This window comes from Chamaea fasciata, unplaced genomic scaffold, assembly GCF_029207755.1.
Source record: "Chamaea fasciata isolate MVZ Bird 193981 ecotype frontalis unplaced genomic scaffold, bChaFas1.0.hap1 SCAF_17, whole genome shotgun sequence".
In the NCBI taxonomy this organism is placed as follows: domain Eukaryota; kingdom Metazoa; phylum Chordata; class Aves; order Passeriformes; family Sylviidae; genus Chamaea; species Chamaea fasciata.
The window spans coordinates 12165214-12228800 of record NW_027094102.1 but is presented as its reverse complement, the minus strand read 5'-3'; the positions used below and the strand labels follow the sequence as shown (position 1 = coordinate 12228800).

Below are 63587 nucleotides of genomic sequence, written 5' to 3'. Positions count from 1 at the left end.
TTGAAAGGGGATGCGACGGCCCAAAGCCACAAAGCCCATCTTTGAAGGCTCTTTAACAGGGAGATGAGAGGTTTACAAATACACAATGCTTTTCTTTATACTTTGCGGGGCTCTATTTTTAGCAAATAAAGATAATGGCCCAGTTGCTGTTGCTCATCTTTTGTTGCATGGAACATGCCAAATACTTACCATGTCTGCCATATTTTTTAATGATTCAATCTCCTCTGAGCTGCATTGCAGCTCTCTGACCCCGTGGCAGAGATTAGGAGCAATCTGCATGTACAAATCCTCCCCGGGCTACTGGATTACCCTGAAAAAAATCTCATTCTCCAGAGTGACTTGGGAAAACAGACAGAAAAGGCAAGTCACAACTCTCTATAAAATACTTCTATTTGGAGGAGGATACAATCATACCAGGAAATCCCAAGGAAAGGGTAGAGCTTTTTTCCCCAGTTTTTTTGCAATGAACTTGGACTTATTTTTGCAATGTTTTGCTTAGAAACCGAAGCTTTTTATGCCCTCTCTCAGAGCAAATATCAGGTAGGGGAGATGCAGGACCCTGAACAGGACGGAGGATTGAGAAGGGAAATGCTTCTTTTTGAGAAAACTCTGTCCTTCTGCACCCTTATGAAAATTTGTTCCTCACTTCTGGTGGGGTCTGAGCTGGGTCCTGGCCCGGGGCAGTTTTCCAGTGAGATAAAACTGGATTACCAGTTGCCAAATTCACAGCCTGGATCTGTATTAATTAAGGTGTGAATCCACAGTTACTGCCGGATGGGGCAGCAGGGAGGAAAGAGTAGGAGTCCTGTGCCCAGAAAACAAACAGGGTCGGTGTTTATAGGATCACAGAATGGTTTGGATTGGGAGGGACTTTAAAGTTCATGTCATTCCATGTCCCTGTCACTTCCATATCCATGTCCATGTCCCTTCCACTGTCCCAGGTTGCTCCAAGCCCTGTCCAGCCTGGCCTTGGACACTTCAAGGGATCCAGGGGCAGCCACAGCTTCTCTGGGCACCCTGTGCCAGGGCTTCAGCACCCTCACAGGGAAGAATTTCTTCCCAATATTCCATCCAACCCTGCCCTCTGGCAGTGGGAAGCCCATTCCTCTGGTTTTGTCACTCCAGAACCTTGTCCAAAGGTTCCAGCTTGTTCCAGCTCTCCTGGAGCCCCTTTAGGCACTGGAAGGGGCTTTGAGGTCTCCCCAGAGCCTTCTCCTGTCCAGTCTGAACACCCCCAGCTCTTCTAGCCTGGCTCCAGAGCAGAGGGGCTCCAGCCCTTGGAGACCTTTATGGGAGCTCCAAGCTCCCAGGAGAGCTGTAACTACAGAGCTTTATTTCTTCATAAGAACCGAGCTAAAAGCCTCAAAATGACCTGGATAACTCCTGGCACAGGTAGCAGGATAAAGAGCCTGTGATGAACTCTCTGTGGAGGTTGACCAAAGGCAAATGTAACAACAGGCTGTGTACAGCTTGCTGGGGGCACATCCCAGGGTCAGGGCTGCCTTTTCATCCTCCTCTTTGTACATCCCACTTCAAGGTGCCCTGCTGGGATTTCCCTTGCTGCCCCAGGGTGTCATCCTTAATCCACCCATAGCCTTGCTGCAGGTCAGGTGGGTCAGGAACTCTCCTGTACAGACAGGTTTGGGGCAAAGGGTGTTCTGTGGGGCTTAGCACTATGGGGCTTGGCACTAGTGCAGTGACAGACTTGGTCCTGCTTCTGCTGCTGCACAACAGCAACTCTTAGGACAGCTGGGACACTGATGCAAAGGTTAAAGTCACTGGCCCAAGGTCACCAGTGATCAGGTGAGGAAAGGACTCATAGGCAGGCAAGTGACACATCCTGTAGCTTTGGGACAGGGTTACCCAGGGAATGGGGAGGTCTCTATCCTGGGAGATTCTCAAGATGTGGCTAAATAAAGCCATGGCTGCTCAGTGCTTGTTCTAGGGATGCTCCTACTGAGAGCAGGAGGTTGGGTTAGAGACCAGACACATCCCTTACAGCAGGAAATGTCTGAGCTAATCCCTGCTGGTAGAGCAGACAGAAATCAATAAGTATCCAATGGCAGCACACTAGAGTCAATTAAATAATCTAAAATTTCTCTGTTTTGTGACTGCAGGATCTGAGCATCATACGTGGATTTACTCATCCCACTCCCAAAGCTGCACTGGTAAAAGCTGAAGTCCAAAGATGCAGATGTCAGGCTGGTGTCCAGCTGTTGTTCTGTTGGCTACACACAAGCATCACACACACGTCTCCTCACCAGCCATCGCTGGTTTCAAACATTCGTGACACAGTTCCAAAGGCTGTCACGGGCTGAGCAGAGTCACTGAGGGTCCTGCTTACACTCTCTCTCACGGTGGGGCACAGGGCATTTGTAAAGTCTTGTTGACGAAACTGCAGACCTGCTGTGGAAGCTGCGTGAGTGGCACGGCGGGCTGGGAGCGGAGCAGCGCCAGCAGGAGGTTTCGGTGCCGGAGCAGCCGGAGGTGCGGGGCTGTCCCGGGTGTGGATCCCGGTGGTGCGGGCGGGGCGGGGCGGAGGCTGCGGAGCGGGCAGAGCGCAGGAGGGCGCTGGGTGCGCATCCCTGAGCTCTGGCGGCCCATGTTGTGGGGGCTGCTCGGGAGGGGAGCGGGGCAGCGCAGCGGGCAGGACTGGCTCTGCCGCAGCCCCCGGAGCCTCCAGCGCCGGCCGAGCCGAGCCCCCGCTGCCCCGGGTGCTGCCGACCCCGCAGCGCGGCTGCTTTGGGCAGGGGCTGCTCCGTGCCTGCCCCAGGGATACTCCGGGAGCGCGGGGCACTGGGGGACGCTTGGCAAGGGGCTGAGTTCGGGCACCTGTTGGGCTTGTTGCGGAGTGGCAGCCCTGGTCCCCGCAGCCGCAGCGCCGGGATCCCGCAGCCCTGCCCCTGCCAGCATCGCATCCCGCCGGGACTCTGTGCAGGCACCCAGCGCTCCCACAGCGACCTTGCAGCCGCCTGCCGGCACCGGCACCCGCGGGGCCCAAAGCCCCGGCCCCTGCCCGGCACAGCCAGCGCTGCCCCCTCCAGGAGTCACCGAGAGGGGCCGGTGGCCGCCGCCAGCAGCAGGAACGGGTGCAGGGCAAGGATCCCCTCGCTTGGCTTTTGTCTCTTGGACAATCCGGGCACAGGGCAATGCAGAGCAGGGCGGGCAGCAAAGGCCGGAGCCTTTGAGGGCTCCAAGCCTTTAACACCGGCCCCTGCAGCTGCAAAACCTGCTTCTCAGATCCTGGCTCCAGCAATTCCCAAGGCCGTCAGAGCATGAAGGTGGATTTTGTGTCCCTGTGGCCTGATGCCGGCTCTCGGCCCAGGAGTGCCGGTGGCTCCAGCAGGAAGGGTGGCAGAAGGTTTCCTGCCTGCTCTGGTGGCATCGCTGCAGGGGCCGCTGCTGTCAGAGCCCCCTCTCTGCTGGGGACACCTTTGCTCTTGGGGACACCACTCTGCAGCAGCCCAGGAACACGAGCAGTGCCCAGTGCCGGGAGCGGCGTCAGTGGGACCCCACGTTCACGGGGACCCCCAGGCCAGGGGTGGCCGTGCCAGCACCCCTAGGGACCTCCAGCCCTGAGAGCCCTGAGCAACTGGACACCACGACTGTGCAAATGCTGCCTGTGCCCAAAGAAAATGCAAAGAAAGCTGGGGTGTGACAAACAAGGACAATTTATTTACCGAAAACAGCAGTAAAAACAATAAACTTATTTACATTATAAGAATCATTGTAACAACAATCTATAGAATGTATTTACAGAAGAGTCTAAGAAATAACAATCTTCAAAATGTATTTACATAAGGCCCAATGAAATAACAACCTTTGAAACATTTACATAATACATAATAACACATGTTACATATTAGCAATATTCATAACATATTTACAGGAAACTACCAAAGAACCACCTATAAAGCATATGTACGAAACAAAGATTTCCGCAGCCAGCATCTCCGTCAGTTCTGGAAGAGAAGGAAGCAGCATGGCCACTCCAGCCCGGCCCTGAGCGCTGTTCCCTGTGCCCCCAGGCTGGCACACACTGGCACAGCAGCACTCTGCCACCAGAACTGAGCCCAGCTGGGGCTGGGAGCCGGGCCCCAGGTGCTGGGACGGGGCTTGTGTGGCCCAAAGCAAGCACAGGGCAGGCCGGGGGTGGTGCTTGTGCCGCCACAATCCAGGGCCCCCCTGGGGCACCGTGTCCCTGAGCGGGGCCAACCAGCCCAGCCCCAGCCTGGCCGCAGGGAACCCACTCTGCCTGTGGGCAGGGCATGGCCAGCACCTGCCTGTCCTTCTGGTGGGATCAGTCTTCATCCCAGGATCATGTCTTCCACCTCATTGTCCTCATTCACCTCCATGTCCTCCATCTCTTCCTTCACATCGCTTTCCATCATCTCCTCCAGCTCTTCCACCTCACTGACCTCCAACTCCTCTAGTCTCTTCTACATCTACTTCCATGCTCTCTTCCCTAACCATATCCACTTCCATCTCCTCCTCAGTGTCTCTGGCTGCCTGAGTGAGGCAGCACAACCTCACAGTGCGGTCCCTGTCCCACACCAACCCCCACAGGGCTCCAGCCTGCCCAGGCAGTCGGGGGGTGCTCCCTCCCTGGAATGGCACTGTACCTTCACTGGGACAGGAGTGCACATCCTGCTGGGATTGGTGCTGAGATCCAGGCAGCAGGAACAGCTCAGAAGTGATGGGCATGTCAGGGAGCAGGTGACAAGCGACCACTGGTAGCAGGTGAAGGGTGTGCTGTGCTCGTTTCCAGCTCCTGCCAGTGCCACCTGGAACACTGTGGGAGCTGTGGTATCACCAGAATTCCAGGGCCGCTCTGCAGTGGTGGAATGGGATCATAGAATGATCAAATCCTTGAATGATTTCACTTGGAAGGACCCAAAGATCATCTCGTTCCAACCTGAGCAACCTTCCACCAGACCAGGTTGCTCAGGGCCCCATCAAAGCTGGCCTTGAATGCTCCCAGGGATGGGGCATCCATAGCCCCTCTGCACAGCCTATCCCAGGGCCCAACACCCTCACAATTTTCTCCCATCAACAAATCTAAACTTACTCTCTTTCAGTTTGAACCCATTCCCCCTTGTCCTGTCACTGCAGTTCCTCTCCAGCTCCACTGTAGCCCCTTCACACTCTGGGAAGGTGCTGGGAGGTCTTCACACAACCTTCTCGTCCTCAGCCTCAACAGCCCAAATTTCTCAGCCTTTCCTCATAGGGAAGTTCCCCTCAGGGACTTTGTGGCCTCCTCTGGAGCTCCAACAGCTCCATGTCCTTCTCCAATTGGGGCCCCAGAGCTGCAGGCAGCCCCGGGTGTGCTGAGAGGGGAGGAGAGGCAGGGTCCCCCCTCAGAGGCTGCCCACGCTGTGGGGTGAGCCTGGCACACGGCGGATTTCTGGGCTGCCAGTGCCAGGGCTGGCTCCTGTTGGGATGCAGATGTCAGGCTGGTGTCCAGCTCTTGCTCTCTTGGCTGCACACAAGCATCACGCCCCATCTCCTCACCAGCCACCCACAGCTTCCAACGTTCCTAGCACAGGTCACAAACCAACTCCAGCCCTGTTGCTTCTGTTGGAGCCTCACAGTTCTGTCCTAAATCAGCTGTCAAAATGCTCAAGTCATTGTGTTATTTCAGTGGACACACAAATGTTTGCCTTGCGATGACAACAAACCTTGCTTCTTTTTACACTGTTGTGTTGGAGGTACCAACACAGGGTTGTTCCACTTCACTGCACTTATTCAGAGGGCAGACAAAGTTAGGACTGACACTTCTTTTACATACTGAAACAAAAAAGTGGAAAGGACCTAAAAGTAGAAAGTAGCCCCGGTCAGCTCCTTCCCAGGCCTGCCGGCAGCGCGGCAAAGGCACGCGGGTGAGGAAGAGGGTTAGAAACGGAAAACATAAAGGTATTTCAAATTCCTTTCACTTCCTGAGGCAGGTCTGCATTTCCTCTGTCTTCCCCTGCCTGCCCAGGGTGAGCTGCAGCTCGCGGCAGGTGAGGCAGCTCCGGCAGGGTGGAGAGGTTCGCTCCCACGGAATGACGGGGTCGCTGAGGGCGGACAGGGCCTCTACGGGCACCGCGCCCGCCATTCCATCGCTCTGGGCTCCCGGCAGCCCCGGCCCCGAGCAGCCCCCGCATGTCGCGGTCGATTTCGGAGCTGCAGCCCCACAAAGCACCCCCGCGGCCCTCGTCGCCTTCTTGACGTCGCGACATGGCGTCACAGCCCCGGGCCACAGCCCGGCGCATGCGCGCTGCGCACCCCCGACGCGGCTCCTCCCCTTCCCGCCCCCTGTGCGCGGCATCGCCCACGAGGGGCTCTTCCCCGCTCTGATTGGTTACTCGAACTGCCAATCTGCATGAGGGGCGGGGCGAGGGGCGCGGCCCGTCCAATCACGGGGCGGTCCTCAGCGCCCGCAGCGAGCGGCCGGAGTGGGTCCGGGCGGCGGAACCGGGGGCGCCGGAACGGACCGGGGGACGGCGGTCAGTGAGGGGCTGGGAGCCGGGAGGGAACCGGGGTGCCTGGAGGGAGCCGGGGCGCTTGGAGGGAACGGGGCGCCTGGAGGGAACCGGGGCGCCTGGAGGGAACGGGGTCAGTGCGGTCTGGTGACCGCGGAGGGACAGGTAGCGTCGGAGAGGGCGAGGGCTCGGGGATCTGGAGTCCGGGGAGGGCCCGGGGGTCGTGGGTCAGTGAGGGCCTGGGGGCCGGAGAGGGACAGAGGGCTCGGGGGTCAGGGGACAGCGCTGTGCCGAGGGCTGGGGCTCAGGGAGCGGGGAGCGGGAACCGGGAAGCGGCCGGGGATCGCGGAGCAGGGTCGGGGGTCCAGGTGCACTGACGGTCTGGGGACCGGGGGCCGCCCAGGGGACAGGGAGCGGGGTCCAGGACACGGGGGCTGGGCACAGCCCGTGCCGGGGGGAGGGTGTGGGCCGGGCGGTGCCCCGCGCTGTGCCCTGACCCGCCGTGCCCTGACCCGCTGTGCCGTGCTGTGCCCGCAGCGCTGCCATGGCCGCGGCCTGGCGGGACGTGGTGCGGGACGCGGCGGCCGTGCGGGAGGCGGCGGCGGCGGCGGTGGACGCGGCGCTGCTGGCGGGGGTGCTGATGCGGACCGGGGAGCAGCCGCACGCCTCGGATGTGAGTGCGCAGCGCGGGGAGGAGCCGCTGCCGTGCCGGGGGTCCCCGAGCCCTCCGCACGGAGCGGCTCCCCAAGGGGCAGCCTTCGCCGTCCCTTCGCTGGGGCTGCAGCTCACAGCCCATCCCGATGATGAGCGCAGCTCCCCGAGGGACAGCCCTGCCGTACTGATCCCCTTTTCCAAGGAGAGAGATAGATCTGGGAAGGCTTAGGAAGTTGCCTGTTGTGGTGCTGGGAGTTGATCCCTTTCCGAGCCTCTCACCACCCATATGAACCTTTGAACCAGAGGAGAGTCTCACGGAGGGGCCTCTGCTTTTGGCATGTTCCCAGCTACAGTCAGCCTTTGTCCCATACCTGGGGTGAGGTGACAGGGGTGGAGGTGGCTCCTGTGTGGGATTTGCCTCTGGGCAGTCCCTGGTGGATGGCTGGGGTGGGAAGCTCAGCCTGTTGGAGCGGAATGCCGTGAGGGGTCTCAGAGGAAGGAGTATCCCTGTGCAGGAGGGCTGGGGCACCATTGGGGAAGGGGCCCTGAGGAGCCTGGGGGCAAGCTGGCAGGGGTACAAGGATGGAGATCTTCACCACAGCACTGCTCCTTGATGTCAGGTCAGGGCTCTGAGTGATCTCAAAGGGCAAGAGGAAGCCTGGGAGGAGAGGCCAAACACTCTGCCAGTGTCCCTGGTTTCATGTGAAAATCCAGGTGAATTGGTGACTTCTCTGTGGTGTAATATATGGACTTTGAGTAATATATGGACCCCCATATCTGAGATGTGGGATGAGCCAGGGCTCTGGAGTCACTGAGCAGGGATCAAAGGAACTAACTGACAGTCAGAACCCAGGACTGGCAAATTAACCTTTTCTCTGCCCCTGAGAAGCTCTGGAGACAGTGCTCTCCAGTTCAGGTAGGAGGCAGTCAGCCCAGCCCAGGCGCTGGAGCGGCAGTGCCCTGTGGGTGGTTCATAAAGAAGAAAGTTAGGAGTCAGCAGGGTCGAGGCCATGTGTCTGCCCAGCAGGGCTAGGGGTGGCTTCAGCCTTCAGACAAGCAGAGGAAGCAGCTCCTTGGCTCCTCTTCAGCTGCCCAGACCTGACTGCTATGCTGCATCCCTGCTTGCAGGTGGTGAATTATGCTCCCTTCACGCTGCTCCCCTCCGCAGTGCCCCGGGCCCTGTTTGAACAGGCCTACGCTGTGCAGCAGGATTTCAACCTGCTGGTGGATGCCATCAGTCAAAACAAGGAATTCCTGGAGAAAACTCTGGCCAGGTAATGTTTTTGCCTGTTGCATTTTAATGAAATATTTTAAATGTAAAGCCTTTATTACCCTTCTGGCATCCCTGCCTTTCTGAGGCCTTCTTGGGCCCCAGAAAGTGGGACATCTGGCCAAGACCTGGTTCCCTGCTATGATCTTCAACTTTGCTGCTTTTTCTGGCTTGTGAATTCGTACTTGTGAGCTTTTTGACCCCTGGGCCTTAAATACAAATCACTGGAGTCTTTGAGTCCTGGATTTAGGAGTCTCTTTTAGTCTTACTCTGCATCTTCCTGTGTGTGTCCAGTAACCACCAGCTCTGCTGCAGCAGTGATGGAAAGGGGGTGTTTGTTCTGTTTCCACACCCTCCCTCAGTCACCCCCGTCCTCTCTTTCCCAGCCACAAGCTCTGGGTGCAGGAGGGCTGTCCAGCTCTGGCTCCTGGGTTCTGCTGAGTTTGTCTTTGACTGGTGCCCTGGGCTGGAGTGACCATCCCTGACTTTGTCGCTTGTAGTTGTGGGGCTGATGCTTCCACAAATCCCTCTTCCCACTGCCTGTGCACGTGTTGTTGCCTCTGGCACTGGAACAGAGCAGAGGAAACTGTTTTCCAGCATCCTTTTGTTTTGTTAAAGCCTGACCCCTTGGAGCTGTTCCAATGCTTGTGCCTGTTCCAGAGCTGGCTGCAGCCAGAGCTTGTGGGGACATGTTTGTACCTGTGCACAAAGAATGCAGCACCTGGGGCTTGTGTGTGCTCAGGTGCCTGCCCTGTGCCAGGACAGCTCCCTGGAGGGGCTGCTCAGGGGTTTGGGGCCACAGTGTGTGGGATTTGGAGCGTGGCAGGACAGGGGGATTGGATGAGGCTTGTGAAGCTTCTCTGAACTGTGTGTGCAGGCACAGAGGGAGCTGTGGTTTCTTCCCTGAACCTGCAGAATTCTGCTGCCTTTCTTTGCCTTTACTTGTCCCATCTCTGCCCTGCCAGTGAGTCACCCCTGCACAGGAGGGCCTTTTGTGGAGTGGCTGTGCTTGGCAGACTGGGTTTGTGTTGTGGTTTTGCACTGAGCATTCATGGGGAGGTGTTTCAGCAGTGCCACAGCACCTGGTTGAGCCCCAGCCCTGCTCTTTGTGCTGCAGAATGCCCCTGCTCAGGGCTTTTTCTGCAGGAGAATTAATTTTCTTGTTCCTCTGTGGCACAGCAGGGGGCTGACGTGGTCTGTGTTTCTCTCTAGCACCATCAAGGTAGACGACTTCACAGCTCGACTCTTCAGAATCTACATGCAGGTTTTGGAGGAAGGCTTGGCTCAGGTACCGGGGCAGGGGATCCCAGTGGTCTGTGCCCCTTGGATTGTGGGGGGAGAACCTGGCAGCAAGCTTTGGCACTGTGGACTCTGAGCTGTCCCAGGCTGGTCACTCCCTGCTCTGCAATGTCTTGTCACAGCCCATGAGCTCAGGACCTTGCCCTGTTGAACAGCTGAGCTCTTTGGTTGGTGCTGCTGGAAACAGCCTGGCCTGGAGAGGGAGGATTTCATGTGGTTTGTCATCTGGGAGCCTCAGAGTGTGCAGGGACATGTGTCCTGTTGGGACCTGCACCAGCCAGGCCATCCCTGCAGAAGCTCCTTCACTCTCAGGAGTGTTGGGAACTCCTCTGGAGCTCGGAGAGGGCCCTGGGCAGGGGCAGAGCAGCCAGGTGTGTGACCTGCAGTGGTTTGTACCAAACTGAGGGTGACAGGACAAGAGGGAATGGCTTCAAACTGACACTGAACAGGTTTAGATGAAATATTAGGAAATTTTCTGTGCAGGTGGTGAGGTGCTGGCACAGGTTGCCCAGAGAAGCTGTGGCTGTCCCATCCCTGAAAATATTCAAGGCCGTATTGGACAGGGCTTGGAGCAACTTGGTCTAGTGGGAGGTGTCCCTGCCCACTGCAGGGGCTGGGATGAGGTGGTCTTTAAGGTTCCTTCCAACCCAAACCATCCTGGGATTCTCTGACTGGATCTGCCCCAGGAGGATTTTAAAGCAAGCTCATCAAAGGATTTGCAGTTAAAGGCAACAGGAGACCCCAGCTCCCCTCCCTGTGTTGCAGACTGTGTTTTTGGGCATCAACCGCTCGGATTACATGTTTGACTGTGGGCTGGATGGCACAGCAGCTCTGAGGCAGATAGAAATAAACACCATTGCTGCCAGCTTTGGTGGGCTCACCTCCCGCACCGCCGACGTCCACAGGTAAAGGAGCAGCCCTGGCACGGCAGCAGCTGCACTGCATGGCCCCTGTGCTCTCCCAGCTGCTCCCTTGGTCCAGCTGGGCATGGACATGGCATTTACAGCATTTCTGTTCCACAGGTTGGTGTTGAAAGTGCTGGGAAAGACTGAGGAGGCATCACACCTGCTGCCCAACAACCCAGCGAAGGGGCTGGCCTTGGGAATTGCCAAAGCCTGGGAGCTCTACGGGTCCCAGAGGTAAGGACAGAGGAGGAGAACATGAACAGGAGCGGTGCAGGGAGCCTGAATCACAGAGATGGTGATCCAGCTAGGAGCATGTGGAGTGTTTATGTGTTTAATGATGTCCTTGGTATCTCCTCCAGGGCTGTGGTGATGTTTCTGGTGGAGGATGTCCAGAGGAATATTTTTGATCAGCGTTGTGTAGAAAATGAGCTGTGGAACAGGTAAAGTTGGAATTTTCCTGGGATGGGAAAGGAAGGAGATGGTTCAGTTTCTGGTACGGAAAGCTGAGCAAACTGCTGACTGATCATAGGAAACATAGGATGGGTTCCTAAACAGGAAGGTTTTTGGGCTGTAGAGTTTCTCTGGCTCCATAGCCCAAAGCCCAAGGCTATTTGCGAAGGAACCTACAGATCCTCCTTGCTGCAGCCACTGCTTCCAGCCATGATTTGCAGCTCAGGTAACTGTGGGCAGCCTGATGACTCTTGCACTCCTGGCAGGAATATCCGTGTGGTGAGGAAGCGGTTCCGGGACGTGTTTGAGCAGGGCTCCCTGGATGCCAGCAGGAGGCTGTATATGTGAGTATGAGCCAAGGTGCGCATCCCTGCTGCCTCTGGGGCACACGGGGCTGCCTCTGGCAGCTTGCAGCCAAAGCTGAGTGTGAGTAGTGACTGTTGGAGAAAGCAGCTCTCTTCCATGCTCCAGGCTGCTGCTTCCTCTTGGTGCTGGGATGGTTTTGTGTTCACAGTGGTGAGATTTTGCAGGCACACATCAGCTGCAATCATAATCTCCCTCCTTCAGCCTTCATTGCTCTGTGGAATCTTTACCTCTTCCACAAAGGTCTGCTCTGAGCAGCCCTGGCTATCTGAGAGTCTTCCACAGAGCCATTTCCTGTTTACTGTTCACGTGCTGCTCTGCCAGTGGGAGCCGGGCGGGGTTGTTAGTGCTGGAGAAGGAAGCATTCCATGTCCTTTGGGAATCTCCTGGGTTTGAACTCACTCAGTGTCTTGCCTGCTCCCTGTGGAGACCAGGACGGGAGGATCACAGCCTCCCAGCTGGTCCCAAGTGTGACGTTTGTCCTATTTCCAGGTAATGTGCTGGGAGCTGTATGAACCATCTAAGGGAAGACGTGGTTTCAGGACAGTGGTTTTTCTGTAGTGAGGCTGATTTTTCCATGGTTTGACCTTTGGGGTCAGTGCTGTGTTTAATTAATGAATGTGTTTGTCATGGCTGGATAGTTGAAGGGAAAGTGTATCCCTTGTGCTTCCTCCTGAGCATCCTCCCCTGCTGGATGCCTCCTGTCTGCCTGCCAGCACTCCCAGACCAAGTGCACAGTTTTGATGCCAAAGCTTGGGTGTGTGGTGCTAGAGCTGTGCTGCCAGCCCAGCCCTGGCAGGGTGGTTTGCTGCCTCTCAGGTTGTTGAGTTGATGTCCTACCTTGAATTGCCACAGGAGAGGAACCCTGTTCCTTCCAGCTTCATGAATCACAGAATCACAGCGTTGTTAAGGTTGGAAAAGACCTCTGAGACTGAGTCCAACCTGTAACCCAGCACCACTGAACACGTCCCCAAGTGCCACAGCCTCACATCTTCAAGTCCCTCCTCTACCACCTATCTTAGTGCTTGACCACCCCTTCAGTGAAGAGATTTTCCCTGATCTCCAATCTAAACCTCCTGTGGTGTAACTTGAGGCTGGTTCCTCTTGTCCTGTCCCTGTTCCCTGGGAGCAGAGCCCGACCCCCCTGGCTGCTCCCTCCTGTCAGGGAGTTGTGCAGAGCCACAAGGTCCCCCCTGAGCTCCTTTTCTCCAGGCTGAGTCCCCCAGGCCAGCGTGGGGTAAAAGCTGTTAAAATGAGGTGCTTGCCTCTCTGCTGAGCTGGGTGTCAGAATTATTGAGCCTTTGGTTAGAGCAGAGGCTGGGTGTCAGCTCCCAGAGTCTTGGGACAGGCCAGGCTGTGGTTCAGGGGAGAAGAGCCAGGGCTTGGAGTGTTCAGCTTGCTGTGGCAGAGCCAGGCAGGAAGGGGAAGGCCAAGGGGAAGGGGCAGGGGGCTGGGATCCCCCCTTGGTGCTGGGATGGACCTGCCCTGGCTCTGAGCACTTCTGGTTTCCATTCCAGGGACGGCCAGGAGGTTGCAGTGGTGTATTACCGAGAGGGTTACGTGCCCCAGGTCTACGACCAGCAGGTCAGTACCCACCTCCCTGCCCCAGAAACCACCAGCTGGGCACTGCCCGGGGAGCTCAAAGTAATCCCGGGGCAGCTGCCCTGGCTGGGGTGGGGTCAGTCCTGCCCGGTGTGGCTGAGAGCATTGGGAAGCTCTGACTCCAGGGAGCAGGTGGGTGGCCCTGCAGTAAGAAAAATGAGTGGCTTTCTTCTCTGAGGGGTGATCCCCTAGTGCAGCACTGAACTGCTTCTGTGCAATAGGGGTTAACACAGGTAAGCGCCTGCTGAAAGGTTTCAGACTTGGTCTACAGGTCACTCTGTGCTCTCAGCACGATCAGGCTGCGGGTGGTAATAGCACAGAGCAGATCTTGCTGGTGTCTCGAGGTGGCAGCACTGGACAAGCTGGGGAAGGAGCACACAGTGGATTAATGTGACTGTGCTGCTCCCAGAGGTGGCGGGAAATTCATGCCTGCTTTTCTCCGGAGTGCTACTCCCACCCCCTGTCCCTGCTAGCAGGCAGGGAAGAGAAACCATATGTCGATAACTGCACAGAAAAGAGCAGAGCAAACCTTTTGTGTGTGTTGGTTTTTTTTTTTTCCCTCACGGGGTGGTTGCTCCTTCGCCGCCTCAGAACTGGGAGGCGCGGCTGCTGCTGGAGAGGTCGCGGGCAGTGAAGTGCCCCGACATTGCCACGCAGCTGGCGGGCACCAAGAAGGTGCAGCAGGAGCTCAGCCGGCCAGGGACACTGGAGAAGCTGCTGCCAGGCCACCCTGAGGCCACTGCTCGGATCAGAGCCACCTTTGCAGGACTCTACTCCCTGGATGAGGTGAGTAGGAGCGGGCCTGGAGCAGGGGTGGACATAAACACCTGTGCTCTTTGGTTGAGAAGAAGAGAGGACTTTGTTGTGGTCCTTGGGGAATTTGTTAATGCCTCTGCTCAGAGGGATCTGCTGAGGAGCCCCTGCTGCTCCCTGGTGCTTTGCTGTTCGCAGAATCATTTTGGTTGGAAAAGCCCTCCAAGTCAAACCTTTCCCCAAACACCACATTATCAATTAGACCATGGCACGTCCCATCATTCCTTGAACACCTCCAGGGATGGTGACTCCATCCAGCTCATTCCAGTGTGAAACCACCCTGTCCATGAAGAAATTATTCCTGATGTCCACCTGTTTCCATTCTTTCCTGCCAGGGTGAAGAGGGTGACAGAATAGCTGCCACAGCCATCGCTGACCCCGACCGCTTTGTGCTGAAGCCTCAGCGTGAGGGTGGAGGTATGAGCTGGGCTGTGGAGGTGTGAGCTGGGCTGGGCCCCTGGGGGTTCCCATTGTACTTTGTGCTGTGTTTGGGACAGGCAGTAGCCCTGTGCCACCTCCTGGTCGTGTGCTGAGGGATAAAGGGTGGCTTGAGACTACTCATAGCCATGAGAACTGCTCCTGCCACTGAGGCAGTGCTGCTCCTAGAGGAGCTCCCAAGGGCTTGGTGCTGGGTGTGGAGAGCCCAGGCAGCGCCTGGGAGAGGACAAAGGCTGGGTTATTTCAGCTGCCAGGGCCACGTAGCTGGGGCCAGGGGCTTCTGCTGTCCTGGAAGGGCTTGATGTGCTGGTTTTGTTTGCCAGGGAACAACCTCTATGGTGAAGAGCTCAGGGAGGTTCTGGAGAAGATCAAAGACAGCCCTGAGAGAACCTCCTACATCTTGATGGATAAGATCAAGCCCCAGCCAGCACTGAATTACTTGCTGAGGGCTCACAGTCCCCTCCAAGTGTCCGAGTGCATCTCTGAGCTCGGGATCTTTGGTGTCTATGTCAGGTGAGGAATGTGCTTTTGTTCCAGGGCAGTTCCCTGCTCCTGAAGTGGAGCAGGAGCATTTTGTCCTCTGTGCTGCCCAAGCACAGCCACAGGACAGATGTCTGGGGACGTGCAGGTGCAGGGGACAGATGTGACCATTCAGTCTGCGCCCCTGGCAGCAGCTCTGAGCACGTGTGCACACGCTGAGCTGTGCTCCGAACCTGCTGCCAAATGAGCTGTTGGAAAACCACAGGGCTCATGCTGGCAGTTACTGGTGTAATGGGATCTTGGGATCAATGTGTCTCATCCCTGGGATTTCTGGGAGCATTTCTTGGGTTCTGGATGCAGCCACATGTGTGGCTTTTCTGAAGCCCTGGTGATCTCTGAAATACGTGAAGGCCTAATCCCTGTTCAACCCTAACAGGAGCTGCTTTTGCTTAAAACCCTCACAGGCCACATTTCCATAGGGTATAAATGAAAGTCCTTGTCACACAGCTTTGGGAACAAAGGTGCTCTGGCAGCGTTCTGTCCCCGGCACTGCCGATTTGCAGAAGGGCCAGTGCAGCCACCAACATTAGCCCTGGGGCTCCGCCCTGCCCTGTGTGCTGCCCCAGGGAAATGCCACGGGCTCAGTGCTCTGCAGGGCTCAGTTTCCCTCTCCCCTGCAGGCAGGGCCAGGAGCTGGTGCTGAACCAGGCCGCCGGTCACCTCCTGCGCACCAAGGCCATCGAGCACGCGGACGGCGGCGTGGCCGCCGGGGTGGCCGTGCTGGACACGCCGTTCCTGGTGTGAGGAGCCACAGCCCCACCCTCCCCTCTGCTGCCCGAAGAGCTGATCTGCCCCAGGATTTCTCCCTAGGGTGCACTTGCCAAGGTCTGTCGTGCTGAAGGCTGTGAGGAGGGACTGTGTGATGCAGCTGCCCGAAGGTCCCGGGTGCCAGCCTCAGCTCCTTCTGGTGATTCCCCCTCCAGGAAGGAGGATTCCCGTGCTCTGCCTGCTCAGGGAGCCCTGCCCTGGGCACAGCCCAGCTGTGACTCCCAGGACTGCAGGGTTCTGGATGTTCCCTTGGGGCGTGGCCTGGGGGCAGGGGGCTGTAGAGCAAAGGGTCAATGTGCCACAACAGACCTTTGTGCTGCTCCCACTTCTGATGCTGCATGATTTCTGGAGGCATACACAGCCCAAGGAATGAGAGGAGAAAGGTGGATGGGCAAGTATCAGCTTTTTTCTTCATCCAGTGCCTCAGTGCTCTCCAGCTTAAAGAGAAGAGCCCAGCTCCACTCACCATGGCCCCTCCAGCCCTCCTTCCTCTGCTGCTGCTGTCCTGATTTCTGTTTCCCCTGAGGATCCTCAGGGTCCCTGCACCAGGCACAGCTGCCCTGGGTAATTTGCCCAGGGGTCTCTTGCTTGCTTTTGCTTTGCCCAATTCCTGTTTTATAGGACCGGGTGCTGATCCCAAACAGTGCCTCAGTGCAACACGGGGCAGGCAGCAGTGCAGGGTGCAGGGCAGGCTCCTGCTGCAGCCCAGTCCAACAGATCTCCACAGGCTGGTGTAAGAGTCCCTTGGAGATGGAGGCAGCTCCCCAGGCAGCTGTGAATTGGAGCCTTGTGCGTGTTGATAAATCCCAAATCCCCCTAGGTTTGTGCCAGTGCATCCCACTACAGATCAAACACTGAGCATCTTCGTGTCAGGGAGCCCTAGCCTTGGGAATGGTCCTGTTGAGACTGGGAGCTCTGTGGTGAGGAAGCAAAGGAATTGCAGGGGAGGTTGGGCAGCACAGCCCCAGCTTCAAGCATCTTCCTCTGGGACCAGCACCAGCAGGTGGGGAGACATGGCTCTCTCCAGGTTTTATGGATCAGTGGGAACAGCACAGCAGTGGAGGAGTGTGGGCTCCCCTGCTCAAGGTCTTCTGCCTCTTCCTCCAGCCCCCTTTCCTCCTCAGCCCTAAAAGCTGCACCTTTCTGGCAGCAAAGAGTCCAGGCAGCCTCAGCCCAGCCCTGTCAGTTACACAGAACCAGCACAGAGGCAAAATTCCTGCAGAATGGATGTGCTGAGTGGCAGAACCAGCACAAAGGCAGAATTCCTGCAGAATGGATGTGCTGAGTGACAGAAGCAGCACAAAGGCAGAATTCCTGCAGAATGGATGTGCTGAGTGACAGCCCTGCTGGCTCTTTGCTGCTGCGGCATCAATCACCAACCGGTCACTTGGGAAACTGCTCCATTCTTCAAGTGTGACTGAAACTGGGATTCCTGGGTGTTTTGTTGGGGGATTGATTACCCCAAGCCAGAGATTAAAAGGAATGTGCAATCTGACTGCTGTTTGTGCCAGGTTTGTCTGAGAGATCCATGGCTGTGCCTGGAAGGGTGGAGGTGAGGGAGCCCTGAGCTGTGCTGACAGCCCTGAGCCTCCTCACCCAGCTCCCTGGCGCTGGTGCTGCATGAGGGCATGGGTGACATGTGGGTGTCACACCTGTGCTTTCCACGAGCCTCAGAGCAGCACTGGCTGGAGACCAGGGAGAATTTGAGGCACAGGCTGAAGCCCTGGAGCCAGCAAAGACAGCCACAGTGAATCCCAGTCCATGGAATAACATCATGCTGGCAGGAACCTGCCCCATCCCAAAAGCTAATCCTGGTTTCTGGCACAGTCACTCCAACTGCACTGTGCACCCTGGACTCAACAGCACACAAGCACCTTCCACCCCCACACACTCCAAGCCTGTTTCCATTTTGTTTTCTTGAATTTTATTCCATTTTGCAATAAATTCTTGCTGTTTTCCAGCCAAAATTACATAGCTGACAGAGAATAACAGGAGGAACAATGATGCAGGAATCCTTGTCACCAAGGTGGCACAATCCAGTGGTACAGAGCTGTGGGGGCACATGGGACACAGGCAGGCACCGAGGTTATAGGTGACACAGGCGCTGTGCCAGTGAGAGCAGCAGGTAACAAGTGAGATTTGGGACTTGGCCAACAGCCTGGCAGAGCACCCCAACACCTGCCCTGAGCACCCCTACCCAGAGGCAGCTGCTCCTCCTTTCCAGCCCCAAGTCAGCTCAGGTTGCAGGTGATCCCTGTCCACTGGCACTCCCCAAAACAGCTGTTGCAGCAAGTTTTAAAGCCCATTTCTCCTTTGGTTTAAGTGCAAAATCAAACAGTTCACATGCAGGTTTCACAGACATTGCAAAGGAGGTATCAGCCCCAGCTCAGCCCTGGCTGGAGGTAAATGTCCTTCACTGGAGGAAGGATGGCTTTGGCAGGACCCTGGTGGTGGTCAGGCTCTTGGGGAAGAAGTTTGGGGACCTTTAGCTCTCATCATCCTTAAGCCATGTCGGATTTAAGCAAACGCTGACTTTAAACATCTCCCACCATTTTTTTCCTGATGAGGAAATGTGTAGGACTCCCACAGCCCTGCCTGCCTTGCTTTCTCTGCTGTAGCAGTGGTCGTGGTGCCTTGGGAGAGGTGCCGCTGCCTGGCTCCATTTCCCCTCCCTCCTTTGGTGTAACAGCTCCCAATCCTCCCCCAGGACACAAAAGGAGCATCCAGCTGCTCCAGCTCTGGTTCAGCTGGGAGCTGGTGGCAGCAGGGCTGCAGGAACCGGGGCTCCATGGAACATGTCTCACCAAGGCTTTTCCCTTCCTGGCTCCCTGCAGTGTCCATGGCCAGTGAAGGACCCTGGCCTGGGGACAACGCAGCAGCTGGCACAATGCAGTGAGGAAGCAGTAGATCTTGGTATCAAATTGCCCCAAAGAACCTGTTTAAAGCCCAGAGCTCCCTGGAGCCTTGCCCCACTCCCCTGGAGGCTCCGGGAAGCTGTGTTAGCAGCAGGACAGTGGATGTGCAGTGATGATGTGGCTGCTGCAGTGCTCCTGCAGCTTGCAGCACTCCAAGGACAAAAGGAAGCTCAGCTGCTCTGTGGGCAGTGGCAGATGCACCTCCCAAGCCTGCCTGCATTGAGTAACTCCAGCATCACTTCCCCTCCAACCCCCAAAGCTCCTTCCCACTGTGCACAAGGTGCCAGGGCCCCTCCAGGACATAAAGTAAATTAACACCCTCTCCCCACCCCCCCCAATTAAATTAAAATCAAGAACGAGGTGCTGAAAAGGGAGGAGGATGAATCTCTCTGTGATCAGGCTGACCCTCAGATGTGTGACATCCATCTGGAACACGACAGACACCTCATCCAGGGCATGGACACGGCCTCTCCAGAGCCAGACTCTCCTCGTTCCTACGATTGGTACATTCAATTCAACAGGTGAAGGTTTCCTTCCTGGGCAGGCAGTGGCTGTTGGAGGGACCTGCTCATCAGGTGCCACTGCCACTGTTCTTCTCAGCAGGGACAGCTCCTGCTGCTACTGCTTAGTTTCACATCTGCTGTTGAAAAGCTGTTGGATGATGCCCGGGTCTGCCAAGGTAGAGATGTCCCCCAGATCTTGGTCATTTTTGGCAATTTTCCTTAATATCCGTCTGGTGATCTTTCCTGTAATGACAGCCAAGAAAGGGAAGTAGGAGAATTCCAGAATGGTCTGGGTTGGAAGGGACCTTAAAGATCATCTCTTTCCACCCCCTGCCATGGGCAGGGACACCTTCCAGTATCCCAGGCTGCTCCAAGCCCCATCCAACCTGGCCTTGGACACTTCCAGGGATCCAGGGGCAGCCACAGCTTCTCTGGGCACCCTGTGCCAGGGCTTCCCCACCCTCACAGGGAACAATTCCTTCCTTATGTCTATTTAATCTACACCTGCCCTCCACCAGTTTAAAACCATCACCCCTTGTCCTTCATTATCTGTCCATATAAAGAAGTCAGGATCTCTTCAGCATCCTTAGCAGAAGTGGGAAGTACCAGAGCTGTGCATCCTGCTCACCCTGAACTTGCACCTCCCCTGACCTGAGCAGCCCTGGACAAGCAGTGCAGGGCTGATCAACTTCCACTGGCAGGAAGTGTCCAGTCCTCCCCGGCACCATCCCTGGAACTCACCTGAGCGGGTTTTGGGCAGGCTGGGGGCGTACTGGATGTAATCAGGTGTCGCTATGGGCCCGATTTTTTCTCTGACTGCAAAAAAAGAGAAATTTTCATTGTAGATACGAGGAGAAGCCTCACATCCCTTCCAGTCAGGACAGAAGGTTAAGACCCAGAGCCCAGCTCCTGGGACACCTTGCAGGGCAGTGCCAGGGGCTGCTGCACCTGAGCCTCCACACAGTGGGAGGGGACAGCAAGACCTGCAACGCCAACAGGGCCATAAGCACATCTCCCCAGCAGTGAGAGCACTCATTTTTTCAATCCCTCCATCTTCCAGAGACCTCCCTAATGGCTACAACCAACACCATGACCATTCTGACAGAGCAAGGACTGATTCACTCTTTAGTTTCTCCAGAGAAGCTGCTGCCATGGGTCTGTTTCATGTATTCAATGCTGCAGTTTGCAGTGAAACAGGCCCTTGGCAGTGGAGCACAAACACGCAGAGCACCACCCTAAAGAAACCCCGTGATCCTCCCAGGATGTCCCAGTCTGCCAGGGAGAGCCCTGCTGCAAACAAAAGCCCAGTCCCTCACGGGGCTGTCAGCTCCCACGAGGCAGACATGGCATCACATGAGCAGCCAAAGGCCAGGAGAACTAATTTTAGTCTTTGTCAGCCGTGCTCTGTAATCAAGAGGCACCTTGTGGCTGTTGACCACGCTGCATTCCCCAGACCACAGGCAAGCACCCAAGCCCTTAACCCCTCCATCACCTCTCCTCCCCTTGCCTGCTCCCCAGCATTTGGCTGTTGCTACCTTGTTTTTTGAGCTCATCTGTGAGGTTCTTGGTGAACTCGTGGCCCTCTCTCAGGGTCACAAAGCAGTAGAGGCACTCGCCCTTCAGGGGGTGGGGGTGGCTGACCACGGCGGCCTCGGCCACCGCCGCGTGCTCCACCAGGGCCGACTCCACCTCCGCCGTGCTCAGCAAGTGGCCTGGAAACAAGGGGGAGGAAAAGCTTTACAGACCTGCAGGAAGAGGCCTGAGGCTGTAAAAGGCCCTAAACTACAGATTTGAGAGCTTCAGTTTGATGTGCTTGGAGAGTGAAACTCATTTCCGCAGTGCTCTGGAAGCTGCCAGGCGTCACTCACCTGCAGCAGCCACCTCCTCTGGCTGTTCCCCCTCCCACCTTTAGGCTTCTTTCTCAAACTGATCATGAACAGTTCACAGTGATGCCCTTCCAAAGCACAGGCTGAGGAGGAGCTGGATTTGGCATTTCCCACATGGTCAGCTGCAAAGTGCAGAGGAAGAGGTTGGATCTGCAGGGTCCAGGCTCCAGCCCAGTGCTGTGGGCAGGGGCAGTGACAGTCCACCTCTTGGGGCAGGGGCACAACACAGTCCTGCACACCTCTGCTCCTCTACCTCTGCTATTCCACCCCAGCACTGCCGTCACAGAAAGCCACAGGAACGTGGTCAGCTCCCAGAATGATCAGTTGGTGGAGGATCAGGCACTGCTGGTCAGGTGAAAGGATCTAGTTTGATTCAGGGGCAAGTAAAGCAGCACCTCAGAGCCAGCAGCACATACCTGGAGGATACAGGCTTCAGGAAAGGAGGGAGGGAACTATTAAATAGAGTATATGGAAAATGATGGGCTGAGAAGCAGCTGAATCTCAAAGACTCAGTCAAGAGAGGTGGGAGAACCTTCAGAGCTCTGAGCAGCTTGATCCAGCTTGGAGGTGAGCCCTCTATGGAGCAGCAGGTTGGATTAGCAACTTCATGATCCTGCCCAAACTCTGTGATACCCTGTGGCCCCAAATCCTTCAGCAGAGATGCCCTGGCTGGTTACAGAAGGCTCCTTCCCTCCAAGGCTTTGTCTCCAGGGAAAATGGTGCAGGAAGTCACCAAGTCACAGGCTTGTGTGTCCCTGAAATAACCCTGACCCAGCAACTGGATCCACTTTGAGGACAGGTTGCTGGGCAAACTTAAAGATGCAGAACTGTCTCCATAAAGCAAGTGGCTTTTGAAATGGATGCAGAAGTGTCACAAAGCAAGGTGTCAGAAAGCACATTGATCCCCACTGAAGACAAAACTCCTTCTTACCAGAAACATTCAGCATGTCATCAATTCGCCCTGTGATCCAGTAATAACCATCTTTATCTCTTCTGCAACCTAAAAATAGCCAGAAATGAGTGTGAGGCAGCAGTGCCAGCCTTCAGAGCAACTGATAAGGGATTCTGAGGGCAGGACAGGGCAAGGTTCCCACTGCTGTCCCCAGCCCCTGTGACCACAGCAGCCTGGACCCCCTTACCATCACCGGTCACGTAGTACCCAGGGAACTTCTTGAAGTAAATGGTTTCAAACTGCTGGTGCTTTCTGTAGAGTGTGCGCATGATCCCTGGCCAGGGCTGCTTAAACACCTGGGGGTGACAAACACACAGCTGGGGCAGTGCCAGCCAAACCAATAACCCAGTCTGCACCACAGGGAGAGAGATGAGTAGCACTCAGACACTTGCTGCTAGCACTGATCCACTGGGAAAGTCTCACCAGCTCTGGCCAGGGGGAAGGAGCTTGGCTGAGCAGTTGTTCCCATCCTCCTGCCTTGCCCACATGTGCATTTAGTGATCAGCTGTAAAAGCTCCCACGAAGTTATGGCCTTGGAGGGAGTTCCCACCACCCAAGGGGGTTCCTTGTGTGGACCAGAGATAGTGGAGGTAGAATCACAAATTTTTTAAGGTTGGAAAAGACCTTTATCAAGTCCAACTGTTAACCACTAAACCATGTCCTCAAGTGTCACTTCCACACATTTTTTGAATACTTCCAGGGATGGTGACTCTACCCTTTCCCTAGGCCAAAAGATGTGAGTATTCTACCAGGGATGTCTCAGGGCTCACAGGGAATGGACAAACGGAGGATGGGGAAGGTCAGCCCTTCCTTACCAGGTAACCTTCTGCTTCTCCTTCCAGCTCTTCTCCCGACTCGCTCAGGATGGCAGGGACCACACCAAAAAAGGGGAATGTCTGCCATGAGGACAGGGAGAAAGGAGAGATGGAGGTGAATCCCTGCATTAGACCCCCATTACGCAGAGGGAGTGGGAGGCAGGGCAAGGGCAGCTTTGGAGAGCTGTGGTACACGGTGCCCATGAGAGCGGCTGCACAGGGCCTGCGATTTTGGGTGGTTGTCACCTCCACATGTGCATCACTGTCCCCCCACCCTCGGGCAGGCTGCAACCACCCAGCCATGGCACAGGCAGGGCCCTGCTGAAGCTCCTGGGGAGGAGAACACAAGTACTCACAGCAGAGCCTGGCTTCATGGGGGTGGCAGCAGGAAGGGGTGTCAGCATGTGGCCTCCCTGCAAAGAGAGGCAAAACCCAGTGAGTTTGGGCCATGCCAGCCCATGCCACAGCTGTGCCATCAGCTCTGGGAACAGCACATCCCAGTCAGCGCTGCCCAGGGCAGGTATGGAGATGGGAGCTGGGAAGGATATGGCAGTGGGTGGGGAATCTGGGCACAAAGCTTTGGAGCTGCTGGGGGAGAGAAAGAGGGGCAGGAGAGCAGTGTCCAGAGCAGAGTTTGGAGGAGACCCTTTGGAGAGGAAGGTTTCCCCTTGGAGCCTGTTTTGAGTTCCAGGATAGGAAGAGAAGGGGCACATCAGAGTTTCCTGGGCAGGCCAAACAAGTAGCCCCCACAGACCCCAAACCCCACTATGGGAAACCTGCAAAGAGGCCCTGCAGGGAGCACAAGGGACAGAGAGGTGCCAGGGCCACCCAGCAAGGACTCACCGTCTCAGTCTGCCAGAAAGTGTCCACAATGGGACACCTCTCCTCCCCCACCACACGGTAGTACCACAGCCAGGCCTCGGGGTTGATGGGCTCACCCACGGTCCCCAGCACCTTCAGTGTCTTCCTGCTGTGCCTGCAGAGAGGAGGGGGCTGGCAGGGGCTCAGCAGGCTATGGAGCTGTGAGCCTGCTGCACCTGGGCAGAAACCTGAGCCTGCAGGAACCCCTGGGCTACCCAAAATGGACTTTCCAGGTACAGTTCACAGCTTTCTCAACACTCTTCCACAGAGGAAGAGGGGAGTCCTGGGCCATTTTGGCACCTCCCACTCAACTCTGATGTGCAAAGCCAACATCTTCAAGGCACTGGGACTGGCACTCACTTTTTGACAGGCTCCTCGCCGTACTTCATCAGCAGCCGGATGGCCGTGGGTGCTGTGTAGAACTTGGTCACCTTGTACTTGTCAATGATGCTCCACATTCTGCCAACATCTGGGTAGGTGGGGACACCTTCAAACTGAGCAGGAGACAGAGCAGTGACACGGCTGCTCCTCACTGCTCCCCACCTGCAGCACCTGCCCAAGCAAGAGGAGCCAAACAGCAGCTGAACCCCAGCATCTCCTTAGAGGGGACAGTGAAACCAGCCCAGGTCAAGGACACCCCTCACTGGGCAGATGTCATCCCCCCTCATCCTAGCAGATGTCCCCTGACACCCCCTTACAGCACAAGCATTTGAGTGCCCACCACAGCGACACAGTCCCACCAGCCCAAATGACCCTGCCCACATGGCAAAGGGCAAGAGGTCCTAACACTGTGACAGAATCACAACCCAAAGCACCAAGAACTCCCTACAGGCCTCTCCCAACATAACAGTGATTTTCCTGCTGGCATTTCCCTGGGGATTCCTGGGCACAGGTCTCTGGCTCCCTGATCTGTTACACTGCTAAGAGAGATACAGGCACAGGAGTAAAACAAGAACTTGTCAAATCAGCATCAGCAGGGAAAACATCACTCCCTGATCGAGTTTTTCCATTAAGACAGAGCAGTCCTGGCTCCATTGGTACACAAGGCTTGTACTTTTATGGGAAAGAAACGGGAGCATTTTTAAAAATTCACCAGCCAAAAGCCACAGTCAGACTTCTGCCTTGAGCAGTCACCGTGCCCACCCTGGAGAGCACCACCCTTCCTCACAGAGCCCTGCACACCATCACGGAGCAATGCAGGGATGCAGCTCAGCACCACCTTCTCCCTTTTGCTGGAGTGAAAGGGCCCCCAGGCACACAGCACTCACCAGCACGCTGGTGGCCCCGTTGGCCAGGGGGCCGTAGGTGAGGTAGGAATGGCCCGTTATCCACCCGATGTCGGCCGTGCACCAGTACACATCCTCAGGTTGGTAATCAAACACGTATTTAAAGGAGGTGGCAGCAAAAATCATGTACCCACCCACGGTGTGCAGCACACCCTGCGAGGAGAAGGCACAGGAATGTCAGGGTGAGCTCCCACTATCACACGCACCCTGCCAGGCCCAGCTGAGCATCACTGAGCTCCAACAGCGGCTGAGCAGGAACAACCAGCACAGCCCCTTTCTAAGACCTCTGTGGCTCCTCTTCCTGCTGGGGCCTCCCAACTGCCCCTTCCCCAGTTGCCCCAGCTGAGGGGTTCCTGTGGCTCAGTCTGTCCTGTGCAGGGAGCTGGGAGCACACCTTGGGTTTTCCAGTGGAGCCGCTCGTGTAGAGGATGAAGAGCTCGTCCTCGGCGTCGCACCACTCGGGCTCACACTCTGTGCTGGCACCATGCACCAGCTCATGCCACCACATGTCCATGGCTGGGTCCCAGGGGGTCTGAGGAAGGCACAAGATTGGAAATAGGCTTGTCCAAAAACAAGAGAGGGGGATGAGGAGCGCAGTCCAAACCTTTCCCCCCTCATGGGCCATCGAGGGGGATGTTCACAGCACAGCCTGCTGCAAACCATGCACCAGAGCTGCAGCTCCCACTCCCAAAGCTCCTTTTAACAGCCCACAGCCACAAGGAAAACCTTTAAACACGGTCTGGCTGCAAGACCTGAAGCAGAGTGTCCAGGCCACAGGTAACGGCGATGAATCCCCATCATCAGGCTGGCAGCAGCTGCTCCCACAGTCAGGCTCCTCCTGCCCTGTGGAGCTGCCCCGAGCTGCAGTCCCACAGCAAAGCAGCAAGCACAGCCACACGTCCCCCAGCCACCTGTCCCACACACCTTGTGGGGACCCTGATGGCAGCACGGCTCGAGACAAACAGCAGCACTGTAGGCTCACACTGCTTGGCCCTGCAGGCCCCAAAAAAATCTGTTCTCTGGGTTTTTAGGTAGTAACCACCCTGGTAAGAAGTGACTGCACCAATGCAGAGTCATCCAGCACTGGCTGACTGAAGATGCCAGAACTGTGACAGAGCCACCAAGCCTGTGGCTGATGGGCAGAGGTCACCCTGAGGGTTGTTCTGGCTGCCCACCTCTCCAGGGTGGTGGCACAGTGCAGAACAAGACTTAACTTCCCCTGACCTTCTCACCTTTCCTCAGAGAAGCTTGGGGGAAGCTGGGAGGGGAACATGCCCCAGCCTCAGACCTCCACTTCCCACATCTCTGTGAGGACAGGCACCTGACCCAGAGCCCTGTACATCTCGTCCTCACAAAGCCAGAGTCTCCACAGCTCCCTCAGCTGGGGTGCAGAGAGCGCAGCCACACCGTGACTGCTGCCCTGAAGATGGTCATGAGACAGCTGGAGGCACCAGGACCCCACAGCCCGGCACACAGCTCCCTCACATGTGGTGCTACAGACACCAGCTGCTTGACAGTTTGGCACAACTGAGTCCACTTGGAAAGCTTTCATGGGCCCCCAGGGCTCCTGGTTTTACCTGGCAAAGCACTTTCCACAATTCTGTCCCACCAGCAAGCTCCCAGCAAGGCTCCAGGTAAACAAGCCCAAGGCTATCCATCCCTCCTTGAAGGATCCCTGATTTAGCACGCAGCCTCCAGTGCGCCAGGGAGGAGGTCAGACCCATGGCACTGTGTTTCTCTGGGGGTCCGAAGGCCACAGCTCCTTGGATGAGGCAGGCAGAGTCCACACGCTGCGTCTGGAGATCCAGGACTGCTGCAGGTGACCCCTGCCAGCCTCCCCACAAAGGGAGGTGCACTGTGAGAGCTGCTTTAGAAAGGCAGAGAGCCAAAGCCTGACCTGGATGCCGACACCGCATCCCAGTGGCTCCGCACTGCCCCACAGCACGCTGGCCTGTGCCGGGCTCAGGATGTGGGTCTGTTTCTGGAAGCACTGGTGGCACTGCATTCACCCCACGCCGTGGGCAGCTCGGCCAAGCTGGGTGGGGTCTGTCACTGACATGCAGCTGCTGGCACCACGGTTAGGAGGGCACGTGTGGCTGGGCAGCCAGAGCAGTTAAGGGAGGTGGGGAGCTGCATGGGAAGCAGAGGGGAGGTGCCAAAAACAGGAAGGCATTGCTGTGTGTAAATACCTTGGGATGGAGTCTCTGTGAGCTTTCAGTCTTTTTTTCCTGTTAAAAATCCACAAAGAGGGTGTGAAATCTGGGAAGCAGAGGATCCACACCGGGCTTTGCAGGCAGGGAGCTGGAAGCCCACAGGCCCACATGTTGGGAAATCACCCTGGCAGGCTGGAAAAAGCTCAGATGCAGGGCCAGACCAGGAGATACCCTCTGAGCAGAAGCCTGCCCATGTCCATCACCTTCCCTGGGTACCAGCTGCCTCCAGGGCAGGTCCCCAAGGCCACCCCCTGCACATGGCTGGCTGGGAACAGAGGCACAGAGCCAGCCCACAGACCATCCAAGAGCTTCACACAAACCAATGGGCAGCAAAAACTCATCCATGAGGGAAAGAATCCTCAATGAAGTGTCCAAACAAGGAGAGCAGAGAGAACCAAAGGGTAAGAGACACCCTCCAGCCTCCCCCCAGGACATTCTGCACAAAAACCTCACCTCACCTACTGGAACTAGCACAGGGGACAGGCTGCCCTGCAATCACTCTGCCAGGGAAACCTCACACAGGAAGGCTGGTCTGCTCCAGTTTTCCCAATCCTTTGCATCTACCTTGCCCTCACAAGAGAAAGGGCAGAGCAAGCCGAGGAACATGGCCAGGCTGTCAAACAAAGAGCAGCACCCCAATAAAATTAACACAGTTGAATGAGGGAATATATCTTGAAGGTAGAGAATCTGCTGGACTTCTTGTTCCAGGGATGTGCACAAACTATTCCTCCTGAAAGCAGAGTCTCCTGAAAGCTCAAATACTCCCAAACACAACCCATTTCTGAGCCAGCAGCAGCCTGAGGGTAACTCAGAGCAAATAATCACCCAACACAGAGGGAGAGAAGACAATGTCGCAAGATTTGGAGCTGTGGGGTAGTTGACAGTGGAGCAGGTAAGGGCTGGGCACAGCAGGGCTGCTCAGCAGCCTCAGGAGCTCAGCAGGCAGCCACAGCTCCACGGCACTTTCTCCTCCTTCCACCCCCATCTCACCACATGTCTCTGGCTCACATCTTTTCATCTGCTTTCAGTTGCAAAGGAAAGCCCCAGCCTGAGAGCTGAGAGAGTCCCTGTGGCAGCTGCACAGACCCTGCACTGCTCTCAGCAGAGGATTGCTGCCCTGTCATGGGGCTGCACTGAGCTCATGCCATGAGCACGCATCTCCTGGGTTTTCTCTCCTGCTGCCACTGTCACAGTTACAGTGCAGTACAGCATTGGTCTTAGCACAAAAGGGGAGACAGACAAAGGTTTAGGAAGGAAAAGCCTTGTACTGGGTAGAGAAAAATAGGCATCTTGTCCCTAGTGGCTTTGGAAGATGTACCCAGGGGTCCTGTGGGCTGGAAGGAAGCAGCAGGGAGAGGAGCTTGGTAAGGAAAAGGAACCATTTCTCAGACCATTCACATGGCAATGTCAGCAAGGTGGGGTGAAAACAGGAACAGGAGTCAGAACAGGAGCGTTCAGGGAGTCACTGCAGTGGTTTTGCACTGATCAATTTGCTGGTCTCAGGCCCATGGCAATAAAACCCCCCTCTCATCCCACCAGGAACACACCTGCACTTCCTGGCACAGCCTTTTCAGAGGAGGAGACTTGCTGCAGGTCCCATCCACTGCTATCTCTTCCCTGCCCAGGTGCTTCACCACGATGCACTTTTTCAAAGAGGATCCCCTGTAAAAGGCAGGAGCTGTCACACTGGGCTGCTTAGCGGCTGAGCCAGCCCTTCCTGGGATTCACAGGCAGCACTGGAGGCAGGGCAGGGGCCTGGAGCTCCTTTTGTTGAGCTGAAGCATTTGCTGCCATGCAAACTGCAGGTACCCAAGGACACCAACCACAGGAACAGCTCGGAGAGCAGCAGCAGTCTGTGCACAGCTTACTGGGGATTTATCAGGTATGATTCCTGGGGAGAAAGGGGGGGTCCCACAAGTCTCTCTCCCAGGATACTGCTGTAGAGATTCCTTACAAATCCCAAATTTGCCTGCCTGTGACCAGGAACAAGCCCTCCTACCAGGAGATGTTAGTGGCTGCTCCAACCCCTAGGCATGACTAACTGTCTCAGAGGCTTCCAAAGGCTGATTATACATCAAGGAAAGGCGTAGGTGTTTGCCCCCTCATGAGGGCAAAGACAGCCTACAAAACACTGACAGAATGATCTTATTTCCCTTCAACACTGTTCAGGGTATCAACACAGCCTCCACCAGTTAATTCCCAGCTTCAGGATCACTTCTGTCCTCCCAGGTGCCTATTTTTACAGACATAAAGACTTATGTTTTCTTAAAGAGTGTGAATTTCTAATGTGCAGACTATCTGCCCTGAATTTCCATGTTTGATCTAACACACAAACCCACATTCAGTCTCACACAAGCTACACAGATGCTGTGTCTGTAAGCTTGGCAAAGTCGTTCCACCAGGATTATTTCCCTTTCTGTAACATCTGATGACTGTTTGTGTCAGACCTGCTGCAGAGTCTGCCCACCTATGACAAGTCCCATTTGTGCAGGAGCAGATTCTGGCAGCGATGCCCTTTTCTACAAGGGAATCCAAACTTACTTGTCTTTGCATTTCCGGACGGCTTCGTCTGCAATCTGCTTCAAGTTGACCAGTTTGTCCCCTCGATAGAAGGCATCTGCAGAACAGTGAGGGAAACATCAGAGGGGCTTCCCAGCCAAGGCAGCCTGGGACAGCTGGAGCAACCAGCGGTTTCAGGAGGGCAGAGCAGAGCTCATGCACTGGAGTGGGGGGAAGCAGACAAGCAGCTGATGGGAAAGCTTTCCTAATGTACCCTTTTACCCTAGAGAAACAGATGCCAAAAGACATGGTAGAATTCCTTCTCTGAGAGAGGTCCCAGTTTGACCCCACAAATCTCTTGGGAATAATCTGTGGGAAATAATCCAATGCATCCAGGACATAGATTGCAGTTAAGTCAGTCCTTTTCATGCCATGGGAATTAATAAAAACCCTATTTCTTGCACTTTTGGAAAAAACAGCTGGGCAAATGCAGTGGGCTTACATGCAACTGCTGCCACATTCCCGATCCTTTGCTTTACAAGGCTGGAAACTGCAACAGAAATGTCCTTAAAACCAGGAAGGGTGGGAATTCTTACATTAGGCCTGCCTCATGATACATCTTGCAAGCATCTGGCTGATTTTGAGGAGGAACATGGATGAGAAGTGTTTGGAAACATGCTATTAGCAGCTGGTGACATCGAGCTTTACAGGACAAACTGGAGGGTTGCACGGAGGTTTCACCACATGTTTGGAGTGGGAAGAACATCTGGGCACAGCTACAGCGCTGTACCCGCTTTGGGAGGCTCAGCTGAGGCACTGCCCCTCCCTGTGCCCCTTCCAGGCTTTTAAAATGAAGACCTCTCAGGCAGGGAGTAGGAAGAGAGCTGCTCAGACGTGTGCTTTACCTGCCGTGATGAGGAGAGAGCAACCGCAGTCCAGGATCCGCTCGCAAAGGGAGTCTGCAGAGAAACCTGCAAACTGCCAGAGAGCACACAGCACAGTCAGCAGGACACACAGAAACCCAGCCCCAAACCCCCACCCCTGCTCTGCTGTTCCCCCGAGGCAAATGATTCCCCACCAGGCACTGATGGAGAGAGCTAAAGGAGCTCACTGCACAGTTAATGCAGGCAAACAGCAGCATCTTAATTGAGCTTCCATCCCTCTTATGGTCAGCACTCATCGTTCCAGATCCTCTCCAAGAAACAAGAGCTGCTCCTCTCAGAGCTCAGCACCAAGAGCAGCACAAAGAGCTTGTTCCTACCACAACAGAGTGCAGAGCTCCAATCCTGGCACAGGCCAGCATGGCTATGACCAGCTCCAGGATCATGGGCAAGTAGATGGAAACCCGGTCTCCTTTTTTCACCCCTGTGGAGGGAAGTGAACATGGCATTTGTCAAAATGACCACGTTACATGGCAAAAGAACAAGATATAGAAATAAACCAATTATTTTAATTCCACATTTATATGCACACAATAAAGCCTCAGCTGGAGTTAGAGCTGAAGCAGCCTTGGGTTTTGCCTTTCAAGCACTGTGGCTCTTGAGAGATGATGACAATGAACAATCCACGTTCTCATCTGCCTCCCTGAATGAAGCAGGAAAATAACCAGAGCCCACTGCTTGTTGGAAAACCCCAGAGCATGAAGTTTTGAGCACTGATTTCTTCCTTGTACAGCAGATATGACCAGCACTTATCAGTCTTCACAGACAGAGCAAGGAATGAATCTGTGCATCGCAGAGCAAATTGATGAGAATTACTCAACAGACTGGCAACCACACAAGCAGTGACCCCAATCTCCAAACCCTTGGCCAAATGGCTCCCAGTACCCAGGGCTCCCGTTGCCCCAGCTGTGTACCTTGGCTGCGGAGGACATTGGCAAACTGGCAGACTTTGTGCAGTAGCTCACGGTAGGTGATTTTCATGGAATCCCCAGGTTCATTCCCTTCCCTGGAAAAGCAAGATAATCTTTGTTACTGTGCAGCAGATCAAGGTAAGAGTGACACTGAAAACTGCTCTGGCCAACAAATATGTCCTCATGTGCCCTTCTGAGCACACAGTAACCAAACTCCAGAAATCCAGTTCTGGACTAAAGCTCTCCGATAGTAGGAAAATTTAGTCCAAAGTGCCCACCCCTTGTGTAGATCACTACTGAAAGCAATTGAACGTGTGAAATGGAAATGCTGGCACTTTCAGAGAGGCAAGAAGGGTCCAACAGAACCAAAGCTAAGAGTGCACAGGCTCAGGAGCACTTTGGGATTTATGGCATGGCTCCCTCACTCCTGGGTGCCTGCAGATACCTTCACATGAAACACGGGCCAACGTGCAGCAACACGCAGCCCCCAAATACCTGACATCTGATGGGCTGCAATGGGATGCCAAGGCCTGTCTTGTTTTCCAAGGTCATATATAAATAGACCCATGTATGTTTGTTCAGTGTCATGCCTGCTCTGCCTTATTCTCCCTGTGCTCCTCTGTGAACCAGCCCCAGGCTCCTGCAGCCCAGGCTCTGATGGGAAGAAGAGCCAAGGGCTGCACCCTGGAGAAGGGGCAGGAATGTCACATCCCCAGGGAAATGGCTTGCTACTGAAGTAATAAACAGCTAATTTTAATGTGACTCAACACTTCAGCCATGCAAATCAGGTGGCACTTCAAAGTATCAGGAGAGGGGACTTCACAGTGGAGAAACAGCAGCCTCCTACACTCTGGAAGGACAGAGACTTTTTTCCAGGTCTCTCCAAGGCAGCCTGCATAGAAACTCCAGTGATCCATAGATGAAGAGGGATATCACATCACTCTCAGCTGGAAAAGTGTCCCCTTAGTGTGTGCAGCCACATGAAAAGCACCACTGGTGCTGGGGAGAAGCCAGGATGCACCTCCATGCCATGTGCTCCCTCAGGATTGCAGCCAGGCTCTGCCTAGCTCTGAAACAGAAACTTCATCGCTTCAACATGTCAAACAGAGCACTCCAAAAACAAGTACAGAATTCCAGCAAAAATCAACCACTTCCCCCAGCAACACACATAGCAGGAAGGCTTCTGGGATGCAGTAATGCAACAAGCAACACCCTAACTTCCCAAGGAATTCTGTGAATCATGCCATTCTGTGCCAGCACAACAGTGATCACATGCTCCAATTGCAGGAATGGTCCTGGTGGAGAAACCACAAGAGCTGGGAGAGCACCACTGATACAAGCTCTGCTCCTGCCCCATGTAGAACCAGGGTTCCAAAACTGGTGGATACACCTGGATTGTCACTCGTGGATTTGCTGCTTACACACTTGCCTTTACCCGTCTTGATACCCAGTTACACTCCTGGCTTCCACAGTGCTCTGCAGCAACTGGGACCATGGATACCTGCACTGACACAGGACAGGGAATCTTCCCACCAATGGCTGCTGGAAGGGTGATTCCCTGCTTGATATTTTATGCAAGTCTGGCCCCTTCTAAGTGCAAAGGGGACACACACAAGAATACAAAGCTAAAGGAAAGCGTGGGAATGTGAGCCAGTGCCCAAGGCAGGTGGCTCAGCCTTGACATCCCAGCATTTTCCTCTCATTTTCCCATCACAGCCAGAAGCATCACTTTGAGCTAAATGACATGTGAAACTATTAGTCAAGGTCCCTTACAGCAGGACTCTCAGCTAGGAAAGGGAAACCAGGAAATCAGTTTCCTTTTTCATTCTGTTACTTGAGGTTAAAGATGCAAGAGCTGATTCCAGTGCTGGGCTGAGGAGCTGTAACTGATCTGGCTCACAGGAACAGCATCTGCTGCTGCTGTGTCTGGCTGCACACTGAGAGCCTTCCCTCACCATCTAGGTTTTCCTTTGTGCACCTACATCAAGGCTGGTGCTGTGCAAACCTGCCTGAATCCAGACGTCCAGGATCACTGTGTGTGCAGTTTTCTCCTTGGCCATGAGTCTTGCCATGGAATAGCTCTTAAAAGACAATTAAAATGCTTCCAAATGCAACCAGAAGTATCCCAGCCTACTAATCCCTCCCCTGAAGGTTACTGGGGTCTGCTGGGCACCACAGGCAGGCCCTGTGTGAGCCTCAACACACAGGCCAGGGAGGAAGGATGTCCCTTTGTCCGTGCTCTGGCACAGCAAAGGATCTAATTTCAGCCTTTACTAAGAGAGGAACACATTAGGAGGAAAGACTAGCACAGGCTGCCCAGGGCCCTGTGTGCTATTTGGGGGCTGAGCAGCCAAGGGGAGAGGCAGCCAGGTCAGCCAAGCTGTGGGTTCTCAGGGGAGCAGCCATGCACACGGTGCCCATGAGGGACACAGAGCTGCCCTGAGCCACCCGCACGAGGCACCGCTCGGACATTCCTGCTCTCCCGGCATGAGAGGCACATCTCAAATACGCCAGGTCCTCCTCCTTGGCAGGATTTTGGAGGGACATTCAGGCCAAGGAATGTACCCAGGCTCATCCTGAAGGCCAGAACTAAGGCATCTTGCATAAGGCACTGCAGGAAAAGCACAGAGCAGAGTCAAAGAGAAGTTAAAAGTTTTGCGAGGATTTTCAGGAGGCTTTCAAAGTCCTTCCCATCCATTTGCGTGACTGCAAAACAGCTCCCCTACCACCAGCAGGGCAAACCTCAGGCTTCAGATTTTAAAAAGTCCTTTTGTTCAATGGGAAACAAATCATATCCTTGTTTCTACAGGACAAGATACCCCCTTTCAGTGCGTCTCCAGCCAAGGCCTCGAGCAGTCTCCCATGAGCAGGCAATTGCTTTACGTCTCCCTGCCTCTGAAAATAGTCTGGAGTGCCCACAGCTGCACTCAGTGGGCTACAGCAGCACTCAGACTGCTCAGGCCTCTGCTCTGGCACAAAAGCCCAATTAATGATGGGTTTTTAGACAGGGCACTTAAAGGAATGCCCACTTGCATGCTATTGAGTACTCTCTGCATCAAAACCAAGCCTGTAAACTCATGGCATCCAAGTTCTGCCAGCAGCATCTTCTCAACATTGTCCATCTGACATAAGCAAGAGCTGTCAGCCCTGAGCACCTCACATGGGCTCCCCTGTCCAAATTCAACTGAAAAAGAAATAAAACTGCGAAAATAAACCTCACTCTTCTGAAAACAGCACCACAGAACTCACCTCCGCAGTTCTAACCCCACCATACCCAACACTCCCTCAACATACATTTTTTTAAGATCTATTGGTGAAAATAGTTGACCGTAGTGCTGCTGTGATTGTCCATGTGCAATCTGTGCTCTAACAGCAAGGCTTCTTCTGGAAAGAAAATCCAATTCTCAGCTCCCAAACATCCCAGGTACATCATTAGATGAAATACATGGTGAAGCACAGTGAGTCTGTGAGTCTTCAAACCAAGTCCTACATTTAGCAAGTGTAATCCAAAATTTCACAGTATCATCTGGCTCATGGCAGGAACGCATCTGAGATTTTTAACGCTTGAGAAGCCTGTGTTTTACATATTGCATGTTGTGTGAATGCTCAGGTGCAGAAAGGCAGGTTTGGCCATATGGAATAGATACAGAAGAAATTGTTCCCTGTGAGAGTGGGGAGGCCCTGACACAGGTTGCCCTGCCCTAGCCCTGGAAATGTCCAAGGCCAGGCAGGACAGGGCTTGGAGCAACCCGGGATAGTGGAAGGTATCCCTGCCCACGGCAGGGAGTAGAACTAGATGACCTCTGAAGTCCCTTCCAAGCCAAGCAATTCTGATTCTAAGATCTCCACTGAACCACCCACTGTCTCAGTAAATGCAAGTTTTTCAACTAAACACACAGATGCACAATTGGAAGCCCTCTGAGGCAGGTCTCCTCCTAGAAATTGAGATTTGTTGAAGTAGTCAGGTTTCCTGCAAAGAGGAGAGTTTTTATCTGCCTGCAGCCAATCTTTGCCAGGGCCAGACGCCCCAAGGGCACAGAGCACCATCACCCCTGCAATGTGCAGGATGGCAGCGCCCAGCCCAGCTCAAAACAGATCCCTGTCAACAAATGAAAGGCAGCCCAGGCTCTGCAGAGCTCTTACTCTCCTGCTCCCTTCTGCCAGCAGTTAAAACAAGGAGCTCCTCACTTGAGAGCAGACGCTGTTGACACACACAGAGCCCCACGGCACAGACCCTGCCAGCGCCTGAGCAAGGAACAATTGCATGGGGAAGTCACACAGGCAGGGGAGGAAGAGAACATCAGGTGAGAAAGCCAAACACTTGTCACCCTGTGGCACTACCACACTTACAGGGGGCTCACAGACTGCCTGCTCAGCTGGCAGCTTGACACTGGAAGTGCAGAGGCACAGAGCTGTTTCACCTGATGCCCAGGCAGCAAATCAAGGTTAAGCTTCCCTGTCAGAGCCATCACGCAGGTGAGCAAGTGATCTAGTGCTGTACATACACAGTGTAGTAGGGAAGGTGGTGTGTAGGAGCAGGCAAGCATTTCAGCAGAGCCCCATTAGCTCAAGCACTGACCTCGTGGAGCAGTCAGGGATGAGGAGCAGCAGGGTGGGAGAGGGATGCTCTGCTCAGATGCTCTCCTGGATATTTGCACCAAAGCAGCCTAAGAAGTTACTGTGCTCTGCCAAGCACCAGGGCTGACTACAGGACTTTCCAAAGCACGGTCTGCTTCACCTAACCAAGTGAGCTGAGCCCGTCTCAGCTGTGGGGTGACAAACACAAAGGAGGGACAGGAAACCAATTGCCGTGGCGACACACTCTTCTCAGAGCACCCAAACAGGCCAGGCAAAGCTGACCTGAAAACCAACCACCAACACTGTCTGGTTCTTCTCTTTCACCACATTTCTAAAAAAAAATTATTTGCATCACTTGTTTGAGTAAGATGACTACGACTTCCTCGATAAAGCAGCCCCAGCATTGGCAGAGAGCAGCAGGAAGTGCGGGTTGCATCAGGGGCAATTACAGTTTTCAAAGGAATTGAGGATGATAATTGTGGTTTACAAGGGCTACAACAGCACTGAGAAGGTGATGTACAGGAGAAAAGGAGGAAATGAAGCTGAACAAATGAAGTGTTAGAAGTCTTCAAGATCTGCCAGATCATCTGCAGATCCACACAGCCAGAAACAGAAAATCACAGACCAAACCAAGTTAGGGACAAAGCCAAAGCCTTTCTGATCCTTGGAAATGCTCCCACTGAGGACCAAAGGGGCTGCAGATCATTTAAGTTTCTCCTCTAAGCTCCTGTAAACACATCACTCACTCCCTTTTTGCAAACGACAGTGGCTTTAAACTGAAAGAGAACAAGTTTAGATTGGATATTGGGAAGAAATTCTTCCCTGTGAGGTACTGAGGCCCTGGCACAGGATGCCCAGAGAAGCTGTGGCTGCCCCTGGATCCCTGGAAGTGTCCAAGGCCAGGCTGGACAGGGCTTGGAGCAGCCTGGGACAGTGAAAGGTGTCCCTGCCTGTGGCAGGGGGTGGAACGAGATGAGCTTTAATGTCCCTTCCAACCCAAACCATTCTGTGATTGAATAAATGCAGTAACCCAAAGTTACCAAGCACAGGTGGGGGGCACTTGAAAGGTAAATTTTCAGAGCACAGCAAACCATCTCAAAGCTACCAGGTGTCATTTTCTGATGGGCAGAGATGTGATGACAGCCCACAGAGCAATTTTTCTTCATGCAGGACAAAGGCTCTGCATTTTATCTACTGGAACTCACCCTTAAGAAAACATGGATTCCCAGTTTGGAATAGGTGTTGTAAGAGGGAAAGAAGCTTTACCAGATGATGCCATGTCACAGGAACAATTTGCACAGTGGGGAACCACAGAGAGACTCAGTGACCTCAAAGATCTTTTCCAATCCAGTTAATTCTGTGATTCTGTGACTCCAGTAGAGCAGAGATGGGGACTGTGGGAATGTCCACCTTAGAACATCTCTGTTGCCATCTAAACTAAAACATGCTCAGAGCCCAAAATCCCTCCTAAACATGGAACCAAAAACCAGAGATCTCCAGCTTCTGCTTCATCAGTGGCCTGTTCCCAGAGCAGGGTACAAGGTAAAGGAAGGAATTTTCCTGCTGTGGTGACAGCTCTTCACGTGCAAGGTCACCGGGGGTGGCCAGGAGGGCACCTGGCTCCCTGATCCGTTCCACATCCAGAATTAGAGCAGCCAAAATGCCAGGCAGAGCTGGGCCAGCCAGGCTCCTGCCATGTGGGGAATGTGCTCACGTGTGAGCCGCATGGGCGGCGAGAGCGCCGGGCGTGCTCGGCCACCGTGGTGTCAGCTGCTCACACACCTCCTGCCACAACCCAGCCTTGGCTCGTCTTAGGACAGCCCCAAAAACTGCTGCCTGAAAAGGGCCTGCCTGCACATACCTGGGTTTCTCAGGAACAACTGCAGCCAAAATCGAAAAAAAATAGGATTTCTCCCTATGCTGCAGCCCTGCTTATGCCATTTGAGAGAGGAACGGCATTTGAGTAAAGACAGCCTTTCAAATATGTTTTAGAGAAAATAGATTACACTGAAACATGAAGTTTGGGGAGAGCAGCTGTGCAAGATAATCAGAAAAAGACACCCTTTCATCAGAAAAAAATTCTGGTATTTGCATGGATTGTTCAATATGGAAATGCTCTTAAATGCACAAACAGATGGGTCTGCAGCAAGTCTGCAAAAAACCTCCATGAGAACATTTCATAATAACGGGGCAGACTGCCCAGCCCTGCCCATGTTTAATGTCATCACCTCCCACCACAGTAATGTAAAATTCCCAAAGGAGTTCTGGGAAGACTGAGGTTTCCTGAGCAGCAGGTTTACCAGAAGGCTCAACCCCACCATCACCAGGCTTACATCCCCTTGCATCACAACACGGATCAAGAAAGAAGAAGTTGCGTAATGACAGAGCTCAGCTTGGGAGGGGCTGGTGAAAAGGGTTTTTTTTGGCTGTACTGAGAGAACATCACTGAGAAAACGTGAGAACAGAAAGCCCAGGGAAAAGAAGAATCTTACCAGTTTAATACCATCACTTCCTAAATCCACACAGTTGACTCTGACAACTGCATTAAAACCACCCATCAGTTTTCCCCTCAGGTGTCCCCCATATACTTAGGTAGGGCCTAACAAAGCTCTGTTCTCAAATCCATCTCTGAGCCAAACCGTCCCAACTTAAAGTTGATCATGTATCTAGCACGAACGGGCTCCTGTTGCTGTTAAGAAACCCAAAGCAGCTGTGTCAAAGCAGGAGCCATGTGCTCTGCAGGGCACAATGTTCTGTGTTTAGCCCCATCCCCTCCAGCCCAACTGACTCCAACACAGGCACAGTGTATTTTGCAGAACAGTCAAAATGGAGCTTATTTTTACAGGGACACTGGGTCACCATTTGCTCTTTGATCAAAGAATCAATCCTCTACTCACCTTTAAAAACAGCTATATGGACACGCAGCCTGCAAAGCAAACACCCAACACCCTGCACAGTTGTCACTGTCCCATAGGAAAACCACATCCGTCTTTCTGTCCTTCCTTCTCATTAAGTACATTCCCAGCTACTCTTTGTATCTGCAGCCTTTCAGAAGCTGAACAAATACCAGAGGCACCTAAAGAAATAATATTTATCTTATGCAGCCCAAAAACTCTGCCATACCCTGAGCGATCTTACACCACAGAGCCCAGCTGGAGGTGGACGCTGCTCCAAAACCACTCTGTATTTATCACCCTGCCAAAATTCCCTCCAGTTATCCCACTCACACTAAGCTATGTCCTAAAATCTACTTCAAGCCCCTTCCTTTAGGCAATGGGATGCTCAGACATCTCTAAAGGAATCAACACCTCCCGGTGCAACTGGTTCATCAGCCAACATGGGCAAGTGAACTCAGTGCCATGGGATTTGTACACTCTGCGCTCACACCTGAGAGCCAGAACACTCCAGGGGAACAGTTTTGTGGAAGATAGGATCAACAGCAGCCAGAAAATCCCTCCTCCCTGGCACATTTGACAAGATAAGTCATTTCAGGAGTCATACAGACCACATGTAAATACCCTGGTGATGGTGTCAGCAGCCACTCTGTGCTGACGGGCTCAGCAAGGAGAATTTGCTCTCTGTGGCTTCACGATTTTCCTACTTGCTTGATACTGAGTAACCACCAAGTCAAGAGGAAAAGCATCAACTTTAACTCTTACTTTCTGAAGTACTTTAAAATATGAGAGAAAAACCAGTGGAGAAAAACGACAGCTTTTTGCATATTTTATTTAGGGGAGAGTTTTTTTAAAGCAAATTCAAATTACTTTTCTAAAAACAAAGTAATCGTATAATGCTGCAACAGAGGTCATGTGCAAGACTCACCCAGCACGTCAGGGAGTTTGGCTGCTCTCAGCCAGCACTTGTAACCCCATCAGCCAAACCCACCGAATGCTGCAGAGGAATGTGCCATTTTGACATGAGAGGAAACATTTTAGATGTTTACCATCAGTGAGGTTTTCAAAGGAGCATGGACTATTTTTACCAGTCCAGTGGGAGTAGGGCTTATATTCAGTACAAAACAGCTGATTGTTTGTTTAAACAATTTACAGTTGGGCTGTTGAACAGACCCTGGATGAAGCTTCTGTAAGTAAAATAATCAACGAGCCGCCTGCAGCTGGGAAATGCCCCATTTTGGGAAACAGCCACATCTCTGATGGCAACATTCTGTCAAATTTTGAAGAGCTTCTAGAAACACAGAAAGCCAGGCAAGGCAATTTCAATGGAAGCTCAAACAATATCCATAAAGGGCATGGTAGGAAATTAGGCTTTTAATCAGATTTTCGATGGACATTTCAATTTCATGCATCATAAACCTCCAGTGGTGAAGGCCAGGTGACACCTGCTGGAATGCCATTTAGGGAACACCTCTTAGAAGATGGTCAGTGGCAACAGGAATGGAAAACATGCTCCACTATCACTGGGTGAATCATAAAACGAATGGTGTGGGTTGGAAGAGACCTTAAGACAATCTGGTTCCATGGGCAGGGACACTTTCCACTAGACCAGGTTGCTACAAGCTCCATCCAACCTGGCCTTGACCGCTTCCAGGGATGGGACAGCCACAGCTTCTCTGGGCACTATCGGGCAGCCAGGTGTGACAAAGCAACCAGGAAGGCCTCCAACTTCCTTGAGGAATTCCCCTGAAGAAGGGAGGTGACATCTATGAAAATGAATTAATGGCAAACTGCCAGGGCTCACGATTTCCTACCGCACCTCATTTCGACATTTCCAAGTGATGTGCAGAAATGCAAACAGAACTGACACCCTGCTCCAACAGGGGGGAGGTGAGAGCTCTTGTGAAACCACTGGCCATCGACACTTCACCCCAGGAGCTCTGGGCACCAAGAGTTCACCAGGCACAGCAAGTGCAGCAACCCACCAGAAAAATGCCACGCTTCCAACAAGCACCCACTCACACCTCTTTTGGCAAAGCCCGAGCATTTTGCCCCCGACTTGGAGCAAGTCTCCCCCACGTGTTGCTGCTCCATTCACAACAGGGTGCCAAAGGAGAACACACAAGCCATTCACACAGCTAAAATAACCAGGTTTTCTAGTCCAATGAGCAAACTGAAGGCTCTGATCTTCCGTGTCCTGAATCCACACAGAAGTTCACCATCCCCTCTGTCCATGAACTCCATTTATCCACCGCAAGTTTCAAATCTCCAGCCAATATTTGCAATATGCCATCACTGCACAACCACAGTGCCCCTCCCTAAAGCCATCAAGTATTCTTAAAACATATCCAGGTGTCTGTAATAGCTGCCAGCAGAACAAGACAAAAGTTTCACAGACATGAGAAAGTCCAGGTGCCAATGTCAGTGCACAGCCACCCCCCATACTGCCCCAGGTAGTTATTGTAACAACCACACCCTCAGAACCATGCAGAAAGGCAGCATTGCACAGGGTATACACCAACATTTTCCGGTAGGGGTGTAAGCAGAATTCCATATAAAGTTGTTAAATCCCTTGTGCTGTCTAGAGAGCTGTCAGAGCAATGAGGAGGACGAGGAAAAAGTACTAAATAAGAATGTAAAAGCTGTCACTGATGCCATTTACACAGCAGCATTGCACTTGTGCTCACAGCAGCTCAGCCAAGAGCCTCTTAGATAAATGCAAGTACCATGCTGGGTCAGAACCACGGCTGATGTTTGGCCTCCAGGAGCAACAGCAGCAGGAGATGCTGTTTCTGGAGCAGGTGAGCCCAGCCACCATCACCAATTCTGTTTCAGCACTGCCTTGGCAGTCCTGCTGCTGACCTTGAAAAGTGTCCACTGAAAGTGAGGAAGCAAAGGGCAAGGCTAAACCAGCTCCATAAAAACACTGTTCCTCCAGGCACACTTGAATTACTTTCTTGAACAACTTTTTGTGAGAAACCTCCCGAAGGTGGTCTGAAAAGAGCCATCTCTGCAGGCTCAGTGCCACCGGCCTCGTGCTCCGGCAGCTCTGCCAGCAGCTCCACTGCACCCCTCGGGATAAAAATCAGATTTACTGGTTCCCAGGACCCTCTCCATTGCCCTCTCTGGGCAAAGGGGGACTGGCAACCTGCCAGCCCTTGGCACCGCAGCCTTTTGCAAATACCACCAGCGTACCCTGGCCAGAAGCTCTGCAATTCCACATTCAATTTCCTGCCCCTATCTGGGGCACATGCCATCTAATCCTGGGCACTTACAGACATCCCACTTGTTTATATGGTCTAATACTTCCTGGATATTCCGTTGTATTTATAGGGATGGATGCTGTATCCCTGCCAGTAGCAGCTACCAAAGGTTTCTGAGCAAAAGGCTGGAAACAAACAGTTCCAACAAAACTGAAATGAAAGCTGCTCCCCCAGTTCAAGACAGCTGAGCTGCTCTCCCAGGCAGGAGAGGTTAAACAACCCCTGTCCTCACTGTTCTGCCACAGAGCAACAACCCAACTGCCACCTGAGTGTCTTTCCTCTTAACAGATTCGACTTAACAGAGAAGAAAAATCCCACTCTGTCTCCAGGCGCAGGATTACATGTTATCTGAGCTCAGTAAAAACTACTTCCAGAGAAAACCTTCAATAATGTGGAGGCACAAGTCCAGGGGTGCTTCTGCATGGGCAAAACCACAGGAGACCACAGGCACCAGGTAACCAAGTGGTCACCAGCCTTTGCTACCTGTCCCTTTCCTTCCTCACACTGCAGAGCAGAACTGCTCAAAGCTGAGAGCACTTGCCAGCTTCCTGCTCCTGCCCTGCCTGGCATCCTGGGATGAAAGAGGCTCTGCAGAGCAGGAATGGGGCTTGAGATCTCCAAAACATCAAACCAATCACCCTTCCCAGCAAACCTGCAAGTGTACCTGACAGGGATGAGTCAAGTTCTGCTTTCAAGTCAGTCCTTGGAATGGAACAACAACTTCCAGGGACTCTGAGCACACCAAGTGCCTGAGTACCACCGTGCTCAATCTGCTGACTCACAGCATCCAGGAAAGCACACCCTACACATGCCTGAAGGGGGTAGTTTGCTGTTCTCAGATATTTATTTCATCCCTTTGGCACAACTGCTCACCTGGGAACTACCTTGGAGATTTCACTAGTAATGAACAGGATGGAGGATACAGCACAGGAGTACAACAGAAACACTGGGGACAGAAGAACCTCAAGAGATGAGAGGAGAAAATGGGTCTCAGCACACACACACATAGAGCCCTTGGTAACAAGTTTTAGACCATGATCCCTGTGCTTTCCAGCCCCTCAGGCCAAACTGAAAATCTCAAACCCTTAAGCAGGCATCACCATGCTGCCCTGGAGCAGCAGCATCTTTGTATCTCATCTGCAATCTACAGCAGGGAATTCAGAGCAGTTACAAGAAATCAGTTAATTTTAAACCCACCATGACCTTGCTCCAAACAGCCCACAGCCAAAGTTAGAGACTCCATCCACCTATGGAGAAAAGTCAGGGAGGACTCAGCTACACCTGAGGAGAAGCTATGAGCGCCTCCTGTTCCAGCCTGTACTTAATATGTGAGTATTAAGTGAGCCCAAACAGAGTGGCTGCTTGCACTACAACACAGCACTAACCACACTGCTTGGTGACTGCCCAGAACCGGGAGAGGAAAAGTTTCAAAGAAGCCAGGAAAGCACATGACTTGGACATGCCTGAGCTACTACACTACTCCCTGTAGTCCCTGTTTTAACACCATGTTTCTATTGATGCTCCCCTCACTCCTGCACTACCCACGCAGCTCAGTCATCCCCACGAAGCAGGGATATTCCTCTTTGGAGGAATGACAAATGCTGTCTGAAGCTCCCAGTTTTGTCACCCTCTCCCACACTGGCAGATTTCACAAAGCCCACCAGAAAAGAGCTACACTTCCTATGATGGGATCTACAACTATCATTGCCCTTGAAGAAGGTACAAGATTTACAGCTTCATAAAATACTATTACATTCAGTGTAATTTATTACCTATTTTAGGCGCACACAGTGTGCCTGATTTCCAGCAGAGCCCTGAACTGTTCAGCAGTGCTTCCAAAATAATTGGTATCTGCCAAAACCAGTAATCTACCCATCTGACACACAACAGGGAGATGACACAGATTGCTGGGGAGGCAGCTCAGAAAGGGCTGAGGGAGCCACCCCTTTTCCCATGGAGAATCCCCATCAGGAAAGGAGCTGTGCTGAGCCTGGGTAGTGCTGTGGGCATCAACCAAACCATGCACACACTTGCAAATGTGGATCAGCAAAAGGAACCTTCTCAGCAGTGAATTTTGTTCTTCAAACAAACTGTGATTTAGGGATGTGCTCTCACCACCAGAAGAGCAATGAAAGAGGCTGCATCACTGGAAGGATAAAGTGATCCAGGAAGTTACCAAAGAATTGAATGGTCAGTTTGACACAGGATGCTCCAAAATCCTGAAGTCAGTGGGAGCAGCAGAGCCAACTGCATCATGTAGAAGCTGGCTCCAATTAAGCACTTGGAAAGGCTGGATGTTAACAGCACCCTCTGCCACAGCATCTGTGCATATGACAGATGTGTGAGGCTGGTTTGTTATCTTTTTTTTTTTTTTAAACATGCACTTACAGTTGCTTGGTTTTTTCTTATATCAAGTTTTATTGGAAGAAACCTCAAGGCGACAAGGTCCTGAATCCATGATTACATTCTAAAGTCAAATCATATAAAGAAACCCAAACCAAACAAACCACACCTTCCAATTTTATATCTGCAGGTCTTGTTTGCTCTGGGCCCGGAAGAGGAACCATAGGCATTCATCATTTTGTTAAACAAAGTTCCAATAAGCTCTGGCAGCCTTCACTATCTTTATTGCTTCTTTCTAGATGTGTAATATCATATGCCAATATAAAAAAGCAGAAAATGAATACGGTCTCCCAGAGATGGCAAAAGCCAGGAGCACCTGGCCAGAGGGACTCTGAAAACAAAGCTCTACCTCCTGCCCCTGTCCCTGTCCCACCAGGCACCACCAGCACTGCAGCTGGGGTAACTGGTTTGAGAAACAGAGGCACAGCTTACACACAGAACAGGCCTCATCCAAATACTTTCACACCCCAGGGTCTAATTAGAGAGTTTTGCAATAGGAGGTGGTTTTGCCTAATTCCCACATGGTTTTATTTTTGTCTCCACGGGCAGCCCAGGCTGAAGTTTATATGAGATTATTAACAAACACTTCAGCACAAACCAAGGGTTCTCCAAGTGACTTAGGCATGTCTACAGCAGGGTGAAGCAATACTGTGCTCCTGCCCTAAGTAACCACCCCTCACAAAGTCCTCAGCACTGCTGCAGGTCCCCATAACGTCCCAGTAGCTGGTCCAGTCCATTTCCCCTTCAAGGCCCACGAGAGTCACCACAGGTACCCACCTGCACAGCAGCCACTCTTACTGATCTCAGCCTTTGCACATCATTATGAAAGAGATTTAGAGAGCAACACTTTATCAGAAGCACTTCCTGGAGCTTCTGTTCCTTTTTTAGGCCACATCAGCAATACCAAGCAGAGAAAGAGGAATCAGAAGCAGTGAAACCAGAAATATTTGTAACGGTCACAAGCAGCCCGAGATACCCAAGCGAAGCAGGCAACAGGAACAAATCCATGTTTCCTACACACCCAGGATGGCCATTTGGAACTACACAGCCCTAACAGCACCCTGAGGACATCACCACGACAGCAAACGTCACCTATGTACAAGTTCTGCAGCATTAGGCAATCCCATGTACTGCCTTTTGTGCTGAAAACACAATTCCATGTGGCTTGGGATTAGACCCTCTGAGTGGAGCCAATCTGGGCAGTCCTGGAGTGCTGGTGGTGCAGGAACCTTTAGTGCAGCTTGGCCCTAATAAACCCAGACAAGCTGCTTGCTCCTTCCCATCCCTGCAAGACTGGAGACAGCCACAGCCAGCAGTTCTGAGTTTTGTAACGACAGGTTGTTTCTCAGAGACTCAGCAATGCCTCCAAACATTGGTCAACTTTTCTCTAATTTCCTCCTCTCTGAAAGCAAAGACCACGGTTCTCTGTCTTTTCAGAGCTCTCAGAGCTGGGCAGTCAACCAAACCTTGGTGTAAGTTCAGCACCTTTCACATCTAGCAGGCTATGGACTTTCTTGGATGCAATCTAGTGGCTCAGGTGTTTAAAAATAAAACACCTTCCAGAGGCTTTAATTTCTTTTTCGACCTTTCATACAGTGTGACAAGTCTCAAGTGTTTTAGGGAGCCAGGCTCATTCCAGAGTGTTAAACACAAGATGTGAGAGGACAAGATGAGAGCAATTAAATATTGGTTTATTTTGAAGAAAACCACGGGCCCAGGGAGGAGTAATTTTATGAGTTGCAACCCTCAGCCCCGCTTTCCCAAGTCCTCAGTGCCACAGGTTTGTCACAGTGTCTCTTCCAACACACCCACTGGCATTCCTAGCTGACAGCTGCACACGACAGTGCCTGGTCACCTGTGACAGAGCCATGCTAGGAGAGTTTGTCCCAAAACAGTCAGGGGAAACTCTCTGCTAAGGAGGAAGAGAGACTTTATTTTTTAGAACTGTGAAACACCACGACTGACAGCCACCCACCATTTTCATATCCGCCCCAAGCTTTCCTCAGCATCACAAATACCCCCACAAAGGCTGCCAGAATAACCAACAAGAAAAACGTTCCCCAAGCCCAAATTAAAACTGTGGGTGGCTGCCTCACTGTCACACAAAGATTTATGTGCAGGAAGAACCCAGTCCCTCAAAAAACCCCAGCACTGGCTGCCAAATGGCTCTGGACTGCTGGCACACCTTCACCTGCAGGAGTTCACAAAGGAGGTCTTCATCCAGAAGCTGCAGTCATTTTACATCAGAGTGAGATAGAGAACCTATTTAACTAGCTGGGAAGTAAACACTTTCCAGCATTTCACCTGTGCCTTATCAATATGATTATCTACTAGGCAGTGTCTGTAATTCTTTCACTGAAGCAGAAGGGCTGTGGATAGAAACTCTAGAAACTCTATGAAGCCAATTTTACAGCCACAGCCAGAGCCACACTGGTATAACCATGCTCCTTTCAGCAGCAGGGTGGCTCCCCAGTCAACTTTACACCAGGTGACTCAGGGGGACCTTCAGCTGCACAATAAATCAATTGGAGCATCGGATATTTTTATTGCAATGACGGTAAGATTTCTCCATCTGCTCTGCTCAAGGGACTCACCATATCCCAATGAGTTATTGCATGCCTACCATGGGGGTACATTTAATTGTGCTTCTGCCCTGCCACACACAGTCATAGCCAGGTTACATGAATACAAGCTCAAGGGAAACAGCAAAACGCACAGGAAAGTCAGGCACAGCTCTGTCTGAGGACACAGCTGTGCTGCCAGCTGAGCTAGTTCAGCAGGAGCACATTACTTCTGGAGCTTGGACATGACGAGTGAAACCTACTTTGCATCAACACGAAAATTAAGTTTTACATGGATTTTAGCACTAGTAACTACTCTGGTAAAAAAGCAGAAACATAGTTCAGATACAGCTGGAAGTAACTTTTCTTCCCAAAGGTAGAGAAGCCAGTCTTTCTGAAAGCACCTCACTCCCAAGTGCAAGGAATCCACATACAAACTCAGGAATTAAGAGAACCTTTCTGCCACAGGCGTGGAAACTTGCCAGACCCACAAAACGTAAACACGGGAGATAATGGGGTTTATTAGCTTTTAGCTGTCGGATGTTGGCTGCTCCTCATCCCGTGCCTCTGTGCACATCTACCTCCTTCACCAAGGAGTTGTGGACCTGCCTCACTCCAGTCTGACCGCTCGGAGCTCCCAGCAGGTACAGAGCAGGGGCAGAGCTGGGAGTCAGGCGCTGCCCACTGCTATGCCGGGCACTTCAGTGCATCCCAGGACGGGCAGGGAAGCTTCCCGAGAAGGGCAGAGAAGCTTCCCGGTACAGCCCTTCCCAAGGACACTGCAAGCAAACACACGCTGAGCCCATCTAAGGATTAGCCCCCTCTCGGGTTTTATGTTTTCATTCACCTCAGTAGAAACTGACACTGTTTGTACACTTTAGGGTGCTATTTACACATCCCCTCCACCACAATAAAAACAGAAACTTACCAGTAAAAAGCAACTTTGTCCCCAAGCTTCTTCTCATTGACATTTCTGTCCAGGAGGTTGTAGCAGATGTTGGTGGTCGCTCCTTTCATCCACTCGATGAAGATCTTCCCCTTGGTCACATCGAAGTTGTACTTCAGGAAGGGTCCCGTGTGCCGGCGCTTCCAGTAGAACTCTTTAGCGATGTCCCCCCAGAATTCTGCAAAGGCAACGGGCGCCGGAGCCCGTGAGCGGGCAACAGGGATGGGGGTAACGGGGATGAGGCAGGTGACATCGGCGGGGACACGAGGGGCACCCCCCGAGCACCCCACCCGCGGGGCTCCGCGGAGCGCTCCCCGCGCTCCCCACAGCGCCGCGGGCAGCCCCCGCAGGGCCCGGGGAGCCGCCGCCCCGCCGCGCCGGCCCCGCTCACCGTGCGGCTCCTCCACGGAGCGCTGGTACAGGCGCTGGTAGTGGGGCAGCGAGGGGACGTGGGCCGCGGGCAGCAGCTCGGGCCGCGGCCGGTAGAGCCGGGCCTGCTCCCCCGGCAGCACCATGGCGAGGCGCCGGGACTGTGCGCGGGCGGGGGCCGCCCAGCCCCGCTCCGCCGCCGCGCCGAGCCGGGGGCGGGCACGGCGGGCACGGCCCGCCCTCACGGCGGAGCGGGCCGGCCGCCATGTTCCGGGCCGCCTGCGGCTGGTGTCGCTGTGTCGGTGGTGTCCCGGCGTCGGGGGTGTCCCCGTCTGAGCGGTGTGCCCGTGTCAGTGGTGTCCCCTTGTTTGCCTTGTCCTTTCTGTCAGCGGTGTCCTTGTTCCGGTGCTGTCCCGTGCCGGTGGTGACGCCCTGTCAGCCGTGTCTCCTGTGTTGGTGGTGTCCCCCCTGTCAGTGGTGACCCCCTACCAGCCATGTCACCCTGCAGCCGCGTACCCTTCCCACCGTGTCCCCCCTGTCACCAGTGTGTCCCTCACCAGTGCTGTAACACTGTCGGTCACGACCCACGATCAGCGGTGACCCCCGTCAGCAGTGTCCCCTGTCACTGGTGTCCCCCTGCCATCAGCGGTGTCCCCCGTCAGCAGTGTCCCCTGACAGTGGTGTCCCCCTGCCATCAGCGGTGACCCCCGTCAGCAGTGTCCCCTGACAGTGGTGTCCCCCTGCCATCAGCGGTGACCCCCGTCAGCAGTGTCCCCTGACAGTGGTGTCCCCCTGCCATCAGCGGTGTCCCCCGTCAGCAGTGTCCCCTCTCACTGGTGTCCCCCTGCCATCAGCGGTGTCCCCCGTCAGCAGTGTCCCCTGACAGTGGTGTCCCCCTGCCATCAGCGGTGTCCCCCGTCAGCAGTGTCCCCTGACAGTGGTGTCCCCCTGCCATCAGCGGTGTCCCCCGTCAGCAGTGTCCCCTGACAGTGGTGTCCCCCTGCCATCAGCGGTGTCCCCCGTCAGCAGTGTCCCCTGACAGTGGTGTCCCCCTGCCATCAGCGGTGTCCCCCGTCAGCAGTGTCCCCTGTCACTGGTGTCCCCCTGCCATCAGCGGTGTCCCCCGTCAGCAGTGTCCCCTGTCACTGGTGTCCCTTGTCAGCCCATGGCCCCCTGTCCCCCCAAGCCAGCAGTGTCCCCAGCTAACAGTGCCGCCCTGTCAGCCACCTCTCCCTCGCCAGCAGGAGCTGTGTCCCCTCCGTGCCGGTCCCTGCCGCTGCCAGGCAGAGGGAGCAGCCCCGGGCATTATCCGCGGGATCCTCCTTCACCAGCCCCAGCGCAAGCCTGCAGGTGTGGCTGCACTCCGTGCCTTGTCCCCCTGTGGAAAACAACTTTCATTTGGGTCCATGACCCTCCACTTTCCCTCCACTGAGCTGTGGCAGTTCACTGAGCGAAAATTTTGTATGGATCTTTTGAGGTAGTGAGAAATTAAGCTTTTTTTTTTTTTTTTTCCCACTTTTTTTCACCAAGAAGGCATCAAATGCTGGAACAGGAGCCAGAGTAGGAGCAGGGTCACAGTCCTTAGACACAGACAGAATTCAACAAGATAAGCCCTGAGTAGCCATGCCCATTGGAGCAGGAGGCTGGAGCTGGGGTCTCCCCAGGACCAACGTGATTCCAAGAGTCTGGTCTCAGAGCAGGAGTTCCCTGTGGTTGTACCTCCTGCAGCAGGCCCCTTCTCATCCCAATCCTTAACATTCCCTGCATTGAGCCCAACTGCCCCAACAGCATTGCCTGCCCCTTCGACATTGCCTGCCAAGGAGATATTTCTTAGGCAGGCTGCCAAAACCTCAAGTTCCTTTTCTCCATTGGAGAATAGCACCCCTTGGAGCAAAGCACTGCTGTGCCCAGGCAGCCACCTGCCCTGGGAATTTTGTGCTGGTTTGGGCCAGGGCCGAGGAGCACTCAAAAGATTACAGTCCATAAACTTTCAGTTGGCACGGTGTCAGCGAGCAGGTACAGCCTACTCTGGTATTCCTTGGGTTTTTCGTGCTTTTGTGCACTCCCTGGGAGTGTTGCCCTGCTGTAGACTGGAGGAGACACAAACCTGTGGACTGATGAGTGTTGTCTGCCACTCTGGGCAATGTTCTCATCAGCAAAGAGGCCAGAAACAGTTCTACAGACAAAAGCAGCAGCGCTGGTGTGCATTTTTCATTAAGGATGTTCCCTAGTTTGGAAGGGCACAGCTGTGCTGCAGCTCCCTGCCCTGGTGTGAGTTTGCTGCCTGCCCCCACTGCTTCAGGGCAAGGATTCTTCTGTGACCCCACTTAGGAGGACACAGCTGGTTTACTCCGAGGTGAAACCCAGGAGTAGTTCAGGTGATACCTCCCTCCATGGGCTGTGTCCTATGGACAGTATCACTCCAGAGATACTCTCTACACATCTCCAACATGAGCTCAGCAGGATTTACATCTCAAATCTGTCAGCCACCCTCACACCATGCTGTAGCCTGTGCATCAAAGCTTCCTCAGCCACGTGCCATAAAATCCCTGTCCTGAAAAGCTACTGTGTGGCCTCATATTGTTCATTTCCTTGTTAAAAAAAAAGAAAATCACAGGAAGATCAGTGTGCAGGGTCTCAATCTCTATCACATGGATGAAGGTGAAGTCCAGTCCATCCAGATGCCCAGTTTTAGACCATTGTTTTTTGGACTTTCAGCTTGGGATCACCAGTTTCTGAGCCTAGGCTTTTTCTGTGGGTAGACCCCGGCTGGAAATCACGCTGATCCTCTCCTGAGAAGTGGGACAAACCCAGCACTTTTAATGTCCTTCACAAACCACCTCAAGCTGTTAATTTTCTATTACAAGTCGCCAACCTTCAGTTCCAGCAGCCTGTGTCCCAGGGATTTTGCATTTACCAGCAGCTCTCTAACAAACCCTCTGTCCCCCTAAGTGCCAGGATGGGGGCTGTCATTCACCCCACTGCTGGGAAAGGGCTTTGTCACTCTCCTTGTCACAGGACAGTGTCCCACAGCCCATGAAGAGGTGGTTTGCAGATCTGGGAGGCACCCTCTGCTTCTCTTCTCATTGGCTTTTTGCTTTCAGTGATTTGGCCAGCTGAAATTCCCCACCAGCCTCAGTGACAGCATGATTTCTGTCCAGCAACTGTTGCCTCTGTGTGTAGGACATTCCGAGCCATGAGGCTTGGGCAGCACCATGTCCCACGAGCCCCACAGCTGTCCTTCATCCAGCATTGTCCTGCTTGGGCTGCTGCAGCCAGGGAATTTTGTTCTTGTGCTGCAGCTGTCCACAGCTGCAGCCCAGGAAGCTGCCTGATGGGGAGAGGGTGCATCTCCTCTCAGAAAGCACCTGCAAAGCAGAAAATTCCAAGTAGCCTCCTACTGTTTTCCCCAGCTCTCTCCTCTTCCAGTAACTCTCCAAGCTGCTACCTACAGGGTTGTGAACCACACAGGTCGTACCATCAGTCAGGCCCCCAGGGCACAAACACAGCCGTCCTCACATTTTCATTTCAGTGTCTCACTGCTGAAAAACCACAGAATCATGGAATGCTTTGGGTTGGAAGGGAACGTAAAGCTCAACTCATTCCAACCCCCTGCCATGTGCAGAGACACTTTCCACAAGGCCAGGTTGTTCCAAGCCCCGTCCAACCTGGCCTTGGGCACTTTGTTGATATGTCCAGGCTTCTCTTGGTGATGTTACAGGATCTAGGAAAGGGGCTCCTGCTGTGTGACCATGCTTTCCTGCTCCAGCTCCTCCACCCCAGGGCAGTTTGCATCCAGCTGAGCTCCTGCCCTGGGAGCTGGTGGGGCTGGATGCTGCAGGGCTTACTCTGAGCTTGGCTCCCAGCTCTCCTAACTTTTTCAGGGAGTCCTGAAAAATCAGCTCATTATAGGTCCTTTATTTCCCTCTACCTGTAAAGGAATAAAAGTACTTGAAGTGGATACATTAACGTATATTAAGGTCTCTTGAAGTGACTCAGAGGATCAAAAAAAAGATACTGGCCAGGATATGTGGTATCTTGCTCACACTCTGCTTGGGATACTCTGGAAATTTGGGATACTCTGGAAACAACCTCTCTAGTGCAGCACCCACAGCAGCTCAGCAGCTGTGGTGGGACCCTTCACTGCATCTTCCCTGACATGAAAGATCTCAGTCATGGAGGGGCTGGGAGTGGGGGAAAGAAACTGGAAAGTGTGAACTAGTTTGTACACCTCAGGCCTTCTGATTGTGGTGGGCTGAGCAGGAGGCAGCCTTACATGGGAAACTTGTGCTAATTTGGGCAAAGCACTGCTCCAGGTGAGCAGGTGACTTACCTCGGGGTCCAAAGGCATTGCCTTCTACTGGTCTTATTGCCATTAAATGTGGGAATCACATCCCCATTCATGCAAATCACTGAGAGTATCAGGCAGGAAGGATGCAACCCACAGCAGTGGAGGAAGGAACCCAGGAAGGCACAGAGGTGTCTGAGCTACACCAAGGCACCAGTGTGATGGCTGAGGCTCATGGGCTTGTCTGGAGGAGGACAGCAAGCCACCTCCTATCCCACTGCCTGTCTACTCCTCCCAGAGCATCTCCTGGGCAAGGCAGCCTGGGCCAGGCCCTGGTGAGGCAGATTCAGCAGTTAGGTGATGCAGCTGTCGGTGATGCTAATCAGAGAAGGTATCTTTTTATCATGAACCTTACTCTTGGTGAACTTATCACAGCACAAATAAGTTTGTGCCTTGCATTGCTGTGCCAGAGGCAGTGAGAGCCTTTATCAGAATACCCCGAAGTGGGGAGGGAAAGATTTCTTTAACCACAGGCAAGGGCACAGAATTGAGGGGCAGAACAAAAAAGCAAAGGATCTGGAAGGAATCACAAGTGACACCAGCAAAAACTCCTGGGACCTGCAGAGCAGGGGTGAGATGGCATGGGAGGCACAGAAGATGGAGTGAGGAGATGTGACCAGGCTGTCGATCTTCCTGCTGGGCCTTTCTGAGCTAATTTTCAGCACATGGCCAGACTGGACAGCCCTTCACTTGTGCTGAATGAATCAGCACTCAGCAGCAACAGGGTTAAACACCGGGTTGTACTGTCTCCCCACTGAGGACACTCCCCCTCGTCGCTGGCTGCAGAGGAAATTTTAATCAGCACCGTGATAAGAGCCCTTCAGTCTTGCTGGGAGTTATCAGCTCCTTTGTTTGTAAATGTAACTGCTCAATACCAATACACTTGGCTCTGGGTTCTGGCACTTCCCTGCTCCACAGCCCTTTGGCTCAGGCTGCTCCCTCCCTCCAGCCACCCGCTTAATCAGGGTGTTAAAACAGGCCAGGTTGTGCTGAAAACAAGGATCAACCCTGACCTGTTTCCTTTTTACCCCTGCTGTCACTGGGAGAGAGAGCTCTGAATTTGAGGGGGTTTTAAGCTTCAAGGAGTAGCTGATGAATATCAGAGCCTGGTAATTTAGCCCTCTGCAGAGTACAGACAATATATTCATAATCATTCTATATGGAGATGAGCTAGTAATGCAATCAGGCTTATAAATCAAACCCAGAAGACATGTTAGTGCTGTTTGCCTGAGCTTCTTGAGCGATCTATCCACAGGAAAATGTCTGTCTGACTCTTAGATGGGGCCAATTAACTTATAAAGATGCTCTCTCCTCTCACAGCGGCTCATTTGTTTACTTGGGCTCTGCCAGCTGGTGCTATTTCCATTCTGAGAGAGGGGGCCAGGTCGGCAAGAGATTTGTTGGAAGCCTGGGCTGCAGAGGTAGGGAAACCAAGCTCAGGAGAGGCAGCGCCTTCATCAGCAGCACAGCAAGGAGATTGGGTTTTAATAAACAGCTTCCCTGTGTGAGCTGTCCCCAGGCTCCAGAGCATGTCCTTTCACACCATAAACGTGGCTGCCTTCTTTTGTCCCTGTTTTATTGAGCGCGGAGGGATAGCTGGAGCTCTGGGTCAGGCTCGGTCATGCCCAGAGTGAAGCCATGTGGACACAGGAGCACATCCCACACTCCGGCAGCTTGGGAAGCAGCACCAGTGCCTGGTGGGGCTCTGAGGGTGATGCCAGCACCCAACAAAGCAGCTCTGCTCTTGCTTTGCTTCCTTCTGGCTTGGCCACATCCTGCCCCACGCCATGCAGGGATGTCCATGTGCTGGGAGCAGGATGGGATCTGCTCTGACCGAGCAGGATTTAAGGAGATGCAGGGATGCACTGGCAGCCAGGCAGATCTGGGAGCAAAGGGACACGGCTGGAGCAGGGCCAGCGCCGAGCTGAGGTCGGTGCTGACACCAGAGGGTGGTGTGGTCTCACACTGGAAAGTCACCGCTGGAGACACATCCCTGCTCTGGCACGTTTGTAAGGAGACGACTTGGAGACAAGCTCACATTTATTTTTTCATAGAGATTTTTAATGTTTATTTTTAAACAGACTTGGTTTAAATTTTTGTTTTCTACAATAATTCGATGTAAAAATCCCAGTACAATATACAACAGTTTGAACATTTGGAATAAGAAATCCAGCTTGGGGAGACACGTAAGTTCAGCTAGTTCCTAACACAGGTAGCAAATTCCCTCCACCCTCCCCCAGATTTACCAGCCAGGAAGGCATTTGGGCAGGAATGCTTTACAAATGTCACCCCCACCCTACAGACACTGTCCCTGTCCCTGCAGTGGCACACATGGAGGGGACACATCCCTGTCCCCTCCATGGTATGACTGGGAACCTCCAACATGGCAAGGCAGAGTTTTCGTTGAAGCAAGGCTGGCTGGCCCTTGTGCGTGAGTGATGGGGGATGCTCTGAAAGACCTGCATGCAGGTCCTGCAGGGTTTGGAGCTCCCTTGGGATGGAGAAGAGACCTGGCCTCCCCTTGGCAGCAGTGCCAGCAGCCTTGAGCCCTACTGCAGCCATAAGGCTGTTGGAAAGGGATGGCTGTGGTCCTGCAGGGCCCAACCTGAAGGGAGGAAAACAAGGATGATGAAAGATCCTGGCTCTCGGGTCTGAGGGGACATCTCAGGGATCATTCACTGGCCCGGGAGTTCTTTGGGATGGCCCATGGTACTCAAGCAGCCTGGGAATAGTTCTGCTGGAACAGCCTGGAGTGGTCCTGCTCAAGTGACATGGAGTGGTCCTCCTTGGGCAACATGGGAAGGTTCTGCTCCAGCTACATTGGATGATCCAGCCCAAGCAGCCTGGAGAGGTCCTGCTTGAGCAGTTTGGGGTGCTGCTGATCAAGCAGGGTGGGATGGTCCTGCTCACTCAGCATGGGATGGTCCTGCTGGAGCAGCATTATGTTGGTCCTGCTCAGGCAGCATGGCCCTGCTTGAGCACAGTGGGATGGTCCTTGTGGAGCATGGGATGGTCCTGCTGGAGCAGTGTGTGGTGTGTCTGCTTGAGCACCATGGAGCAGCTGCAAGTGGCAGGGATAGTTCTTCCTGTCCTGCAGCATCCCAAGCAATGCATTCAAAGCCATTCCTGGCCTTTCTCGCCCCTCTTGGAAATCCTTCACTGCTTGAAGTGATCCAGGGGAATGTAGTCAAGCTCCATGTTACACATTAGTTATTGCTAATGTTAGATCAGGACATTGGTGGCTTTATCTGGCTGAATTAATAAAACCTTCCAAGGGCAGAGGTCAACCCCTTTTCCCCCATGACCAGTTCCAGCTGCACCAGCCCTAGGGAGAAGTGTTTTCTGATGTCAGGAAGGGCCCTTCCTGTGTGCATCGGGGTGGCTGAGCTAAAGTGGCTTTCCTGGGTCAGTAAGGGATGGGATATAAGGCAGGTGAAGTGGGAAAAGAAGCAGAAAATTGCAGCTGGAGTCAGATGTGCTGGGAGTAAAAGAGTGCAGGGAGGAATGGGAGAGGTCAGGCTGGGAGAAGATTGGAAGTCAGCACACAGGTAGGACATGAAGGAGAGAGGGAGGTAAGAGAGGATGGCTGGAGGTCAGGGAGGGGTGGAGAGAGAAATCTGTGAGGTTGGTGGGACACTTAGAGGAGGAATAGGAAGATGGGGAGAAGTGGAGGAGCATAAGAAGAAACAGGAAAACTGTGGGAGGCGAATAGGATGGTGAGATAGCCAGAGGTCAAGTGTGACAGGGACAGGCAAGAGGTGAAACTGCAGGAAAAAGTATGGGGAACAATGGGAAGTGAAGGGTCACAGGAAGGACTGAGGTGGAGGAAGAAGTATGAGATGGAGGGTGAGGGAGATGGAAGATGGTGGAAAGGACAATGACGATGAAAAGTGAGGTTGGGGAGGATGAGAAGACTGGGCAGATGGTAGGAAGTGGAGGGTGAGGAAGACCAGGCAAATAGTGGGTGGTGAGGGGCATGGGGAAGGATAGAGGACAGTGGGAAATGGAGGATGAAGAAAGTGGACAAAATGGAAGAGGAAAACAAGGAGAGATTAGATGGCAGGTGGTGGAGGAAGGGACAGAGAGGAGATGAAGAGGAGGGACGAGGAAACAGCAGGAGTGGACATGGATGACAGGAGGAACAGGGGGACACTGAGGGGACAGAAGAAGACAGACTGGAGGGCAGTGGAGGAGGATGAATGAGGAGATGGGAAATGGATAAGCACAAAGAGGGGATTGGAAATGTGGAGGTGGAGAAGAGAAATTTGGGTGACAATAGCAGTTGAAAGGATGGTGAAATGGTGGGAAGTGAGGGTGGATTTTGGGATGGGGAAGTGAAGGAGGTTGAGAGAGGAGGTAGGAAGAGAGAAGAGGATGAACAAAGATGTGGAGAAGATGAGGAATGGAGGAGATTGGGGTGAAGGTTGGAGATAATGGAGGATAAGCGATGTAGAGGACCGTGATGGTGGGAGCTGAAGAAGACGGTGAGATGTTGACATGAATATGAAGGCAAGGCAAGGATGGATGGGGTACAGTGAGGGTGAAGAAGGAAAAAACGTGAGAAGAAGGTGGTGAATGAAGATGAGGGACAGGATGTGGTGAATGAAGGAGCAGGTTAGAGGGATGGGATGAAAGTGTGGCTGGAAGACTGGAGGGTGGGAAGTGGAGGGCAGTGGAGGAGCACAGGAAGGAGTGACGGGAGGTGGTGGCTGACGGAGGAGAACAAGGAGGGATAGGATGCAGTGTAGGATGCAGGAGCACAAGAGGGTGGGAGGGAACATGATGGGTAACAGAGGAGCACAGCACAGCAGGGAGGGAGGGGACACAGCTGATGACAGCACACTGGAAGGAGTGTGGAAGGAGGGATGCAATGTGAAGGGAGTGGGGAAAACAGGGAGGGATTGGAGGTGATGAGTGACAGTGGAGCACAAGAAAGGATAGGACATGATGGAGGATTCAGGACAGGAAGGAGGGACAGGACATGGTGGCTGACAGAGGAGCACAGAAAGAAGGATGGGACCCGGTGGGTGTTGGAGGAGGGTGGCAGGGAAGGATGGGACACAGTAGACAACTGCAACGGATGGATCAACAACAGAGGAGCAGTGGGAGAAGGGTTGGGACATAAAAGAAAATACAACGGGGTACGGTGGGTGATGGAACATGGGAAGGAGAAATGGGATGGAGTAGCACAGGAAAGAGGAAAAAAGGCTACTGGGTTGGGTTAGGGTTGATGAAAGAGCACAATTAAGAGGGATGGAACACGGTGCATCAAAGAGCAGGGATGAAAGGGATGGGACATGAAGGATGATGGAAGAGCAAAAGAAGGAAGGTGGGTTTTGGTGGGTGATGGAGAACCTCGGGGTGGGAGAGTTTAATGGAGTAAACCTCAGGGGAGGCTGGGACCAGCAGGTGATCAGGGAATCACAGAACCATAAAGTTGGAAATGATCTCTGAGATCATCAAGTCCACCCGAGGGGCACAAGGGCAGGAAGCCATGGGCAGTGGAGGAATGGGGGTGTGGGGGTGTGTGCAGGCTGGGATGGGACAGGGCAGCCGTGAGAAACACCAGCATCACAAGGACAATGCAGAGCTGAGGGGAGCCTGGTGCGGGGTGACAGTGCTGGCAATGAGGACCCGTAGGAGGTGACAAAGGAGCCCTGGTGGAGTGGCACAGTTGGGGTCAGCACATGGGGATGGTGTCAGGGACAGACAGGTGGGTGAGGAGAGGATGGGACACCATGTGTGGGCTGGGCAGCAGACAGGACGGCAGGAACAGAGGGACAGGATCGTGTCACCCCACGCCTCCCTCTGCAGCAGCACTGCCCCAGACAGGACAGGCAGCACAGTCCCCCCACCACAGCATGGGAAGGCAGCACCAAGGGTGGGGGTGAGGGGTTACAAGGCCTTTATTCATCACACAACAAGCAGGCATGACACAGGGGTGCAGGATGGGGCAGGCAGAGGGCCTGTCATCAGGGCAGGAGGTGCCCTTCATGCGACCTTGGCATGGGCTGGTGAGAGGAAGCAGGAGGACAGGGCAGGGGCAAGCGTGGCTTTGCCCAGAACACCTCGGGTTTCACCCCAGGCTGGGCACTGGCATATGGACAGGGGCAGAATCCATGGAGGGGCTGGAGTAGAATCAGCCACCTCCACACCTTAAGCAATTTTTCCCACAAATTCCTTGCCGGCCTCATCTCAGCCCCCCTGGGAAATGCCCAGCACCGTTATTTACAGAGTAAGACAGAACTGACCAATATTACAAATAATTAAAAGGCAGTTGTAAAAATGAGAAACCACATTCCAGAAAAGTAGAGAGTCTTTTAAAAAAACCACAAACCAAACCAAAACCCCGATTATCCATGAAAATGCTAAAAACCATCCCAAAAAGATCTATGTACAGCAGGAGATTGCCCGTGGCAGTGCTGGACCCAACTCCTCCGTGGCAGGCAGGGACACAGCCCGGCCCCGGCTGCTGGTGAGGGTGGGCAGCACCTGCCCTGAGTGTCCCCCACCCGGGTGACAAGCGTCCCCCAGGGGCCGGCCAGGTGCCGCAGGAGCAAAAGGCCATCGGTGCTGGGCCTGCTGGGCCCTGGCTGATGCTGGTGTGTCCGGAGACACAGGCAGTGAGTGGCTGTTGTGGAGATGCTGACGGAGGCTGCGACGTGGCAGTGATGCTGCGGGCAGCGAGCGGCTGGACAGGAGAGGGCAGCAGCCTCGGCAGCACCAGCAGTTCATAAGAGAAACTGCGAGATGACAATGCGCAGAGGCCCTGGAAGCGGTGTACAGAGCTCCAGAGCAATGCACAGAGCCCTTGGAGTGTTGTACAGAGCTCCAGAGCAGTGCACAGAGCCCTTGGAACAGTGTACGGAGCCCTGGCGCACTGTGCAGAGCCCCAGAGCAATGCAGAGCCCTTGGAGCAGTGGATGGAGCCCCTGAAGCATGCAGAGCCCTGGGGGCAGCGTACAGAGCCCCCAGGACAAGGCACACAGCCCCAAAGCAACGTGTTGAGCCCTAGGCACCTGCAGGCAGCTCCATCTGGGTGAATCCCTGTCTGGCCCCTGGCAGGCAGCTCCAAAATAGGTCAGGCAGCTGCCTCAGAAGTCTCTGTTTTCTCCTGGAGCTGCACAGAAGCACCAAGGCTGCTCTGTGTGGGGCTGGATCACAGTCCCCCAGCCCCAGGAGCTCTGCAGTGCCCTGGGGGCTGTGGCTGCTGCCCCCTCCCTCCCTGGGTAAGGCTTTTTCTGGTGGTGATGGAGGGACGGGCGGCGCAGACCGCGGGCCACGCTGCAGCCTCCCAACCCACAATCTCTTAATCCAATTGGTGCCTCTCCAATGTAGCTCATTTCGGTTTTTTTAAAATGCACTTGGTTTTACATTGCAGGCTGTCCGGAGTTGGGCAGAGCCAGAAGAGGAGGAAAAAAAAAAAAAAAAAAGAGAAAGAAAAAAGAAAAAGAAAAAAAAGAGAAATATGTATATTCAGCACTTGGAGGAGAAACAACTACAAGTGACCCCAAGCAGGGAGGTGGGTGTGAGGCAGGGGCACCACGGCCCCTTGGGAGCAGGCGATGTGCACACACACACCGAGGCACAGGCCAACTCTCCCACGCTGTGCACCCAGCGATCCCAGCTCTGCAGCTGGAGGAGCCTAGGGACCACCCGGTCCCTTCCCAGCAGCGAAGGGCCTCAGCAGCACCCGCCGAGCAGCAGGGTGGCCGGGGAGGGCCCCGCAGGCAGCCCAGCCTGGGTGACCACAGGGATCCTCCCGCCTCCTTCCTGCCGGGGAAGCACAGGCGGCCCGCGGCTGATGCAACCGCGCCGCAATCGGCCCGCGGGATGATGCTGGCAGGATGCACCCGAGCCCCGGCAGGGCGGGCAGCGCCGGCAGCAGCCGGAGCCGGCACCCTCCATCCGCGGCATCACCCTCGGCCAGTGCCTCCCTACAGCCGCCCTGCTGCGCCTCAGCCCAGCCCTCCCCGTCACACCAGCAGCCTCCCCCGGCTGCTCTCCCTTGCTCAGCGCCCGCCAGCCCTCGGCACAGCAGGGTCTCAGCTGACATTCCCGGCGCGGTGGCACCGGCCAGGACCCCCCGGTGCCGGCAGCGGGGCTCTGCGCGGGCAGGAGGTGATGCAGCCACCCTGGCGGGGGGTCCCCCACATCCCGGGGCCACCGGCAGCCTCCGGCTCTACATCTGCTTCGTAAGCGTCCCCGGGGCCGAGGGGACGTTTAGGAGACAGATGAGCCCGCGCCACCTCCGAGAGGGGCCCCCGCGGGCTCAGCGCGGGCGCTCGTCCGGCAGGACAGTGGATGGCAGGCACGCTGCGTCCCCCGGCCCCCCGTCCTCACTCACTCGAGGCCCCCGGCTTCTCCTCCGCCCTGGGGGTGTCCGCGGGGTGCAGTTTGCACTTGGAGGGGGAGTGGCGGACCGCGGAGCGGGAAGGCCGGGCAAAGCACGAGGTGAGGGACTGGGAGCTGCAGTCGCACGCCGTGTCCTGCAAAGATAGACAGGGCACAGCGGGGTTAGAGGGGTCAGGCACCGTGTCCGCCGCCACGGCGGGACACCCCGGGGGGCTCCGTGCCTCGTTACCTCGCTGGCTATGGCCGAGATGAGGTCGGGGTCCCGCAGGGCTGCGTCCTTACTGCCCTGGCCAGGGGACGAGGGCTTGGGGTCCTCGCAGCTGCCCTGCTTGAGGACCTTCTTGTTCAAGACGCGGGAGATGTTTTCGGCTGGGTGGTGGGTGGCGGGGCTGGGGTGCTCAGCTCTCTTGCTCTCCTCCCCAGTGGCCTCCTTCTTCTCCTGGGGGGCAGTGGGGCTCTGCGCCCGCCCGCAGACGTTCCTGAAGAACTCCTGCACGAGGCCGTACTTGGGTGCTTCGGGCTTGGCCCGGCTGCTCTCAGGGCAGCCCGGCTTCCAGATGGACTCGGTGCTGCCCGCGTGTTCCACCACGCTGAACAGGCTGGACAGGCCATCGTTGATGTTGCTGAGGACCGGGCTGTCGCGGGTGGTGGTGGAGCGGGCCCAGGCTGAGCCGTTCTGCTTGCTCTGGTGCAAGTTCCACAGGCTCCTGTCCTTGGAGGCATCCAGCTTGGAGGAAGACCTCCTCTGGAGCTTTGGAGAGCCGTATTTTGGGGAGCAGCACGGCCGCTCGATCCTGGAGTGGACCTTATCCAGGGAGGAGGAGATCTGCTTGCTGCGCACGGACATGAGGGAGGAGCTGCGCGGGGACCAGCTCTTGCCGTGCATGCCGGCGCTGCGGGGCAGGTCGGTCTGGAGGCCCACGCTCACCGTCTGGATGGTCTGTGTGCCCACATGGGCCAGCCCCACTGTCTGGCTGGAGGTGCTTTTCACCTTCCTCTCGAGCGAGCTGGAGCGGATGGCCTGGCGCACGCAGTTGGTGATCTCCTTCATGTCGTCGCTCATGTTGCCGGAGATCTCCAGGTCGTGCAGCGAGGGGGGAAACCTCGGCACCGGCGGCACCGTGCTCTCCCCGGCCCCGCCATCCAGCAGCTCCTGCTGCTGCTTGGAGAAGTTGCACAGCCACTGGCTGTAGGTTCCCTCGGTGCTGGCCGACTCCGCCGGCTCCTTCGGCTTGGCCATGGTGAACAGGAATCCGGGCTCGATCATGATCTTGCCCTCCTTGTTGTGCACCAGAGGCGCCTCCAGCCGCCGCACCACGGGCGGGCTGTAGTAGATGCGGATCCCTGTCTTGTCTGGCGCCGTGTAGCTCCTCTGGATTTGTTTCTGAGCTGGGTCATGCCTGGAGAGGCTGCTTGCCCGTGAGTAGTCCCAGGAGGAGATGCCCAGCTTCTCCTTGGCCAGGCTGTCAGGGGCAGGTTGTTCAATATTCACATATGTACAGTTTGAGGGAGGAAGGCTGGCGCTGTCCCGGATCCCGTTGGGCAGCAACTGGGTGGTTGAAGATGCCTTTTTGCCCCGGGCATGGTCACCCAGCCCTGGCACGGTCTTTCCAGGGAGGTAGGGAGAACAGTCGAGCAAGCTTTCAAACTCTGACATGGAGGAAACAGACTTGGTCCTGCAGCAGGAGAGAGGATGAGGATCAAAATGGGGCAGGGCAGGGGGTTGGGGGACAGATGAGGCACTCTGCGCCCACCCCAGTGGGACCTTCCTGGGCACCCAGTCCTGCTCCTCACAGGGAGCCCTTTGCTTCCAGGACTACCCTGGAACATGGTTCCATCTTGCCATGACTCTCAGAAGTGTCAAGCCCAGAGGCCCCCTCTGTGTTCCAGGGACTACGGAGGCACCAGCACACTCACCTTTTGAGGTTGGTTCCCTTGGCTTCTGCTTCAGAGATTGTCTCCTTGTCTGTGATTTTCTCATTGAGAGCCTAGGAGGGCACAGGAGAAAGCTCCGGGGTCAGCAAGCACAGGACCAGAGCACAGAGATGGGCTGGAGCTCAGGGGCTGCATCCCGCTCCCCTCTGGCACCACCAGCTTCCCCACACACTGAGGCACAGCAGTCTCAGGACTGCACGGGGCTGGCTGCAATCACAACTATTTTAAATCAGCTTTTTATAGCCCCACAGAAGCTCCTGGGGTTCAGTCATGCCCGTCACACTCTCATTCTCCTGGTGCTCTCCCTTGCAGCCTCATTTGCTGTTTAAGGGGGTCTTAATTGGGGTTCACATATTGTCTCATCTAACCCTTAGCACAGACCTGAGCCCTAAGAGCATCCTGAGACCACTCCACCCTCTCTTACCCACCTCCTTCCAGTTGCTGCCGTGCTTCTCCATTTCAGAGTGCTTCAATGCCCATGGACTGGATCCTTTCTGCAACTGGAGAATGTACTGGTCACTCAACAGGTGCAACATGAGCCTCTCTGGGCAAGCAAAAGCATGAAACCTTCTTGGGGCAAGCAGCAG

At 54.1% G+C, this 63587-nt stretch overlaps 3 protein-coding genes across 5 annotated transcripts in view; 1 reads left to right on the top strand and 2 right to left on the bottom strand.

Annotated features, from left to right (window-relative positions):
- Positions 1-6405: 6405 nt before the first annotated feature.
- GSS (glutathione synthetase) lies at positions 6406-17061 on the top strand. The gene is made up of 13 exons (XM_066198571.1): positions 6406-6488; positions 7002-7137; positions 8247-8392; positions 9601-9676; positions 10453-10592; positions 10710-10826; positions 10952-11032; positions 11309-11386; positions 12923-12989; positions 13599-13793; positions 14156-14237; positions 14582-14771; positions 15419-17061. Exons 2-13 carry the CDS (start codon positions 7009-7011, stop codon positions 15540-15542), a joined length of 1425 nt encoding a protein of 474 aa, XP_066054668.1. The 5' UTR covers positions 6406-6488; positions 7002-7008; the 3' UTR covers positions 15543-17061.
- A 284-nt stretch (positions 17062-17345) lies between these two features.
- On the bottom strand, positions 17346-48540 carry ACSS2 (acyl-CoA synthetase short chain family member 2). Of its 2 annotated transcripts, XM_066198569.1 has the most exons (19): positions 48385-48540; positions 47976-48171; positions 31352-31443; positions 30758-30861; positions 30402-30474; positions 29539-29614; positions 28545-28659; positions 26974-27012; positions 25179-25316; positions 24767-24937; positions 23859-23992; positions 23481-23613; positions 22994-23050; positions 22638-22718; positions 22010-22118; positions 21802-21870; positions 20520-20696; positions 19726-19800; positions 17346-19227 (listed from the first exon to the last, which is right to left on the bottom strand). In XM_066198569.1, exons 1-19 carry the CDS (start codon positions 48506-48508, stop codon positions 19100-19102), a joined length of 2091 nt encoding a protein of 696 aa, XP_066054666.1. In that variant the 5' UTR covers positions 48509-48540; the 3' UTR covers positions 17346-19099. The 2 variants fall into 2 exon arrangements, with proteins under 2 accessions (XP_066054666.1, XP_066054667.1); XM_066198570.1 differs by lacking the exon at positions 26974-27012 and having other exon boundaries at positions 17347-19227.
- Positions 48541-59014: 10474 nt separating this feature from the next.
- Positions 59015-63587, bottom strand: part of MTCL2 (microtubule crosslinking factor 2) — a 25527-nt gene continuing 20954 nt past the window's right edge. For both annotated transcript variants that reach the window (XM_066198613.1, XM_066198614.1), the window contains exons 12-16: positions 63429-63500; positions 62983-63053; positions 61295-62741; positions 61058-61199; positions 59015-60092 (exon numbers count right to left, since the gene is read on the bottom strand). In XM_066198613.1, the coding sequence (XP_066054710.1) occupies positions 60064-60092; positions 61058-61199; positions 61295-62741; positions 62983-63053; positions 63429-63500 (1761 nt within the window). In that variant the 3' untranslated portion in view covers positions 59015-60063. The remainder of the gene's footprint in view (positions 60093-61057; positions 61200-61294; positions 62742-62982; positions 63054-63428; positions 63501-63587) is intronic.

Coding starts and splice junctions, on each gene's coding strand:
- ACSS2 (XM_066198569.1), bottom strand. CDS start 48,508: ATGGTGCTGCCGGGGGAGCAGGCCCGGCTCTACCGGCCGCGGCCCGAG. Junction 25,317..26,973: donor CACAGAGACTCCATCCCAAG/GTATTTACACAC, acceptor TGCCTTCCTCAG/ACCCCCTGGGACCCAGCCAT. Junction 20,697..21,801: donor TGACATGCTGAATGTTTCTG/GTAAGAAGGAGT, acceptor CCTTGTTTCCAG/GCCACTTGCTGAGCACGGCG.
- GSS (XM_066198571.1), top strand. CDS start 7,009: ATGGCCGCGGCCTGGCGGGACGTGGTGCGGGACGCGGCGGCCGTGCGG. Junction 10,593..10,709: donor CGCACCGCCGACGTCCACAG/GTAAAGGAGCAG, acceptor TCTGTTCCACAG/GTTGGTGTTGAAAGTGCTGG. Junction 11,033..11,308: donor GAAAATGAGCTGTGGAACAG/GTAAAGTTGGAA, acceptor CACTCCTGGCAG/GAATATCCGTGTGGTGAGGA.